This window comes from Bidens hawaiensis, unplaced genomic scaffold (genome assembly GCF_021521415.1).
Source record: "Bidens hawaiensis isolate Kalapana, Puna unplaced genomic scaffold, B.hawaiensis_p1.1 tig00074234_1, whole genome shotgun sequence".
NCBI classification, from domain to species: Eukaryota; Viridiplantae; Streptophyta; class Magnoliopsida; order Asterales; family Asteraceae; genus Bidens; species Bidens hawaiensis.
Window position 1 is genome coordinate 1 of NW_027502881.1, and position 53,522 is coordinate 53,522.

General features: G+C 37.9%; 3 protein-coding genes and 1 pseudogene across 3 annotated transcripts; 2 read left to right on the forward strand and 2 right to left on the reverse strand.

Moving 5' to 3' along the window:
* Nucleotides 1–26,891: 26,891 nt before the first annotated feature.
* LOC143606312 (protein FAR1-RELATED SEQUENCE 5-like) lies at nt 26,892–28,735 on the forward strand. Its single transcript, XM_077082119.1, has 4 exons — nt 26,892–26,955; nt 27,538–27,699; nt 27,875–28,613; nt 28,690–28,735. The coding sequence occupies exons 1-4, from the start codon at nt 26,892–26,894 to the stop codon at nt 28,733–28,735; spliced, it is 1,011 nt and encodes a 336-aa protein (XP_076938234.1).
* A 642-nt stretch (nt 28,736–29,377) lies between these two features.
* Nucleotides 29,378–29,939, forward strand: LOC143606313 (protein FAR1-RELATED SEQUENCE 5-like). The gene is made up of 2 exons (XM_077082120.1): nt 29,378–29,806; nt 29,904–29,939. Exons 1-2 carry the CDS (start codon nt 29,378–29,380, stop codon nt 29,937–29,939), a joined length of 465 nt encoding a protein of 154 aa, XP_076938235.1.
* A 4,135-nt stretch (nt 29,940–34,074) lies between these two features.
* On the reverse strand, nt 34,075–35,036 carry LOC143606314 (uncharacterized). Its single transcript, XM_077082121.1, has 2 exons — nt 34,216–35,036; nt 34,075–34,138 (listed from the first exon to the last, which is right to left on the reverse strand). Exons 1-2 carry the CDS (start codon nt 35,034–35,036, stop codon nt 34,075–34,077), a joined length of 885 nt encoding a protein of 294 aa, XP_076938236.1.
* A 6,370-nt stretch (nt 35,037–41,406) lies between these two features.
* On the reverse strand, nt 41,407–42,850 carry LOC143606311 (1,4-dihydroxy-2-naphthoyl-CoA thioesterase 1-like; annotated as a pseudogene).
* Nucleotides 42,851–53,522: the final 10,672 nt, after the last annotated feature.

The following is a 53,522-nucleotide window of genomic DNA, read 5'->3' on the forward strand; positions in this document are numbered from 1 at the left end:
TATGACGTAACTATTGTCTAACCGGTTAGGGTATCCCTGGTTTTCGTCGGAATCGTTACATTATACGTTCGAGTTTGGAGATTACGTGTTTTATCGCCTTAATCTTTCGTTTATTAGATTTTCACCATGTTTTCAGTATTACGTGTTTTGTTTGATTTAGACTTTATGATGCTAAGCTAAATTCCATAAACCACCTAGGTCGTGATGAGCCTTAGTTCGGTTTGATTTTGTTTGGATTTCGTTTCGTTATGGATTTTATGTTCTACGTAAACTGTTGAGTTTGATTCAATTAATGCGTATGATTGCTTGATTTTGTTTACTTGGATTTATTGTTTCACATTGCCCTTGTTGATTGTTTCATAGGATAGGGTTTTGTTAGGTCATTTACTGTGTGTTCTTAACTAGTTTGTGATTGATATCGATTAAAATCATAGAAACAAGAAATCAATTAAACAAATAAAAGTGAGCTGCTAGTCTAAAAAGTTGTAAGGTGATAGGCTATTGATAGATCTTTGCTTGTCGGGATTACTAGATTTAGTTCTTCGTAAGGAGTCCGTCTAGGTTTGATTGTTATCTTAGTCTATTAAGTTAATCGAGTCTGCTTGGCTATCTTTGAATTCCGCGCTGTAAGGTAGGTTTTCGTCATAAAGATACTTAGGACATAAGCTATTAAATAACCGTAAGGAAGTTTAATTCTTAAAACTGGTGAGTCTTAAAACTTGTTCAAATCCATAGGCGTCTTCTTGAAGTTCAAGGGTCCTGTTCGGGTTTTCTGTCAAGGGTCTATTTTATGATTTCAGTTCCATAACTTGAGATTTCCATTTAATTAATAACCGTAACTTTGGGGATTCTAGCCTAGGTAGTTATCTTCGTCATCTGAATTAATCTAAGTGTTAATTGTTTATTAGTTTAAAATTAATTAGGGTTAAGGTTTATTAATTAATTAATTAGTTTAAGGTTATGATTATGTTTTATTATTATTATTATTAGGGTTAGGTTTTATTAGTTTAATAATTAGTTTATAATTAAGTAATAACTAGTTTAATCATTAGTAAGTTTTTAATTATTAGTTAATTAGTATTTATAGTTTTAATTAATTAGTATAATAATTCCCCCTCAAATATTATTAATAAATAGTCGCGTCTTGTAGTTGAGTTTAATTTGCTAGTTTCGTAATTTATTAGAGTCTCGTGGGTTCGATATCCGGACTTACTTAGCTGTACTAGAGTCGACCGGTACACTTGCCGGTTAGTAGTTTAAGGGTGTAGAGTATTACTTATTGTCTAGATTAGTATAATTTTAGTTAATAATTAGTTGACTACTTCAAGCACATCAAGTTTTTGGCGCCGCTTGCCGGGGACTCTTAGCGATTACGTTATTTGCTTTATTTGACTATTTTCTACATATGTGCTATTATTTTTATTTTCGTTTGAGTCATAGGAGTCTAAGTTAATTTTAGTTTATTTTCGTTTTAAACTTTAAATTTTATTTTTTTTAGTCTACTTACTTGGTCTGTTGCGTTTTTCAGGTGTATGCCACATCTTCGTTCGCAGGGACCACCGCTGGATAATATGGATTTTTCTCCGTCGAAGACGAGGTCAGCTCGTCAGCAGAGAAACCACCGTCAGAAGCTACTTCTTCATCAAAATCGTCATCGCACAGTTCACCACCAGAAAGTCCGAGAAGTCAACCAGACGTCCAAATGGCCGACGATAGAACAGTTGCTGCTCAAGCCTCGATGGCTTAACCGAAAACCAGTCATAGCATCGTGTAGGACCGATTCGGGACTCGGTTTCCCAACGATTCACGGGGCAACGTGTTAGAGTGCGGAATCCTCTAACACGGCGGATTCGGTGGTGATCAACGGGCACGTAGGTACGATTCCTAAAGGGGTTTGACGCCTAGGATTGGAGGAAACGACCAAGAACACGAAGAACGCTTGAGAGAGTTTCTGGAGGCTGCTGGTTCTGTGATTTTCGTGAGTGTGTGTTCTGTTCAGAAGCCTGTGTGAAATTTCCTAAGTAACGTTTATATATCGAAAACTGGTTCGATCGAATGAGATACCCATTCGATCGAATTAAATCTGGTTCGATCGAATCAGTGACTGATTCGATCGAATCAGCTTCGTTTGACATTTTCAGTACGTTAACTTGGTTTCACGATCGTTGGTTTCATGTTGAACCAACCTGATAGAACTGGGGACATTACATGTGACATTTCATGTCCTAACAAAACTCCCCCTTGGAGCCAGTTCTATTTGCTTGTAACCAATCGAGTTCTCTTGCTCGACCGTAACTCCCCCTTGGAGTTATCTCACTCTCTCTTTTCTCAAAACTAGTGGTGCATACGTTGCATCCACAAACTCCTTTCTTCATGGAGTTCTCTCTTGATCAAATGGTACAGTCAGTCAGACTTACCATAGGTTCCGCATATCCTGAGACGCTGTCAATTGGAATTTTTGGATTAACATTTAAGCACAATTGTATTAGATTTGCAAAATTGACATTAAAGCATAATCTATCACAATATTCCAAATCATATTTCATTCAATTCAAAACAATTACAACCAGAAGATTTAACTTTGAATTACAACAAGAAACAAGATAAACGATAAACATGACAATTAATCTTCAGTTTCTTGGGCATACTTCTTCTGTTGTTCTTTCCAATTTGATCCTGCATGTATGTCATAGGCAAAGCAATCCTAATGACATTTCCTGTACGTTACGCTTGCTCTATGTCTTCGGGAGCGTAAAGAATCTCTGTCTTGTACAACGTATAGACATCCTCCCTTGACAAATTTGTGAGCCACATTGGATCAAAAATTCGAATTGTGCTCCAGTTTCCATAGTCATTGAGCACAATAACTGCCTCATGCAGTCTTCCATCATAGTACCCAATGCCTGAATGAATTTGTAGAAGTCCTGCTTCATCTTTTCTAAGAGGAATCTTCTTCATTGTGAGTGGTGGCATGTACTTCAAAATAACTTTTGGCCTGTTGGTGATCGGATCGATCTCCTTTTTGCTTAGATATCTCTTCGGCCTTTGTGGTGTGATCATCTTCCATTTTGTGTTGTACTCTTTTCGCAATACACTCTGATAATACGTGGCAAATGGAGATGAGTTGGCGTATAGCAGATCAAGATAATTCAGACGGTTCAGATCATGAGTAGGAAGGGTCTTCAAATCAGTAATACGTTGAAAGTATTCAACCCCCCTTTCTCTCTTGACAGCTACGCAGTTAAGATCCTTCAGACATGCCCAAGCGATAATTTCTCCTGAAGTTCTGCGACCCTTCATTTTATATGACGTTGTATGAGGAATGGTCGGCTTCGCTTGTTGTCTGGATCTTATCTTCTCAAGAATAGCATTGAATGCTTTCTTGCATTCCTCGGTTTTCTCTAAAAATTCGGCTTGAAACCGCTTCAGAAGGCTGTTCCATATTGTTTGACCTTTCTTCAGCCTTTTTCTGTATTTCTTCCTCTGTTACATTTTGGAAGAAACTTGCAGAGTTAGGAAGATCGTCATTTTGAGACGTATAGTATTTAGGATACTCTTCCTTTGACAAGTCTTCCATTTCAACGTCATCAAATTGAGAGGGATCGACGTGTGAGGGATCAGTGGCCGTAGATGATGATGAATCAGGTGTAGCAGCAGAAGAAGACGTTTGTTCTGTTGGAGGCAAAGCCAGATACTTGCCTGTTTCTAAGTTGGATAACTCAAACATTTGTTCCAATTCTTCTTCTGTGAAATTATGAGAAATTTCACCTTCTTCCAAGTCTCCACTTGCGAGTTTCGCTGCTCAGTTGGATTGTCCAGTAGAAACGTGAAAAATTCTGCTGCTGTTTTTGATTGCAGCTGTTGGACATTAAACGGATCATCATCACCTGTTTGATTAAACAACCACAATGTAACAACAATTTTAAGTAAACATATGTAATATCATAAACATGAATACAATATCATTACATATGAACTGAGTTTATACCAAAATCATCATTTAACAAGATTTAACATTTAAATCCTCACTACATTCACTCAACTCACTCTTTAGTACCTTCACCACCATCATCTGAGGAGTCAAGTTCGTCTGTGTCACATCAACATTTGTTGGACCTCCAAACATAGAACATCTCCTTTCAGTTCTGTTACTTTCGCCTCAAGGCTTAGATTCGGACTCTCGTAGTTCCTTGATAGAAGAGCCCTGTTCGGCGACAGTCGCATTCAGCTGAGTGTTTTCAATTCTGAGCATGTCGTTTTCGGCTTGAAGTTTGGCAATCTGCTCATCTTTCAGTCGATTTTGCTCTTCTTGCCGTCTATTCAGCTCTTCTTGCTCAGTCTTGAACATGAACATCTTCATCATTGCCTTGTGAAGATCAGCTAGTTTGCTTGCAACATGAGGAGGTAAAGATATTTCTGGTTGAGATTGAGTAGTCGTTGTGATGCTGATTGTGGTACTGGTTGCTGTGGTGGTGGCGGTGCTTGTTGAACGGGAGGAGCAGCAGACGAAGTCCCAACTGATTGTAACGGTGGTGGACGTGGGAGATCAGAAAATAGACTACGATACTTCCTTGTAACCTTCTTCTTTTGCCTCTTCGCAGGCCTTTCTTCGCCCGCAATTATATCGGCCAGTTGCTCCTCGGCCCTAACCTCACCAGCAAAGTGCACATCCGATGCACTTGCTTCATCCACCAGCATCAGATCCTCAGCGTTAAAGAATGAATCAGCCTCTTTTTCGGCATCTGTTCTGGTGTCTGCCGGTACCCCCCCACCCGCCCTCCTCCTCAGTGTCAGACTCGTCGCTGGTTTTCTGATAAGGTAAGTTCTCGACGTCTGAATCACTGCAGCTTTCCTCCACTTCCTCTTCGGAGGAGCCTTGTAAGACGATTTGCCACGTGCCCAAAACACCTTTTGTGTGGTGGCCTTGTGGGGCAGTCCTTGTATGATTTTAATCGGTTGAGGGTTTCGTTCTTCATGTGGTCCAGTTTCACCACATCACCCTCATTTTCTTTCAGTAAACCCGGAGCTTGACTATCGACGATCATTTGCACAAATCGCGGGTCTGTAGAAACTTCTCACCCGCCCCTTGTTTTATTGTAAGATTCTCCCACCATATGGCTGAAGGTCATCTGCGAGAAGTTGTAGGGGCGGTTCATCACTAATGCAGCCATTGTAAACTGCATGCTTTCCCTCAATTTGTCAAAAACTTGTTCTTTGAGGCCCTAAGCAGTGCTCACCACGTGTGCCAGATATTTGAACTCTGGACACAGATTGGCTTTATGGAGTAGACCGGCATTTAGGTCACCGTCGTACTTCTTCTGGCAAAACAGCCTCTGGTTCCAGCAGGATGTAACACAGTAGGATCTGATCAGAATCAAACAAACCCACAGACTTCCCTGAGGATTTGGGCAGATACAACAATTTCGTGCCTTCTAACAGTGGAGCGAATTACCGACGGCACAACTGTTTTGTCGTGCGAGGCATTCCTCCAGAATTCCTGTTGAACTGACATAATGGGGTTCTACTACCCTAGAGATAGGTCCGTGAATCCTAGACCGTTTCAGAAATTTTGATCATGGTTGCAAAGTCTTTCCCATGGCTTGCCTTCTCGTCAAGAAAGGCTACAATGTTGTGCTTGATTGATGCTTTGAAAGGCACAAAAACTTCTGCAACTTCAGCCATTTTATCTGCAAACAAAACGTGTTAGAACGGACAGATATCGAAAAGACTGAATGCGTTTAACATTTTTCAAACTTTCTGGACTGGTTCAATCGAATGAGTAATGATTCGATCGAATGAGCTACTCATTCGATCGAGTGAGATCTAGTTCGATCACAGACAGTCGAATGAGATTGATTTCACCTTTGACCTCTGATTCGATCGAACTACTGACCGAATAAGTCTCATTCGATCGAACAAGAGACTCGTTCGACCGAATAGACTGATTCGACTCCTTCAAACAGCAGCCCAGAATGTGAAGAATCCCGATCGAAATTTTCGATCGTTTACACGATACACAACACACAGATAGCAACATTAAACTTTTATCAACATTAAACTACAAGTTTTAAACAGTTAAAAACAGTTTAATGTGTGTTTCTTTCTAATGTCCGATTCCGAGAACAAAATGACCAAAAACTTGATCAAAACACGGTTATAATCCAAAAATTCTTACATTTTTGTGATGTACGTGAAAAACCGAGTAAGATGAATGGATCAAAACGAGGGATTCGCGTAAACGATTTTGAGAGAAATTTTCTGGAAAATTTTTCGAATAATTCTGACCGATCGAATGAGTCTGAGTATTTATACTGTTTCTGGACTCATTCGATCGAATGGACTTGTTCGAATGGACCAATCGATCGAATGTGAGTCTATTCGATCGAATAAGTCTCTCGCAACAACTCTCATTCTCACAACAACTGACTCGATCGAATCGGCTCATTCGATCGACTTACTCGATCGAATAGCCACATATTCGATCGAATGAGAAAAGAAAAAAAAAACTTTGAAAAAATAAACTTTTAAACTTTTTATTCCCCGCCATCGATCGTGGTGCCTTTGAACCTGCAAGAAAACATAAACTTTTGACACTTGGTTAGTTTTCTTAGACATTTTCCGATAATGAGAGCTTAGTTCCTACAGAACATATAGACCATAAAACATTAGTAAACACACGGAAAAATATCAGGCACAACCATCTTTGGGTTTTCTTGCCACTTCTTCTTTCTTTCTTTCATGCACAGCCGGTTGCGCAGATAAACATTTAGCAACCTGCATGAAGTTTTCTTTCATTTCCTACACACTGGATAAACATTTAGTAGGAATAGACAGGGATCAGACTACCTGTCACGATGATTTCTCATCGATTTTCAAACAACCAGAACTAAATAAAATGAAAAATAAATAGAAATAAAATCTTTTTTTTTTTTTTTAAGTATTTACAGGGAGGGACAGGGATCAGACTACCTGTCACTGGATGATTTCTCATCAACTTTAAAGCAGAATAGAAGTAAAAATAATTCAGAATAAAAACCTTTTTGAATTTTTTTTTTTTTATAATATTCAAACTGAAATAAGCAACTGTACAAAATTTAAAGTACAATATTTTTTGTTGAGAATGATCTATAATAAGAAATCATACAGACCTATTTGACTATCTACTGAGACTTTTCGAGATTTTTCACATGTTTTTGATTTTTCTTAATAAAAGAGTATACAATATTAAACTAGACATAATGAACATTCTTTTAGTGAGAAAGATCCGAACATGGGATCAGTACTGACATTGTAGCACTCAGTAAGTTCAATATAATTTCTTTTGGTCGATACATATTACCGATGCGATTATGGGTATATTTGTCCATTTAAACTTAAACAAACATCCTCTCGTCTGTCAATGACCATTTGATAATTGCTTGTGATCACAGCTATGTATCCCACCATATTTTGATTGACTCATGTAGGACCTCACAACATATTGAACAGTCAAATCGGCGCATCTTATTTTTGACAAACGACCATAAGCTTATAGGATCCCCTTTGTTCGCTTTTCATCAAATTTTGTTGCTTTTCACATTCTTGCGAATTTAATTAGCAACTTGATGATTTTATCATGTTTTCACATACGTGTTCGGTATTCATCTACTTGTCCCAAAATCATTTATTTTATTTTTTTTCAGGAGATATCCAAGTTATCAGCGCTGTCCAGGTCGATACTTACGTATCACAGAGGGAGATAATAACTTTAGATATACCAGCATGGAAGAGCGCTGTCCAGGTCGATACTTACGTATCACAGAGGGAGATCATTCCAAAACCGGTGGAGCATAAGATATTTAATACAGATATCCAAGTTATCAGCGCTGTCCAGGTCAATACTTACGTATCACAGAGGGAGATAATAACTTTAGATATCCCAGCATGGAAGAGCGCTGTCCAGGTCGATACTTACGTATCACAGAGATCATTCCAAAGCCGGTGAAGTATAAAATATTTGATACTCCTCCTTAATCAACGTTTAAAGCATATGATTTAGAAGGGACTTTCGATGAAAGCAGACCTGCAACACGAAGATCTAACATTCTTTAAGAATTTAGGTTTTGGGGGAACCAATTTGGGCCGATGGTAATTCGTGTACACGTGATAAGACATATCCTCAATTGATATTGGTCTTTAGACAGTGACGTCTCGTCAATTTATCTTAGATGTACACCCATAGCTGACAATCTAAATGATTTAGATAGGTCAAATCCAGACTCAATTCAGTAAGATAAGCCTACCAATATATCACATTAGTACTATGCATGACCAATTTTTCACTTTATATCTTTTTAACATCATGCTACTGTCAGTGTGCCATCACTTCCCAAAGGTTGGATACAATTTCTCATTTTCTGATTATATGAATGTTTTTGGATTTTTTTTTTCTATTGTTTTTGGTTTTTCTTGAAACCTTTCTCCCCCTAAAAATTATAAAAACAACATCTTTTTGGATTTTTCAAATTTTTAAGAAAAGAAAAAATGAAAAACAATTTAAATGATATCCTCAGGAACATCATCTGATTGACGTTTAACGCCGTTGATCTCTAGCAAATATAAAAACCGTGGTTTGTCAAATGATTTAGTGAAGAGATCAGCGCGTTGTTCCTGAGTGGGGATTTTTACCACATCGATTAACTTCTTTTCGTAACAGTCACGAAGGAAGTGATATCGAATTTCGATGTGCTTCGTTTTGCTAAATTGGACAGGATTTTTGGTAATTGAAATTGCAGCAGAATTATCAAGATATATGGGAGTAGTAGAACATTTAATACCGTAGTCACGCATCTGTTGCTGAATCCAAATAACTTGAGAACAGCAACTGGCAGCCGCTATATATTCCGCCTCAGCTGTTGAAGTGGAAACTGACGTCTGCTTTTTGCATTGCCACGTTACTAAACGATTTCCAAAGAACTGACATCCTGCTGTTGTTGATTTGTAATCGAGTTTACAACCACCATAGTCCGAATCACTATACGCATGTAGATCAAAGTTTTCATCGTGAGGATACCAAAGACCCCAATCTGGAGTACCCTTCAGATAACGCAAAATTCTTTTGACTGCAATAAGATGGGAGACCTTCGGCTTTGACTGGTAACGTGCACAGAGACACGTAGCAAACATTATGTCCGGCCGAGAAGCAGTCAGGTACATTAGAGATCCGATGATCCCTCAATAGTGAGTTGGATTGATCAATTCACCCTTCTCGTCAGGATTAATCCCGTGATTAACCGCTAACGGAGTTCCCTGTGAAGAGGAACTCAACATCTCGAACCGTTTCAAGATGTCATTGACGTATTTTGTCTGGTGAATGAAGACACCGGAGTCTGTTTGATCAACCTGAAGTCCTAGGAAGAACTTCATCTCACCCATGGAGCTCATTTCAAATTTTTTATTTTTTATTTTTTGGTCTGGAACAAGTTCGATCGAATAGGGCTTATTCGGTCGAATGAAGAACAGATTCGATCGGATGAAGAACTGGTTCGATCAGCTATTTGAATTTGACACTTTGAGCGGGAAAACCAGTTCGATCGAATACAATCTGATTCGATCGAATGAAGTCAATCGAATGGGCGGGAAAACTGGCGTTTGAATGTGACACTTTTGAGCGGGAAGACCTACTCGATCGAATCAGCCAATCGAATAGGCCTATTCGATCGAATGGCATATTCGACTCCTTCATTGCCAGCCCAGAAAACGCGAAGAACACGAAGAACACACCAACAGTTTAACGTCCAGAACGCATAAAATCAAGAGCTCGGCTTGCTAGATCGGTTGTTAGACCCTTCTAGCGTTAACCGTGGCTCTGATACCACTTTGTAGGACCGATTCGGGACTCGGTTTCCCAACGATTCACGGGGCAACGTGTTAGAGTGCGGAATCCTCTAACACGGCGATTCGGTGGTGATCAACGGGCACGTAGGTACGATTCCTAAAGGGGTTTGACGCCTAGGATTGGAGGAAACGACCAAGAACACGAAGAACGCTTGAGAGAGTTTCTGGAGGCTGCTGGTTCTGTGATTTTCGTGAGTGTGTGTTCTGTTCAGAAGCCTGTGTGAAATTTCCTAAGTAACGTTTATATATCGAAAACTGGTTCGATCGAATGAGATACCCATTCGATCGAATTAGATCTGGTTCGATCGAATCAGTGACTGATTCGATCGAATCAGCTTCGTTTGACATTTTCAGTACGTTAACTTGGTTTCACGATCGTTGGTTTCATGTTGAACCAACCTGATAGAACTGGGGACATACATGTGACATTTCATGTCCTAACACATCGTCGTTCCCGAGATCAACAATCCCAACTCGTGGCAGGTTCCGTCATACGTCATGAACAAGCACACTCGAGGATTACAAGGTCTGCTCGACAAAGACAAAATTCTACTCAAAGACCTATTTCACACTTGTAATATTTTAGAATATGTTTGAATATGTTTTACAATGATTAGGGTTTCTTCTAAGGTTGTCAGGTGTTCCTATAAAAGAGAATACTAGGTGATATACATCTATTTATACATCTCGAATCCCTTGTAAAGATGTGTTTATTTAATGTTTGAGTTTGTTTTAGTTCGTGTTTTGTTTATCTTTTATTATTTAGGTTTTGAGTCAAGTTTTATATATTTATCGTGTTTTTATATCTTTCGGTGTCTTGCATGTTAAACTTAATTCTTTCTATCATTTCATGCGAAGTTTATGCTCGTTTTGCTTATCATTGATTACATGATTACTTCATTTACGAGTTTTGATTTATGTTCATGTAGATGGTGGCTTGGTGATCAAGGGAAGGAAGATCTAGAAGGTTCTAAGCATTACTTGGAGTTCAAGGAAGAATAATACCAAGATTTGGCAACAATTACCAAGAAATAAGAAAAGAAATTCGTGGGCTACATCAGAAGGGCGCCGCCGCGCGCGACCGTGGGAGGCTATCCCCTCCGCGCAGCGCCTAGGGCTTCCTGGTCACACGTTTTTGCAAGTCCAAGCCCATTTTGCGTTCTATATATACATCTTTATATCCTAGCCGATTCTAACAACAAGTGCAGCTGATTTTGAGAGTTTTTCCAAGGTTTTGAAGGTGATTTGAAGCAAGGAACCAAGGAGGATCAAGAGAGCTTTCATCCGGGTGTTCGAGGATCAATTGCAAAGGGTTTTATCGCTCTAACTTTCGTTCCTTGTTCATTATTTGTCATGTCTTGCCTCTTTGTTTTTAATACTTGTTTAGGATTGTTTTTAATAATGATTCTAGGCTAGACTTCATGTCTACCTAGGTTTGATGAACATGTTTGAGACTTGATTCTTGCTTTGGACTTATGCTTTGATTATGGTTTCGTTTTATTAATAGTAAAAGACTTGATTTTGTTTTCATGATGCGTATAAGTATTTATTATCTTGATTGATTATTAATTATTGCTTCACATGGATCTTGTTTTCTATTGATTGTGTTCTTTAGATATTAGGGTTCATGTTTAATCATTACTTGGTGTTTTGATTATTATGGTTGAATAGGCCTATTAGATCATAGAAGCTTGTTAATCGTTGATTAGGATTTTAAAAATGCTTTGCTAAATTCCAATAGCTGTAAGGTGAGGAGTTGTTCATGTGTCTTGGTCAATTGCATGCTAGGATAGTAGTGACAATATTCTTGCTTATTGTGTTGATCCATGTTCATGATGTCATGTTTAGCTTATCAAGTTATTTGGGGTTTTGTGTTTCGTAAGATTGCTTGCCTATGATACTATTAATTAACTCTTTTTGATGACTTTGCGGAAATCAATAATACTGATTGCTTAATAATCTAATAATTGTTCTTTGGGATTTCATTTGATTCGGTCAAGGGTCCTTAGGGTTTGTTAGATGAATATGTTTAGAAATCAGTTTCCATAATCATATTAGTTGTCCATTGCTTGATGATTATTGATGCATGGGATTCTTACCTAGGTAGATTCCTTCTCTGATTGGTTTCGATCTTGTGTTTAATTGCTTATTTTCTAGTTTACTTGTTTATTTGCTTTCTTAGTTAAATCCTAGTTTAAAAACCCCCTTTAAACATTAATAATAAATAGTCGTGTCGTAAGTCGAGTCTAATTAGTTAATTAACGTAATTTATAGAGTCCTGTGGGTTCGATATTCCGGACTTACTTAGCTTTAATACAATTGATCGATTCACTTGCCGGTGTTTTGTGTAGTTGAGTCTTAAGGCTAGTTTTTATTACTTGTTTAGTTTAGTTAATATTTAATTGACTGTTTCTAGCACATCAAGTTTTTGGCGCAGTTGCCGGGGACTCTTTGCGATTGCGTTAATAGATTTACTTGGACTTTCTTGCTATATTCGTGCTATTTGTTTTATTTTAGTTTGAGTCTTAGGAGTCTAATTTAAGTTTTAGTTTATTTTAGTTTATTTTTAAGTATTCGAGTCTACTCACTTGGTCTTTTGCATTTTTCAGGTTTATGCCACATCTCCGTTCGCAAGGACTGCCGTTGGATAATATGGATTTGTCCCCGTTAAAGACCGAGGCTAGTTCATCACAAAAATCATCACCGCGCATTTCACCACCAGAAAGCCCGAGAAGTCAGCCAGACGTTCAAATGGCCGACGATAGAACAATTGCTGCTCAATCCTTCGATGGCTTAACCGGAAACTAGTCATGCATCGTCGTTCCAGCAATCAACAATCCCAACTCATGGCAGATTCCGTCATACGTCATGAACAACATCATTCAAACTAATCAGTTCACGGGGCGTGATTACGAGGATGCACCGGCTCACATTAACCGCCTTTACCGCGTTTTGAAAACATTTAATTTACAAGGTGCTACCGAAGATGCTATTTTCTTACATCTGTTTCCGTTTTCACTTGCAGGTAAAGCAGCTACTTGGCTTGATACTCAGCCACCTGGCACGTTCACGACTTGGGAAGTATTGCGATAAGCTTTTATCAAGAAGTACTTCTCACCTGCTAAAGCGGCTGTTTTTCGCGATCAAATTCATTCTTTTCACATGGAACCGGGGGAGAAATATTGTAATGCTTGGGAGCATTTTCAGAACATGCTAGCCCGTTGCTCATAGAATGGTCTTACACCATGGGCTCTCGTGGAGAAATTTTACAATTGGTTGAACTACGAAACCCAAGTTCGGTTCGACACGGCCGCAGGAGGAAGTCTACTGGCTAGGAAGAATGCCGCCGAATGTAATGAGATGTTTGAGAGTTTCGCTCAATCGACCTTGCCAAAGAGCCACATCGCGGGAATTCCACTCCCGTTAGCAGTACATCCTCATCTGCTCGAGGTGTACACCAGGTTAATCTGGATACTAGTGTGGCTGCTGCTTTGGAATCACTAACTAGAGAGGTTAAGGAGCTGAAGGCCAAGGTGGACAGGTGTGAGTTTTGTAGGGGTGGACATGGTACGTTGGAGTGCCCGGTGATAAATCAACAGGTCGATTTTGTTGCTGGTCAGAACAGGTTTCCCAATAATTACAACAATAATCAGAATTGGAACACCTACAAAAACCCGAATCAGAATAATGCTAACTTACGTCCGTCGGGTGCACCACCCGGATTTCAAAATTCTTATGCTCCAGGACAAGGTCAGTATTATAATAATAATAACACCGATGGTACTAATGTTCAAAATAATGTGTAGGATTCGAACGGTGGACTTGGGCGTTTGGAAGAGATGATGAAGCTAATCTTGGATAGAGATCAAGTTACACAGAAAAAGTTAGCCGAACACGATTTGCTCTTCAAGAATCAACAATCTTCTATTCTCGATATTCAAAGAACTGTTGGTGATATTGCTCGTCGTTTAGAAGAAAGGCCCCCAGGTCAGTTTTCAGGTATCCTTCAAACTAATCCGGCTGCTCAATTGAAAGCCATTTCCACTCGTAGTGGTAGGGTTTTTGGTCCGAAGGTAGTTAGTAGAGAAATTAGGGAAGATAGGGACGATGAGTTGATAGATGAGGAGATAGAGGTAGAGGCTCTAGGTAAGTCACATAGTACAACACCAATCATAGAGCCACAAGTTAAGAAAAACACCGATAAGAAGCCGGTTGGAACCCGACAAAAACCACACACTATTGACCTAGCCTATGTCCAGTATCCCGCTCGTCTAAAGAATAAAAAGTATGCGAAATATTACGAGCATTTTCTTAATATATTTAGCCAATTGAATGTTAACCTCCCGTTCTTCGAAGTCCTTCAGCATATGCCTAAGTACGCCAAATTTTTGAAAGACCTTCTTAAAAGAAAAGATGAGTTGGAGGAGCTGTGGACTGTGCCCCTCAATGGAGAGTGTTCTGCAGTAGTGCTCAATAAAGTTCCGGAGAAATTACCCGACCCCGGTGTTTTTACCATTCCATGCCTTTTCGGAAGTGATACGACATGTCAAGCATTAGCCGATCTAGGAGCTAGTATTGTCACACCCTCAAAATCCACTAACGGAGTTTTACCATCAGAGGGTGTGAACTAACAGGATCGGAATCATTAGTTATAATCAAACCACAAAAACGTTTAAGTGTAAATAAGTGCGGAAGCGTAAAACCATAGCCCAAGTGTTGCGTCACGCAGGACGACTTAAAAAAAACCCAAATAACAGTTTAAAACAAGTTTGCATAAACAAAAGCGTTCAAAGTAATGCATGATCCTATACCGCGCGCCCGCCTCGGCTACCTGAGAATAACATACTAAAAGTGTCAACACGGGGTTGGTGAGTTCACAAGTTTATATAAATAAAGCGTTTACGTTTGCGTTTTGCGTTTTGCATTTAGCGTTTTGCGTTTTGCATTTTGCGTTTAGCGTTACCAGATAGTGTTAAATCAATTATATATCTATATGTAGCTAGCCTATAAAGCAAGTATTACTAAGTGTTCGACACCGAAGCTGACTGTTTATCATGTGTCTTGCCACCAGGTCTATCCCGACCATGGTAATGTGTTAGCCAAAATTACACCCACTCGACCTCCAGTCGAGCTTAGCGTTGGGTGGGGTTTGTCAAACCCAGTAGTACTACTCAACAGTGACTCGCTATTATCCAATACTAAACGGTTCTATGTGTGAAGGACTTCAGTTTTTTCGTTTGCCACTTAGCCTTTACAAGTGATATATAATGAATAACAAAATCTAAAGCGTTTCGGAGTATGTATTCTCCCCCAAGTGAAAAGCGTTTTAAAAGAGTTAAAAGGGGAAACGTGAAACTCACTGTTTGCGAAGAATTCCAAAAACAAGTCACCCAAGTGATGCGCGTCACAGAAACTCTCACTAGCGTTCTAAAACAACATGGAGATTTTCTAAGTGTTGGAACTATTATCGAGTCTCTAGACTCGGCACATAATACCTATGCACAAGATACGTTTCGTGTTTCGTTTGTGAGTTGTGTGTGTCTCAACAAACACATTTGTGATACGTTACATGTGTGAACAATTATTTACGTGTCAAGTATTAATAGTGTACATTTCTAGCAATTATTCCCCGCAAGGGCAATTTGGTCAAAACATAACAATTATCTAGCAAATAGTACGTTTCATGTATTTTCACAAAGTTCAGCAGCTAGTTTCATCAAGACAGAATTCTACTTGAAAGATTACTCTATTCAACAGATCATAGCATCTCAATTAATTCACCAAAAATCGTCACAGAAGCATACATGAGTTAGGTTTCCAGAACATATTTTATTGTATTTTTATTCCACGTAGATTTCTCACAATGATCAAAACATTACAGCAAACTCACAGCAGTCAAAATCATGCGCAACAGAATGTTATTTGTTATTCCTATTAAATGAAAAATCCAACTAATGCAAGACCAATTGATTTAGGTTCTTAACTCAACATGTTAACTTTCAGAAGTGGAACCAACCCATTTGGTCTTGTAGTTCATGAGATATGATAATTACAAAACACCCTAACAGCAGGTCTCACAATTCAGATTTGCACTTCAGTTTTGTAAAATAATAAAAGTTAACTTTAACTCGTACAAAAATTACAAACTTGGACTTTATAGAAACTAGACTCAACATAGTACCCTGTAGTGTTAACAACTTCGACCAATTTCCACATTAACATTTAGTTACAGTTGTCTAAACATAACTTACAATCTGTCCAGTACCAGTTTTGACCTTTAATCACATTTAAATCGTTTGAGAAACCAAAACACCTCCAAATTAGGCGTGGTTGGGTTTTCTGGAAACTAGACTCAGAGTACTACCTCTTAGACTCATAAATAGCTCAGTTTGCTTTTATATTTAACAAGTTACATGTCGTTCAAGTTTAACAATCTCTGCTGTCAAAACTCAGCAAGCACAAACAATTGTCTAACATGCATCCTAAGTATACGACATATCTCCAAACATGTAATAAACATAATTATTCATCAAAATCAGTAGTAAACCTCTAGGGTTTACAAACAATCAATGATTTAACAATCTTTCACCGTTCAAAATCACATATGATCATCTAAATCAATAACCAACGCATAAACAATCATCATCTAGCATAAATCAAGCATAAGAACACTTAATACATGATATTCAATAATTAGGCTTTCATGTTTATACCTTAAAAACGCAGAAACAACCAAGAGAAAGGTGAGAGATGCTTAGAAACGAGTGTGGGATGCTCCGATTATGAAGAACAAGATCAAAAGGATGTGATATGGGTGTGGGTGGTGGCTGCCGATCGCAAGAGAGGAAGAGAGAGGGGCTGCCGTTCGGGGTTAGAGAGAGGGAGAGGGGAGTTAGGGTTTTTAATATTATTAATAATAATATGTTACATCAAGGTCCCTCAACTTCTAGTTATTACTTTTCTAGCATAAGTAACTTGTTTGCATCTTGAGTTAGTGTTTTAAATGATATTATCAAATAACACATAAGCCTAACACATAATTATCACATAATTATTGTTTGGATGTTTTTCGTTTATTCACCAATGATTTGCGTCAACTCGTTTGCGTTTCGGTGCAATCCCGAAAGACTACACATGTAGTAATTTTCAAGCATCATTTAAAACTATATTTTAAATGTAATGAGATGTGCGTTATAGATCAAGTGATCTTAAGTTTGAATTGACGGAGTTTGGATTAACGGAGTTAACCTGAAATTGACGAGTGTCACAAGTATAAACCTTATGCCATATTCTTTGTATGAAAAGCTAGACCTAGGAGAGCTCACCCCCACTCATATGACGTTGTCTTTAGCCGATCGTTCCGTTAAGTATCCGAGGGTTGTCGTAGAGAATTTGCTCGTTAAGGTAGATAATTTGGTTTTCCCCGCAGATTTCATTGTTTTAGATATGAAGGCCGACGAGAGAGTTCCTATTATTTTAGGTCGTCCATTCTTACGTACTTCTAGGGCGGTCATTGACGTGTTTGAAGGTAAGATCACTCTTAGAGCCGGTGATGATAGTGCCACCTATTTGGCTAAGTCCATGAGACATCCGAGTGGTCAAGATGGTCTCATTGATCCATGTCACCCACTTTACTTGATAGAATCATTTATTTCGGGCATGGATCCTAGTCTTGATTGTTCCCGTTCTATAAGTTTAAGTGTGGGGAATGAACGAGTGGTTTCAAGCTCTCGGGAAATGGTGAAGCATGTGGGAGAAAAAGGTGGTGGTAAGCGAAAGATTGTGAAGGTTCGTGGTGTTAGAAAGAAGAAGACCAAGATTGATGAATGGTCGAACTGTGATTCGGTATCCTTGAGGGCATTGGAGTTCTACCGAAGTGGAGGAAGCTCCACTCGGTCCGCCACGTGATTCGCATAGCATGGGTTCTTGAGTGAAAACTCAAGTGTAGAGTTTATATATTTTCTTTTATTTTATTTTTAATTTTTCTTTGAGTCACTAACGTAGTTTTTTTAGTTCGACTTTGTTTTATGTTTTTAAATTTTGCGAGTTTGAAGACTGAATGAGCTAGAGAGACAATACCCAAGGAAGAATATATTGCAAAAGACAAGTGTGGGGATGGAGTAGCAGTGGAGCCGTATACTTCATGCTTATTTATTTGCTCCTGGTTATTATATTTTATATATTTTTTGGTGAAATACTTTAATTGCTTAATATCTATCATTTTGATAAGATACATTTTTAGACATGTTTGTTTTATTTTGCCGCTTACGTTCGTGAGAAAAGGAGTTACCAACTGCTGAGCGCGTTCGTAGTTGGAGGGCATTCATAGAAGAAGACTTTAGCATCATGTTTCATGCGCAAATTACCAGCTAAGTCTTTTCCATTTATCTAGCTTATTAGCTGTTTATTTTGCTTTTATTTTTAGATTTTTAGATTTTTGTAGTCCGAATTTATTTTAATTTTATTTTTATTTAAGTCGTCCTTATCCTTGCATTGAGAACAATGCAAAATTTAAGTGTGCAGATAGGATATTTGAGTCGTAGTTTAAATCGAGTTTAAATTTAAAAAAGAAAAAAAAATAAATTTTTTTTTTAAATTTAAAAAAAATTGAAAAATGTATTAAAAATGTCCATTGTTTTTAGTTTTTGCGTTAAAGTGGGAGATGGTGATATTTATCGGGAAATTGGTTTTTCAAACTACTAATAATATGAGATAAATAATAGAAAACACACTTAACTTGGGATGTGTCGGTAGGCTCAGCCTTGAAAATGAAAGGGCAATTTGATAAAATGGTTAAAGCGGAAATCTTTTGTGGGTAATGCGTTTTGTCCGTGGAAGATAAGTAATGAAAGGTCGGGCCATACTCAAGCCTCAATTTTTGGTATGAAAAGTGGAAATAATATAAAATTTTAAAAATATGAATACGTTATCATATGATGCTTGGGTAGGTTTAACGTTAGAGCATGCCGTGTAGCCTGTGTTATAAACTTAAAACTGCTAGTTTAGTGTTTTACACCTCATTAGCGTATGGTTTATAACCTTAAATCTTGTATTGATGGGATGCTTCGGGTCCGGAGACCATGGGTCTGTATGCAATTTATTCATCAGGGTATTCACAATTCCTAAGTGGGGTTGTGGATATTTAAATTAAGCCAAAAAGAGCAAACCTTTATAAGTCTATAAACATGATCACAAGAGTATAAAAGTACAAATTCACTACAGACTTGATCATCCACGCTGTTAGCCATGTGGGGTCCCCTTGCTTGCGTCTCATTACCATTAAGAAACGGACCACAAGGGACACGCTACATGTAAGCCCTACAGATGAAATTTTGCATGCTCACCAATGGTGATGGGTTTGGGGTGTTGCTTGATAACGGGGGTATGTCATGTTGTGGGGAACACTAGCTATTAATTAATTGAACCTTAATCGTATCTAATGGCTGCTTGGTAGACTTTGATGCTTAAATTTAGGTGGATAAACAATACCCTTGATCGTCTTAACTATTCGTGAAAAAAATAGAGCAACAAAAGTTTTAAATCTGCTAATTTTGAGGTTTAAGTCAAGTTGGGGTGGTCTGGTCCGGTAAAAGCTGAAAATAAACGGGTCTTAATAGTGTAAACCACTGAGCGCTAATTGTCGGATCTTATTTGTCTCGGTAAAGATTAAGGCATGGGTTTAAGTGGACAACAATATCGGTGATCGCGGTTTTTGCGTTTTTCTAAGCTTTAAAAAATTAACCTATATGTTTGTTAGACTATATTTTCCGATTCTGATCCAACTGCATAAGACTTTTTCAGGGATGAAAAAAGAGTAAGTGTGGAGATATTTGATAAACATCTATTTATACATCTCGAATCCCTTGTAAAGTTGTGTTTATCTCGAATCCATGTTTTGTTAAAGTAAGTTGTTTGGGTTCGTTTTTGGGTGCGGTTTGGTAAGGGCTGGCAATTTAGTTGATATTTTGTATGCGGTTGGTTGGGTTGGAATATGTTGAAACTTTATTTTTGGTTGCGGTCGGGTTGTCGGTTTGGGTTTAAACGAGTGTATCTAGCGTTGACATTTGGTTTGAGATGTTGGATATTGATGTTTTTAGTAGTTAAAAACGAGCCGGAAAACAATTTTTATTTAATATATATTTTACCAAAAGTATGTTTTTTCGCTCGTTTTTGACTCAATTTTTTCGGGTTGTTGTCACTTGGGTTTAATTGGGACAATTAAAGTGCCGGGAGGAGGTGATGTTTGTTGAGTCGGTATGAAGGTTTTCGGGTTTATATACTAGTAAAAGTCTATAAAAAGTTGATTTTCCGTTAGCTTTTAAGTAAAAAATTAAACCACTCGCACTTATTCAATTTTCATTAAAATGAGTCGGTTTGAATTATTTTGTAACCCGGACTTCCAGATTTATTTTATTTTCAGTTTAAAAAAAAATAATTAAAAAAATATGAAAATTATAAAAACAAAATATTTTGTTTTATTCTTTTTAGTTTATTTACTTGCTCCCATGTTTATTTGCTTGTTTAATTGTGTTTAGATGTCAAAAGAAGCGGGAATGTGAAAACGAGGTCCGGCTGCACGACCGCGAGGCGAGCCGGAACCGGTTATCTTCATGGAGCCGAGGGCTCGGGTGATTGAGTACCAATCCGGACCGATTGTGCATAAAAGAGCTCCAAATCTTATGAAAAGTTCATTGCTTAAGTTCGAGGTAGATTCACATGAATATGGTCAAGTATGTAAGTTAATAAATTCGGATCTTCTCACTTTTAAGACTATAGATTGGGATTTGGTGGATTCGGTTGGTCAAAGAAGGCATATTGAAGAGTTATTGGGCTCGAAATTTAAGGCCATGCTATGTTTAAACGAACCACAGTATCACGAGCTGACATTAGAGTTTTTGAGCATGTTTCAATACAAAGATGGTAATTTTGTTCAGTCGAATGCGGTGCCGTTTTCTTTGGGAAGGAAAATGTATAATATGACTATGGCACGGTTTGCGGTGGCAAGCGGGTTTTATACGGATGAGGAGGTGAGAGAGCCGGGTTTTCTGACAAATATTCGGGGTGCGTTTACGAATAAGCAAGAAGTGAGTTTTGGTCAGGATGAGTTGGCTGCTTTTTGGAATAAAATTTCTATATGTTCGTTTTCGGGATCTAATGTGGCTTCGGATATTTGGGATACCGTGCTTCGTTTTATTCACCGGGTTTTGGTGAATACATTGATTGGTCACGGTTTGGGCGATAACAAAGTAAACTGGTTGGATATCTTTTGCATGTTGGCGATGGTGGATCAGGTTCCGTTTAATTATGCGAGTCTTTTGGCGTGGTCGTTTATCGAACGAGACGTGGTGGAACCAAAAATAGGTTAAAGCTGGAAATGGGCCCATACGTTACACTTATTGCTAGAAATTTGGGTGTGATTGGTAGGTTTAAACCGGAATATATGAGATTGGGACCCGTAAGAGAGTTTTTGGGAGTTAAGGATTTGAGAAAATCGAGTATTTTGAAGGAGACTGACCCGTTAGAGTGGGAGGATGTTAAGATGGGCCCACAGATTCATCCACCTTCGACCACCGAGGCTGCCGCGGCTATGAGAGCCAGTTTACCGTCACGTCACCAGAGGCCACTTCATAGATCCGAGAGACCGGGCGTTCAGTTCTCGTTCAGAGAGCCTCGCCCCGAGGATATTACTTTGGATTCATTATATGATCGGATGGAGTCCAGTTTTGATCAGATCAGGGGGTATGTGACGGAGCAGCGGGACGAGTTGAGACAGATGATAGAGGTGAACCAGAGAAGACAGGATGAGCACATGGGATATATGATGACTGCACTAAGGATTGGGTTGCCTGCTTCTCTTCGACAACCGGATGTTGCGGGTCCGAGCGGATAGAGTGCCCCTGGTGGTTCGGGTATGGTCATGGAGTACCTTTTTATGGGTCGGGTCATCCGGAATTTGATAATGTTGTGCCATACCCAATTCTTGAGCAGGAGTCGGAGGAAGAAGAGGACGAGGATTGAGTTTGACTTGACGAGCTGGCATGGGAGTTTATGTTTTTGTGATGTATTTTTTTATGATGTTTTTGTATTTTTTTTGTTCTGTACTGAGATATTATTTTAGACTATTTGGTTGGGTTGGCGGGTTGGAAATTGGCGGACATTGAAAACTTATAAGTAACCTTTATTTTTTAGATGTTATGTTTGATTTTACTTAGGTTTATCGAGAAGAGTGGCTATGTCCGTTCAGAAAGAAGGAATGAGTTACCAATTCATGTTGAGCGGTGGGTGAGGAGAGCACCCATGAAAATAGACTGGCACATTGACAGTCTCGCATATTATCAGCTAAGTCTTTTCCATTGTACTTTGTTCTTATGTTTTTATGTTTTTATTTTTATGTCTTTGTTTCTAATTTTAGGGTTTTGCTTTTTATTTTTATAATTTTAATTGTGTTTTTAAATTTTTTCGAGTCGTGTTTCCCGTGCCCGCATTGAGGACAATGAAAAATTTAAGTGTGGGGATGGGACACAAGGGTTGTAACTAATTTTAGTTTTGTTTTCGTATTTGTACTTAAGTTTGATTTCTAAGTGGCGTTAAAAAAATAAAAAAAAACAATAATAATAATAATAATAATAATAATAATAATAATAAAAATAATTTTTTTTTAAAATGTCCCTTGAGTCTAGTTTTTGCTGAGTTAAAGTGGGAGATGATGATTTTATCGGAAATTGGTTTTTCAAACTACTAATAATATGAGATAAATAAAAGAAAGCGCACTTAACTTGGGATGGGTCGGTAGGCTCAACCATTAAAATGAAAGGCAAATTTGATAAAATGGTTAAAACGGAAATCTTTTATGGGTAAAGCATTTTGTCCGTGGAAAATATGTAATGAAAGGTCGGGCCATACTCAAGCCTCAATTATTGGTATGAAAAAGTGGAAATATTATGAGTTTTAAAAATCTGAATACGTTATCATATGATGCTTGGGTAGGTTTAACGTTAGAGTATGCCGTGTAGCCGATGATATAAATTTTAAACTGCTTGTTTAATGTATTACACCTCATTGGCGTATGGTTTCATAACCTTAAATCTTGTATTGATGGGATGCCCTGGGTCCGGAGACCATTGGTCTGTATGCAATTTATTCATCAGGGTATTCACAATTCCTAAGTGGGGTTGTGAATATTTAAAATTAAGCCAAAAAGAGCAAACCCTTATAAGTCTATAAACATGATCACAAGAGTACAAAAGTACAAAGTCATTATAGACTTGATCATCCACGCTGTTAGCCATGTGGGGTCCCATTGCTCGCGTCTAATTACCATTAAGAAATGGACCACATGGGACACACTACATGTAAGCCCTACAGATGAAATTTTGCAGACTCAACTATGGTGATGGTTTCGGGGTATTGCTTGATAACAGGGGTATGTCATATTGCGGGGAACACTAGCTATAAATTAATTGAACCTTAATCGTATCTAATGGCTGCTTGGTAGACTTTGATGCTTAAGCTTAGGTGGATAAAAAATACCCTTGATCGTCTTAACTATTCATGAAAAAAAATAAAAACAAAAAATAGAGCAACAAAAGTTTCAAAACTGCTAATATTGAGGTTTAAGTCAATTTGGGGTGGCTTGGTCCGGTAAAAGCTGAAAATAAGCGGGTCTTAGTTGTGTAAATCACTGAGTACTATTAATGTCGGATCTTATTTGTCCCGGTAAAGATTAAGGCATGGGTTTAAGTGGACAACAATATCGGTGATCGCGGTTTTTGCGTTTTTCTGAGCTTTAAAAATTAACCTATATGTTTGTTAGACTGTAATTTTCCGATTCTGATCCAACTGCATCAAACTTTTTCAGGGTCGAAAAAAGAATAAGTGTGGGGATATTTGATATAATGCAATATGTTTATGTTTCCCGTGTATATTTTAATTAGTATATTAATTGTTTTTGTTCGTTTTTAGTCAAGATTTGTATACTACTAACACTTTTATGTTTTGTATGTTCCGGGAGTTTATCGTGATAAAAAGGATGAAAAACGAGCCGAAACGGAGATCCGGAATGCGTCAGGAAGGATCAGATCAGAGAACCGGTCAGACCGGGCCGGTCTGACCGGCCCCCTTGGTGGAGCACGCCGCGCTGCGCGACCGGGGAGGCCAAAGCCCGTCGCGCGGCGCCTAGAGGATGCTGGGTGAACTTTAATTCGTTTTTGTTATATTTTGGGCCTTGTTTTGGGTATTTAAGCATGTTTAAATTAAACCTAAACATAACCTGAAGCCACCAGCCGAATTTTAGAGTTCTTGGAGCATATTTTCGCGGTTCTTAGTGATTTTGAAGGCAATAGGACAGCCGGTGAAGACTTATACGTTCGCGTTTGGAGATTACGGGTTTTATCGCCTTTAATCTTTCGTTTATTAGATTTTCACCATGTTTTCAGTATTACTTGTTTTGTTTGATTTAGACTTTATGATGCTAGGCTAAATTCCATAAACCACCTAGGTCGTGATGAACCTTAGTTCGGTTTGATTTTGTTTGGATTTCGTTTCGTTATGGATTTTATGTTCTAAGTAAACTATTGAGTTTGATTCAATTAAGCTATTAAATAACCGTAAGGAAGTTTAATTCTTAAAACTGGTGAGTCTTAAAACTTGTTCGAAATCCATAGGCGTCTTCTTGAAGTTCAAGGGTCCTGTTCGGGTTTTCTGTCAATGGTCTATTTTATGATCCCAGTTCCATAACTTGAGATTTTCATTTAATTAATAACCGTAACTTTAGGGATTCTAGCCTAGGTAGTTATCTTCGTCATCTGAATTAATCTAAGTGTTTAATTGTTTATTAGTTTAAAATTAATTAGGTTTAAGGTTTATTAATTAATTAATTAGTTTTAAGGTTATGATTATGTTTTATTATTATTATATAAATTAGGGTTAGGTTTTATTAGTTTAATAATTAGTTTAATAATTAAGTAATCACTAGTTAATCATTAGTAAGTTTTAATTATTAGTTAATTAGTATTTAGAGTTTTAATTAATTAGTATAATAATTTCCCCGCAAATATTATTAATAAATAGTCGCGTCTTGTAGTTGAGTTTAATTTGCTAGTTTCGTAATTTATAGAGTCTCGTGGGTTCGATATCCGGACTTACTTAGCTGTACTAGAGTCGACCGGTACACTTTCCGGTTAGTAGTTTAAGGGTCTAGAGTATTACTTAGTGTTTAGATTAGTATAATTTTAGTTAATAATTATTTGACTACTTCAAGCACATCCATAATCCAAATACTTGATTTGATTATTAACTGGATGTTTGTCTAATATTGATTTTGTGTTGATTAAAGATGACAACAAAAATAATTGAATATGACATATAGAATGGAATAAAATCTACTAGAAATACTAGGATGTCATGAAACTTGGTATCATAAACAAACTAGAATTTGGTTTTAAGACTTACTAATAAAAGAAACTTTTTGAAATTGTGCAAGTTGTTTAATAATTTAGTTTGATTAATAAACATCAGATTGTATAAATAATTAAAGACTTGGGATAAGGATTGCATTAGTAAACTCTATTATGAAATCTGTTGAGTTGCTATTTGAATTGTTAAATTGCTACTTACTATAATAGTAACTTTGTTAGTTGATAAATAGAAAATCTAAGACTAAGTGTATAATAAGTTGTTAGGGTTTTCTATCAAACTAGTTGAATGAGATAAATAAAAGTTATACCTGATTGCATTTGAAAGCTTGAAGTGAATGAAAGTTGTTGAAATAACCGAATTGATAAATATGGAAACTTTGTTATTAAAGAGTTAAGAAAGTTATTGTTTAAATGATGATGATGGGATGAATTAAAATCATATTATGGATTGTTATGATCTGGAAAGTTTGATACATAAACAACTTGTAGAAATTATAGAAATGGCATGCTCATTGTGTTGTTGAAAGCTTAAGCTAAGGCTTGAGCATGTGTGGATAAATTGGTTTTGTGTGCATACTTGGTGCTAAATGATCAAGCATGAATATGATGATATATTACTTGTTATTAGATGTGCATTTGCTGCACCAAATGGGTTGGTTTTGACATTATGACTTAAATAGCTTGTCGGTAACATTAACGGTCGGAAAGTTTGACTTTTAACGTGAACCGACATGAGTATTTGGAACTGTTTTAAAACAGCTCCTGAAGCCATAAAATTCTTATATTTAACATAAGTTAAAGCATAAGAAAATTTAAAATAGCAACACTTGAACCTACAAGGTTCGTGTCGCGAAAACCGACACGAAAACGTTAAAATTGACGTTTTTAAGAAAACAATTACTAAAATAAAAAACCGTATCATTTTTATGGAAAAACTGATAAAATATGATTAAAAACTATATAAAAATTGTTTTTGATAATTTAAAACTAAAAGTTTTCACGAAATGACAACCGGTTCGTTTTTAAGTTCAAAACCGATAAAACCGACAAAAACCGACTAACATAAAGTCAAAATTATAAACAAAACAAAAACTTAAAATTTTCAAAGCACTCCAGCAAGTAAAAGGAGTAATTTTTATAAATTAAATTGTTTAATTTAAAATATTAAATAAAACAATTATTGGTTAATTATTACTTGTTTATATTTTTAAGTGTTTATTTATAGAATTATAAGTTAGTAACTTTATGTGTTTGTGTGAATTCTTAGATTAAGATTATATATATATATATATATATATATATATATATATATATATATATAGTGGTATTGGATCTTTACATAATTAAATTTACAGCGAGAAGTGCGAGAAGTAATATTAACCAATCAGATTTTTCTATTATTAATTTATTTATATTTAATGTTATTTTGGTCAATTTATCCTAATTCTAGTAATGGTAACTTATAATAATTAATATCTTTAATATAATTATTTATTATAATCCTAAACACTCCGGTCAACTCCATCGTCCCATCACATCAGAATCCAATCCTTGTCAAATTGCCTCGTTTCTCTCTAATTTGATCTATTAATAGGTGCAATGGAAATTGGATCAAGTACACATGTTGGTCAGTCAAGCAGCGTATGGTCTGATGATTATGACGGTAAGTTACCTGGCAGCGTATTGTTATCATGATTGTGGACATAATCATCTTATTATCTTTAAAAATCCATCGGACTTTGTCGTATTAATTTTCCGTCGTAGCGATATGGTGGCATGATTGAATCCATAAAGGATCGGTTTTTAGGTGTGTATGTCGCTTCTTAAATTTAGATGTAGGTTTGTATGTCATTATGTACGTAGGTGTGTTCGATTATGTGTATGTTTTCATGTATGGTTGTCCATTTGTGTATGTTCTGTATTTTGTGTAGGTTTGCTTATCTGTATCATGTATGTCCATTGGTCCCTTTATGTCCATCTTTGATGTATGTATTCCCATTTGTTTATGTTATGTATTGTGTGTATGTGTATATGTGCATACGTATGTGTGTATGTGTGTTCGTATTCATGTCAATCATCGTTTTATTTGTTGGTATGTATGCATATATATTTGTTTGTGTGTCTGTATATATGTAGACCTGTATCTTGTATTTTCATTTCTTTTTGTTAAAGTAGCTTACTTATTTTTCTTGCTAATTTGTTTGTGTGTAATTATTTTTACACGCGTTTACTCATATGTTAACAGCAACTACTCATGCTCCTGAGAAGGAAATTGTGGTCACAGAGAAAGAACCCGTGGTTCCAAAAAATATATCTAAAAATGTTCTTGATCTACAAATCATAGTTACCGTAACTAACGAGATAATATTCGGCCAGTCGAGTGTTCAACAGGGTATGAACCATGAAGGTTAGACTTAATACAGTATAATGTTTCCCGAGTTTCTTTAATATAATGTTTGTTATCATCCTCCATTTATTAGTTTTTAATTCGATTTTTTAATTAATTTTAAATGAAGAAGAGGTGTAAGATGTGCATCCTAACTATTTCTACACACCTGATGGGACCAAACAATGGATTCCAGATGTTCCAACTGATGAGAAACCTTATGTCGGGCTACGTTTTAAAACTTGGGATGATGCTCTTAATATGTACAAGGCATACGCTGCTAAATCTGGTTTTGATGTAAGGAGGTCAACCACAACATGGACACAGGGTGTTATTTCTCATAAGTACATTATTTGCAACAAATCCGGTAGCCCACGCTGTAAAGATGTGGATACCTTGGAAACTTCATCATCGTCTTCTAAGCGCCGCAACATTAATATCAAGGTTACTGGTTGCAATGCATGTATTAGACTGAAAGTTCCATCAAGCTCCGTGGGGTTCGAGATATATAATTTTTCAGAGACTCACAATCATGGACTTGTCGATGATTTTAATATGGATCTAACTAGAGGAAGAATACAACTACAATTTTCAGACAAGGAATTCATACATTGTCTTCAAACTACGGGTTTCGGTCCAACCTTTGCTCACCGTGTGCAATCATCTTTGAAGGGTGGCCAACACTTGGTAGCGGGATCAAAGACCGACTTTAAGAACCATGCTCGCAATATAAGGGGTGTTATTGCTGATGCGGATGCTCAAATGATTGTGGGTAGGTTAAACCACAACATGAGTCATTTGGAAGATTTTTTTTTCCAATACAAAGCTGTTGACGGTGTGCTATTGTCAATATATTGGTCTGATAGCATATCAAGATGCAACTACAGTATGTTTGGTGAAGTTTTAGCTTTCGACGCTACATACAACACCAACTGGTAATGATCGTCGTATAATGTTTATTATTAACATGCTTTGTTATTGTTTTATTAATTAAGTTTTTTGTTACTGCAGTCATAATATGATTTTTGTTCCATTCACGGGCGTTGATTGGCACTAGAAATGCGTTACTTTTGGTGCTGGTTTGATACATAATGAGACAATTGACTCTTATAAGCGGTTACTAAATGCTTTTGTAACATCTCATGGCTAGCAGCCACGGTTGGTGTTGACAGATCAAGACGCAGCTATGAAACAAGCAGTTTCCACTGTTTTGACTGAATCTACCCACAGACTGTGCATGTGGCACGTCACAAATAAAATACATGTTAAGGTATGTATATGTGTTTCATTAGAATGGTCAGATTAAGTTTTTTGGACCGATGGGTTGATTGCATCCTAACATTATATTTTTTTAATTCATCACTGTATCTACCCTTTGGTTGATTTTTATTCAGTATACACACATATTAGCAACTATATAATGTTGTTACATTTTCGGATACTTACAAAGCCCAATTTTGTTTCATTATTTTGTACTTACAAATTTATGTTAGCATCATTTTATTAACCTGGTACGATGCGTACCGCATCAAACATATTACTGAATTGATTTTTTTTTTAAAGTTGAAGGGCGAGATGCAGCTTAATGAAGAAATCAGATGTCATGTTAATAAGCTGGTTTGGAATGTATTCATCAAGCCTGAAACGTTTGAGTCCAGATGGCATGAATTGATTGACGATTTCAACTTAAGCGAAAACAATGAAAGACATGTTTGCTATTAGGGATAGTTGGGTACCCGCTTACTTTAGAGAGTTGCCAATGTGTTGTTTGATGAAGACTACATCTCGAAGTGAGAGTTCAAATTCACAATTCAAAGTATATTCTAGCCATGGAAACAACCTTGTTCAATTCATGAACTGTTTTGAAATGACTCTGAATGCTCAGCGACATGTGCAACGCGAACTACATAATGATACCACAACAAAGAGACCGCCAATAGAGACTCGTTTGCCAATTGAGCGCCATGCTTTTTATGTCTACACTATAACAATTTTCAAAGAGGTTCAGAAAGAGATTACAAAGGGACTTTATCACTGTGCACGTTCTGGTCTTGAGACAAAAGACGGACTAAACATTCACTACATCAATCACAAAGACAAAAGGAATGGTTTTGTTGGTGAATTTAAGGTTCTTATTTTATCACGAAAACACCAATCTTTATGCTTATCGTTCACATAATTCAATGTCGTTAACTAGTCACCCTTTTTTATAATGTATTTTGCAGGTGTGTCACAATCCCAATGATGATACGTTTTCATGATCCTGTAAGGGCTTCACTTGTATTGGTTACCTGTGTAAACACATCTTCAAAGTCTTCCAAATTGAGCGCCATGCTTTTTATGTCTACACTATAACAATTTTCAAAGAGGTTCAGAAAGAGATTACAAAGGGACTTTATCACTGTGCACGTTCTGGTCTTGAGACAAAAGACGGACTAAACATTCACTACATCTTCAAAGACTCGTTTGCCAATTGAGCGCCATGCTTTTTATGTCTACACTATAACAATTTTCAAAGAGGTTCAGAAAGAGATTACAAAGGGACTTTATCACTGTGCACGTTCTGGTCTTGAGACAAAAGACGGACTAAACATTCACTACATCAATCACAAAGACAAAAGGAATGGTTTTGTTGGTGAATTTAAGGTTCTTATTTTATCACGAAAACACCAATCTTTATGCTTATCGTTCACATAATTCAATGTCGTTAACTAGTCACCCTTTTTTATAATGTATTTTGCAGGTGTGTCACAATCCCAATGATGATACGTTTTCATGATCCTGTAAGGGCTTCACTTGTATTGGTTACCTGTGTAAACACATCTTCAAAGTCTTCCAAATTGAGCTGATAGATGAAATCCCTGAAAAGTATATCCCAAAACGATGGAGGAGTGACGTCCTACCATCGTCATTTTTCAAGATTGAATCAAGATGCGGTGTCCCGGTTGATGAAAGGTCCAAACTAAGGCAACGGTTTTTGTCGTTGGCCAATCATTGCGCGGACCGGGCACGTGGTAACACAGACCTTCTTCAGTCCTTGGTCGACCAAGTGCAACAGATGAAGAATAACATATGGGAAAAAATTCTTATAGAACCGTCTTATAATACCAAGTCTGCCATAATCGAAGCTTTGGTTGGATACAAAATACCCGAAAAAGTCACAATAACTCCACCGACAAGGATTAGAAATAAGGGTTATGGTTCTCGCAAGCGCAAGATAGGTCCCGGGGAGAAGGAAAAAATGCAAGAAACCAAAAAGGTTCTGCAAAAAATGTAACAAACATGTTCACGGCCACGACTCACGTAACCATGACAAAATCATGCTACTAAAATAACAAAAACGAAAAGAGAGGGAGCAAAGGCGAAAAGTCAAGGACCAAAAGAGAAAAGAAAAGGTTGGGTTGCAATGATGGAGAAACAGGGAAGGGAATATGTGGAAAGTGACGAGACTGTTCACACATTTGAAACGGACTCATCTGACGATTTTGATGACAGTAGTGACACCCAATCGAGTTCTAATGAATGAAAGTATTTTTGTTTATTTTTTTCCTTTTATATTTTACAGACCACAACCTTTGTCTTTATCCTTTTTGTTTATTAAATGACAGTTTTATTTATAAGTTCATATTTTTTATTTATTACCTATGCACACACCCATTAGCAAATTTTCAATTCCGATTACATCTTCATTATGTCCGTATCTTGCTCTCATCCGATGCGCAAACGTTGGTATATTTCAATAACACCCGTGGTTAACAAACGAATTTCTGAACCAAGATGTATATCAGTTTATATACAAATTGAATCACAAGTTGTACGTGTATAACTTAATATCTGGTTGTGTACGTATGTTCAAAACATTTTACAAACTTTGTATGCCAAAGCTTTTTTAATCCGCGTACCTACGTATGTCTCTCTGGTACACACCAACCTATGCAGCCACATACAGATTTAAACTAGCATTGGGTTAACAGTACTTGTGTACGCAGTCCGTTCATACATAATCCATTTGTACATACGGATGTACGTAGCCATTAGCCATTAGAAAAATCTCGTTAACTATTATACGTTTGTGTCTCGATACGCACTGCTTCATGAACACCTGTTGTTCACCATGAATGTCAGAACCAAGGATAAGTTTGTTTAACCATGTGTACATACTTTCCTTTAGAAATTTTATGTGTCTACCCATATATCTACTTGTCTTTAAATGATCAACAACTTTTTTAAAACTTAGTGTTTGCTCTTATAAACGTAGGTACCCATGTATTTCGCAATGTATGTTCAAATTTGCTTGTACATACGGCCACTTCAGCGGTAGGCGCCAAAAGATGCTTTCACATGACATACAATACATCTGCTTGTATGCACATACGAACACACGAGTTCATGAACGTGCACACGTAACTCTGACAAACATCTGCATAGATACTTTTGGTACGCGTGTTAATACTTATGCGAACGCTCATTCGCATTCACATTGTACATACCTACGCCCACACGATTGTACTTACATCCGTGGGTGTTTACGTCCATATAATAACGTTCACGTCCGTAAGCATATACACTGGCATTTACCAACGTACACTTATATCTTTGTTTGTACGCTTCATGGCCTTACTTGTGTTTTAGCCCATCTCAATGGACTTTCGAAAGTACTTGATTCCATCAGGCATGCCAGTGTCTCTATGCATGTGGTCCGACCAGGTAAGCACGCGAATCAACACACATTTGTTACCTACTCACGTTTGCCATGTATCTCTCACGGTTTACATGTAATGGTTTGGCCGCTAACGTTGGGTAGCAGGTATCCACTAACACGTGGGCACACGACTTGTTATGTAGTCACATATGTTTGGGTGGTGTGTGTGTAGGTTTTGTATGATAAAACACGCACATGCACTGCTTTTTAAACATGAACACACATCCAAGTTCACACACTTGTAAAATCAGTTTTACTAGTACGAATTATTTCACACAACTTGCTATTTGAGATTTGTCACTTGCTTTGTTGTCACTAAACCTGACTATGGATTTATTGGATGTCTTAAAAGTATCTGATTATGTAGCGTCGGGCCCACACATTCATGCCAACTTATGTTTTCATACCGATGCTCCACATGTTATACACATTCAACTTTGTTTTAACACATAACACATTATCAAGATTTAACCATTTTATGACTATTTACATCAAATTCATTATCCCATCTGACTGTTATATCCACTAGTTTTTGGCACGCATCCTTCAAATGCCAAACACATTAACAATAACCGCTACGACTTGCATACAACATCATAACCCAATTATCTATCACTGGCAATTACAAACCATAACCGCAAATTATTTTCACCACTTATCAACTACATTTGACATAACATAAAATTGTTGCTAACATAATAACTTCATAAGGTTACTTAAATCCGATTACATTACCCAAACACAAAATCCAGCCTTGGTAAATGGCTGAAACATCACAAACGAATACACATTAGATCACATACGTTTACGTAGCCCAAACAAAACATAGTTTAACTTTTTAACCAAAAAGAACTAAAGACATAAAACCATAAAACATAAAAGCAAAAAACATAGAACCATTAAACTTAGGTAGTAGCCTTTAGGTTGTCAAACTTTCGTCGTTAACCAGCGCTTCATCGATAATCCCTTTATGCTTGTTCATGGTAGCTAGCAGGATCTTGGTCGTGTACTTTACCCTTAAGCCGAGTAACACCTTTTTAGACCTCAACGAACCATCACCTAGCCCACAACTGCAGTTCACTCCACCCATGAACGTCTCCGTATGTGGTCATCGGACACAATAGGTATAACAAACATCTCATATGGTCTTATTTTTGGTTTATTTGCATCGTTTTTCACTGCGCGCCTAACACTCTCCTTGATCATCCCAACACCTGCTGTGAACGTGACATCTTCAAATCCAATCATGCTACCCTTCTGTACATAAAACATAACCAGTTAATAATAAGGTTATACTACTAACGCCTGCCACACAATATCGATAAACATAGCTCACACCTAGACTGTACTTACCCTGCACCAACTCCAACTATATACTAGACACACCTAACTACCTTCACAACATTTTCGACCAAAACCTATGTGTCTTTAACTAACGTGCCCATCACAACTATGTCCCTAATCGCTTTCCATATATCTACCACGTGCACTGTCCACTAACATTGTACACCAACACACCAAAAATTACTAGTATTAAAATAATTCAGCCTTTATGATTAGATAACACTATCACGACTTACAAGCTCGATGGGTCCAAGGTGCAACCAATACAGTGACGAGTCGCTCCTATTCGTCTCCTCCTCATTCATTACCATGGAGAAACATGTGATGACGTTTCTACTTATCGCCATGTGTTACATTGACTCAAACGCACCTCTATACCCTGCCACGCCTTCATCAATAACAAAAATGGGTTCCCTGCACAGAAACACAACTTGGATCAACCATTAACGCCGACATATTAACAAAATACGAACTGCAACATAAAAACTTACGTTTCAGGACCACCAGTCACATGTATGTATCTCCACACCAGTGTTTCAGATTTTTCTTCTTTACTCTTAATGTCCACCGGCCTTTTCATATACGACGATCTAATTCGGTAGATCTGACGTGTTTCTCTTTTCTCCCTTGCGATACCTTTACCTTTTTGTGCATGCATTCCTGACAACACACCCAAGGGTACGTGCTTAGTATCACTATCCATCTTTTGTTTATCTTCGTTCGCCCGTGTCCTCGACTCATCATCCACCAACCTTTTATCAACTGACATTGTTGTTGTGGTTGGTGTCTTCAACAAATTCCTTTCACCAACTTGAGTTAGTCCCAAACTAAATGTAGGCTCATCCAAATTCTCAACATTTTCCGGCATCATATTCATCATCGACCTACCACTACCACTCCCACCAACAGATCCACCAACACCACCACTCCCGCCTCCACTTACCTTGTCCACACTATCACAAATTTCTTTAACTACTTCTGGATCACTCCAAAACTGTGAGCTAATAGGTTCAGCCGCACATACACTAACAACTTCTCTTGAAGAATTTTCTCCTTTTTCTTCTGCCTTATTACTTAGCCACTTCTCTAGGTTATTCTCGTTGCTCTTACCATGACTCCCCTCTTGATTGCAAATTTCCATTTGCTGAGCGGTTTCTACCCGCACCTCCATCAGATTGTCACCATTTTTATCTCCATATGTACCGACATCAGTTAGCCACTTCGATTGTGTTACAACTGTTTTCTTGTACTTGTCGGCAAATACAAGTAACTCAGCATTTCCTGGATACTCAGCATACGCGACTGTCGCCATGTTCTCAAACTCATCCTTGCATTGGTAAATCATGTCCAAGACGTCCCCCCATACGTTTCAACTTATCCTACATAAACATCAACAGAAAGTTTCATAAATTCAGTCAGACATATATCCGTTAATACGATAATCCTTAACTATTTACCGTGTCTACTTAAATACCTACAAATAAGATGTATCGACTGACTTGCTAGCCTTCCTCTTATCTTTGGTTTTACCACTCCTTTTGCAACTTGCTACACCAACCTCCTTGATTGTACATAAACCAAACCCACCCCCTTTCATTTCAATATTCTGTCTTTCCTTCAACTTCTCCAAAGTCCAGCCAGATAACCCAAGATTAAATAGTGTGTGTGGTATGTTGTCGCTTGTTACCGTGTCAACATAATACAATTGCAACAACAACACAACAAATAATTACTTTCAAAACACATAACTACATACGTTGCTCACATTTATAAGCTATAACATTCAAAAAAATTATTAGCATCCACCACCACTACACTTCTTACGTTAATGTTAACCTACTCATATTTATATATCAAAACAATACATACGTTACTACCTTTAGCAGACTGTTACGTAACTACAAACTAGTTGCAACCAACTTCACACACATTAGACAATATACTACACTACAAATTACCATTAAAGTGTTAGTAAACATACAATAAGAATCGTCAACGGCCCGAGAAAGTAAGCCTTCCGCTCATCACGCTTCCATCTGTCTGTACACTCTCTAACACTCTGGTATATAACCTCACACCAATCAATGCTCTTGAAATCACACTCCTTACTTAAGCATGGTAGGAACGCCTTCAGACATTTACCGTTGCCAGAACACTCAACCATGGTGAGAGCATCAGAAAATCCACCTTAAACGACCAGCCCGCTTCATCATACTCCCCTAATCTACTGTTTATATCCGGGGGGCTCACATCACCTTTACCGTGAACAGCTTTCCATGTTTTACTTTCGGTTAGTACGGACTTGGCATCATCCGACTTTGCAATTACAACACCCGCGTTTGGTAATCCCGTCAACGCATGAATACCCTACTTTGTTATTTTTATTCCACCTTCGCTGAGTTTCAAAGTCATTGTGGTGGTATCAAGATTGTCCACCACATAGTACCCCAAGTTACCAGGTATTCCGTCCACCGTCATCGATATAAACTTACCAAAACCCATTGCATCCACAAAATCCTTCTGTGCTTTCGAAAGTTTTTTCATCGCATTACATAATGAGTGTGGAGACGACCTGGTCCTAATACTTGGCACATCATACTTCTCCTTCTTCGGATTTATTTTCAGTTTCTCTTGTTCTGGAACTAGTAGTTCCTGATTACCTACTACAACATTAGGTTGCTCGTTCACAAAGTCGTCATCAACATCCATTACTCTCGTGGACGCCCCACCCAAACCATGAGATCCACCTTGATCATCAGGAACTTCGCCTATAATTAAATAAAATATAAGTGAACATCCATATAAATACATGCAACTAAAAAATAGTCGACATGCATTTCATACGAAATATACATACCTCTCGGTTTCTTCGTAGACGGTGAACGTTGTCCTTTCACCTCCTTCTTGGTTGCTGAACTGTTTTTCACATTACCTACACGCACATTTAGTTGTTAATATATATTGATTGAACCACTGACAACACATCACCATGTATTGCTTTCAAAGAAATCCATGATTTTTAAAATACACAAAAAAAATAATTCGACATAAAAAAAAAAAAACAAACCTTCACTCATACGATTAATCTCCTCCTTTGCGTCAACATCAATTGGGTTCCGCACATCATTCACAAACTTTGAAAAGCTAATTCTCTTCGCAATCCTTTTACTTTTCCTCTCTACACAACATCAACGAAACATTTATTAAAACAACTCACCTAACACATTATGAAACTATTATGTTTATAAACAAAACAAATGAATATATTAACAACAACTTACTTGTCGACATTGTAAGACTTGGCTTTATCCGCTTATTACCTGCAACACGAAACTAACTGTCAATTTCATATTTATCCTTTTTAATCACCTACACAACAGTTTGATACACAAAAACAATACAACCAAGTCAAACTATACCAGTTCTACATACAATAGATTATATTACACAAACTGCAAAGTAGCACAAACAGATGTAGCCAAAACCAAAGATCTCTATACCTTACGCATCTACACATAAAACTCAGGTCCACATACTCATTATGAGCATGATGTTTTCCCGTGACTACCAACGTATATCTACACAGTTAGACACAATTTTTACAAATCAACCGACAAACTTGTACCTACACAAACTTTACAAATCTACCAACTACGCAACACAACAAACATAACAACACGATGCACCCATGTACACAACACCTAATAACTAATACACACAAACATACTACACACCAACAGCTACACTAAGGCTTTAATTTATGACAACACCAGATTCGACCAGTGATGTGTTGTAAAACACATAGCGTTTTATCCCGTTTTTGTGTTGTTTTGTGCGTAAACCGTTAACGAATATAGCTTATTCTTGCATGAAATTAAATTTTTGTGTATATGATAGGTCTCATGTTGAAGAGAGAGAAACAACGAGTTTAATGAAGAAAGAATCAACTCAAATGGGATTTGGATGAAGTCGGTATGCACGTTTGAAGATAAACGAGTCAGAAAACGAATAAACGATCACCCAGGACCTGTCCGCGCTACGCGACCAGGTGAGGCATCCATGCCCATGCTACGCGGCGTCCCAAATGTCCCAAAGGCTGCCAAGAATGTTTAGGAATCAGCTACCCCATCTATTTTGTCTTCCAGTGAGCCTTGTGGGCTTGTTTTAACCTATTTTATATTAGGAAGGAGGTGTTTAAACATATATATATAAAGGGCTAATACCATATGAACGATTTTAACATAATATTTCCAGCCACCACACCTGCTCTAGAGGAGAAACTAAGGATGACGAGCTTACGGTTCTACCTTCTATTCTTCGATTGTCGGTTTTGACTATTTTAACGTTTGTGAGTTCGTTTTTTTGTTTTTAATCATTCAAACCTTTTGTAATCAGATTTATATGAACATGTTTATCATTTATATCTATTTTATCTACTGTTCATTGATTACGATTGGCTAAACCTCTTTGTTCTACCTTGGTTAGATGATTATTGTTCGGTTTTGATGAGTTGAGTGAATTGTTTGACCAATATGACTTGAATTGCTATTGAAAGTTTGGTTTAATGATGAATTAGGTTGTGTTTAGTTGCTGTGATTTTATTGGTTTTATCTCATAATCTCGTGCTTCGGTTAATTGAATTGGTTTTGATTGATAGTTGCATGTTCAATTCTTTACTTTGTGTTTAGAGTTTGTTTGCGGTAGGTACAACCGTAGGGTTTTGTTGAGATTATTGATTGATATAATTCAGTGGTTAAGCACCTTATTAGAGACTGAGAGGTGATATGAAGTAAAGTCGTCTCATAGCTTTTGCTTATTAGGATTAGGATTGCGCGAAAGCGGGTTCGGTTCTTGCCGGGTTTGGGTTCGTGAGCGATTAGTTGGCCTAGTTTATGTTAAACCAAATTGTTCCTCTATCCTTGGTTGCATAGTATTCGTTTCCATTAGGGTCGTGTGTCGGTGAGACCGAGAGGAGAGTCGGCATTAGAACACCTTAGTAGTCGTTTCCCCGGTTTGTTCTTAAAATCAATTAAGTGTAAGTTAGGGTTTGTTAGTGAGACCGAGAGGTGATCTAGCTTTCTTGAGCGAACCTAGTTGTGTCATCCTTAAATACCGGTGTCGTGAGATCATTCAATCCATTAGCTTGTTAGACCTTCAATATGATTCTTACCTAGGTAGATGTTTTCTCCATTGTCTGTCACAAACGTTAAGTGTTTTCGTTAACTTAAATTAATTAATTTAGTTAAAGTAATTTAGGTCAAGTAGTTTAATTATTAAATATAAAAATTTTAAATATTATTCTTAGGAAGGTCTTGTCTAGGGTTTAGTGATCATAGGCGTTCTCACGTGTCCTTGTGTTCGATACTCGGACTTCTTAGGTCTATACTACTTGTGATCGGTACACTTGCCGGTTGTGTGTGGATTCATTAGGAGTTTTGTTTTATAAATTTAAAGCTTAGTTGTGAGTTCCCTAGAAATAGCATTCGTTAAACACACATCAACCAGCAAATGTGGATGTATCCATTCTCCTTTTATTCAGATATAAAACTACTGAAAGTTGAGCCGACATAGCCTACATGTAACCACGCATATAGAAAACCCAAATATTCAGTTAACAAAGCATACATCATCATCAATCATATTATGATAACAGAGCATACATCATCATCATCAATGGCTTACGCTACATCTAACTTAATCAAAACACCAACAACACGCTACATCTAACATAATCAAACCCCCAACAACACAACAACTACACAAACAACTGATGAACATACCTTCGACACCTTCTGAAGCTTTTGACCAAAAAAGCAAGCAACACAACCCCCAATTCGAATTGAAGAACAAGGGAAAACAATTGATTAGCGTTGGTTGCTTCTTATACTAACCCGATTGGAATCAAAACATTTAATTCTATAGATTGTGTATCTCGATTTGATATCGCAGGGGATTTCGTGGCTAGATTATTGTTTAATTATTTGCTTAAAAATGCTATGATATTTGAGATGATTTGGTGCATCGATTCGTGTGTAGGCATAATTCAACTCACCTGATTGTATTTGTTGAAATTGGGTGGGATAGTTCGCGCCTCATTTGTTGTGTATAGGTTACAAAGTGAAACAAGGGATATTAAAACCAATTCCATTATAATAGTTACACTCATTTTACTAGTTTGCCCCCTCTATCAATTAAAATCTGTTACAAGTTCCTTTTATTTACTAATATGCCATCTTGTAACATCCACTGTTGATCTTTCTCATCAATGGTTGTGATCTACTTCTCGCACTTCTCGTTACAAGAATACTTCTCGCAAGATCCATCCCCTATATATAATTAACCAATTTTGGTCAAACCCGAACTTAGAATTAACGAACGTGTACTGATATAGGACACGAGCTTTTGGACGTTTACCGAAATCAAAGTGAGTTTTTCCTCCAAAAAGCATATTGTATATATATATTCTTATTTATATATATGTTTTGAAAACGCATTATACTTTACAAATTGTCGTTATTGTGGGATGAATCAATTTTGTTAAATAACTATTAACCGAATTAGTAAGGGCACAAAAATGTTGGTAGATCTATCGAGGTGACGCCCCCAACTTCCATTCGCGTTGGGTTAAAAGTGGGAATATTTCGAGTATGGTACGTTTCGAGCTATCAAATTAGTAGTCATACACGCGTTGTACTCTTAGCTAGTTTACAACTAACGCTTTTTGTGCTTAAAGGTAAAATGCGGGTTTCGTTGTTGTGTTGTACCGTGTACAGATCGAAACTGTTGGAAGTATAATAGCCGTACACTATTATATTCATGTGTTTGTTTATATATAAATTGTCTGTATTTATATAATTGTTTTTCTCGGGAATAACTAACCAATATTCGTGTTGACCCAAATATTATTTAATCATGCTTTACAGGTAAATGACGGTTTCGCGAGAAGGAGCGGAAAGAGGCGTGGGTGTTTGAATAATGTTATGTATGGGACCGTATGGTAGTTTTTAATAATGAAAACTATGTAAGACTCTGATATTTAAATAAATATGTTTAATATTATATTAAACGTTGTGTTATTGTGATTGGCTAACGACAACTGTCACCGCCCGAAAATGTTTAATTGTAAGACTTCCGCTGACTTATCATTATGGGTTTTCGGGATGTGACGGGGGGGCAAAAGCGGAATCTTTTTCCAAAGTAGGTCCATTTTATGAATTTTCCCATAAAATTATTCGTTAGATTTTCGGTTTGTCATTACAATCCCACATCATTAAACTTACTGTTGCTAGTTCAAATGGAGGCCTACAATAATCGGTTTAATTAGTAATTCCAATACAAGAAATCGATCAATTGGTCTTTTAGTTCAAAATCGACTTTTATGTGTTTTGTATACTATTTAGTGGTAGTTTGTTTACAGCTATTGTCAATGTTGTTTGGTTTGGTTTTAGTTTTCTATTGCTTGGTTTGATTTACATAAAAACCGTCACCAATGGTGCGACCAATAGTTTATCGTAAGACCTATCAAAACCAAACTACAAACACCTTCTATCCAAGGGGTGAAAAGAATCTATCATACAAACATATCTAGTTAGGCTTAGCGCTAATGAGACATGTTGCACATGTTTGTCAAGGTAAAAAGATACTACATGTACATACATAAAACATATCTTTAAAGCGCACATATTTCTATTTTTGATGATATTATATAAGTTTCATGATAAGTAACCAATAAAGGCATCAAATTGTTGATCTTAAATGATACATTCTTCTCTTCCATAACATCAATTTCATCACAGTCTGAACTTTTACAGGAGTTAAATTAAGCAAACACACATGATCATCTAATTTCTTATATACTTTTATTCATTTGAAAGAAGATGTACATCCAATTTGGAGCATTTTAACAAACACTCTGGTATTGTGCAATTTTATTTATAGTTCATAGTTTAGCATACTTCTTTAGATTTTGAGCAGCATCTTTGTTATTTTCCGGCACAGGCAAGTTGGTGATAAGAGTAACTCTTGATGATGATACAAGTGATCTGTTTTCTGAATCTGCAGGATCAGCCTTCCATAACCTAACCTCCCACACCTGCTCAAATCATCTTGTTCAAATTGCGCAGATTTACACCAAATTTACATGCATTTATGAAGAGTGCTGCTATACGTACACTACCTCATACATCATACGTGCAAAAATGGACAGAACTGGAGAGGAGTCAAGAGGGTCCACAAACCCCGGGCATGAGAATCTATTGGATTTTTATATATAAAATCTGAGTTTTTTCTAGAAAAAATATAATTATGATCCTCTAGTTTAGCCGGTGAAGAAGTGGACCTTATCATTGAACACCCCCTGATTAAGAAGTTCCAATTCCGCCATATGAAGTCATACAAGCCATATAATGCGGAAAACACTGTTGTCACGTTTGTCAGTTTCAGTAAACTTATCATACGTGCTAGTATAAAAACCTTTACTTAGGTTTATATGGGCATGCATAACACTTTCCACATCATATGAGTCGGATAAGGTTATACAGGTCGTATAACTTCTGCGTAACCCACAATTATCATACTTGTAGTTGTCGATTTCAGAAAATTTATATGGGTTGTATAAAAATTTTCACATATCATACTTGCTCGTATAAAAACCTTATTTTATGGGTATGTATCATCTTATGCCAGTAACATAAAATTTTCCACATATCATACGGACATGTAGAAAACTTTATGATATTTTTATAATAACGCTTTCCACATATCGTACGGGTCATACAAGTGGTGTCAGGTGTGTGAGTGACTATGTATCATCTCAGCACGCTTGAGATGATTAATACTCAGCCGCCACTCTCTTCCACCCGGACGCCATACTCGCCAACGCCTCCGCTATCAACGCCGCCGTGCAACACCTTAAACGGCTGTCAATTTCAAAATTCAAAATTCAAATTCTAACTCCAGATTAAAAATACTAATAATTACAAATAGCATCAGTATCTGGCAGGCCTTGTGAGTGACCGGAAGACGACCGGTGACTTTCTGTGGCGACAACTCATCGATCTGGAAGCCGATTGCGTGTAACGGAGCATCTAAAGTATCCGTCTTCAGATCCTTGCTGGATGAATCCATGGATTGGATTATTAATTGGTGGAATTAATAATAGTTTGTTTGTTTGTTTGTTTGTTTGTTGGTTGATGATTATATAATTGAATGAGGAATACAGACAGATAGATAGATAGGGTAAGAGGTTAGGTATGAAGTGTGAAGTGGATTAAACTTCCTTAAGTAGGTGCACAAGTCTTTAAGAAATAGGGACAATGCCAGTTATTATTAGCAATTTGCGTTGACTTGCGGTTGATTTTTGGGTTTATTCACATTTATTGTGTTACTTCAATTTGGTGGTGCTGAATCCGTTAATAATAGTTTATATTTTTGGAACCGTGATTATTTTTTTTTATTTAGGTTATTATATTTTTTAAATTTGAAACCATATTTGTTTTATTTTAACCAGACTGTGTTGTTTTAACATGTGAAACTATACCCCTTTACAGTTGTTGATAAATATGTTATTATTTTTATTTTGTGTGATGTTATTTTTTTGTGTATTAGGTTAGAAATTCTATTGGTAAAAAGAATTGTTTTTTTTTGTTAATATTTATTTAAAATAACATGGATTATATGTTTTGAAGATGTTTATTAAAGAAAAGTTAATGTATAGAACTTATGTTTTATTAAAATTATTTACAAGGTTAAAAAAAATATTATTTAAAAGAACATAGAAATGGAAAAGCCAACTTTTAGTGATCTATAAAGTTTTCGTTATTTCCATTTACTATATATACTAAGGGCATATGTAGAAGGGCTTCATCCCGTCTATGTGACACCGTAAAAACGTTCATCATCATTACAGGTCTAAAAAAAGTAGGTGTTGTCCCTCGTGTCATCCACATGATGACGTTTCCTCCCCCTTCAAACTCACTTTTCACCAATCACCATCATTCACACATATATTTTTACATGTTCAGTAGGAACATTATTTTATCTAGTGTGCTTGGTTGAATTAAAGAAAAAAATATATAATTACTATTATACATAATATTTAAAATAAATAAAGTTTATTAACTTATAATAATTAACTAATCATTACAAAATTATGAAGGGGTTACGTTTTATTACGGAGTAACCTGGAAAAATGCCCATTGTCTATGCGACAATGAGATGGCAAGAAAAAAAAATGACGTATTTAGGCTCTCCATTACGAATGCCCTAAAAGATAAGAGATTTGTTAATGGTGTTTTTTAACCGCATTAGCCTGGTGGTGGCAACAATGTCTCTTTTAATGGGTCATAACATTTACCAATATCTCCTTACACAAATTTGATTCTAGAATAGTAGCTCTTTAAAGACATACACTTGATGGGTTCAAACATGAAAACACATAAGGAAAGCCTTATGCCAAAACCCATAAGCATATGAATGTATACAATTGCTTTTGTTAATGGCGTTACTTTGAGCCATTTCTACAAAAAGAAAATAGCATAAGATTAACCTATATAAAATGGCATTTATTGATCCACGTTTTTGTGGTACAAATCGTTTTGGTATTTAATTCGCAATCCCTTTCTACTGATAGATCAATAACTTATCATCTCACATTGTGAAATAAGAAAAAACACGTGAGAATTATATAAAAAATGACACTCTTCGTTGATGATGTAAAAACTATTGCTATAATACATACCCAATTAAAATGTTTTAAAGTGCCCCTTCAGTGGAGAGTTTTTCATTTTCTTTTTTCTCTCCTATGTGTATGTTATGGGTGGGAGAGGGCGGAAGGGCTGTTCACGAGCCGAGTCGAATCAAGCGAAAGCTTGCTCGTTGCTTGGCTCGTTTAAAAGCGAACCGAACCGAACGACTGAAATTCAAACCGAGCGAAAAACGAAACGAGCCAAAATCGAACCAAACATTTTTCGATCGAACATCGAGCGTTTTCGAGCATTATTTATTTCTCTTTCACATTAAAATTTTCAAAAAGAAACAAATTTGAAGGCCATAAATAATATATTTTGTAAACAAATTAGTACTTTTTAGACAAATGTATAATAGGTTGTAAATTTTTAGAAGAAAAAGTTTGAAGTGAGCCATAATGAATATTTAAACAAGCTTTTAGTATTCTGAAAACTTGAATCAAACTAATAAAACTATAAAACTGACGGAATAGAAAAAAATTAAAAGGGTTTAAAAAATTGTATACTTATATTTTATACGTGTTGTCTATATATTTATATATTCGTTCATATATAATTATATATAAAATAAATTACAAATATTCGAGCCGAACCGAACCGAACCGAGCAGACCTTTACGCGTTGCTTGGCTCGTTTACAAACCGAACCGAGCAAAGTGGCTCGTTTACAATCGAGCAAAAAAAAACGAGCGAGCATTTTCCATGCAGATTCCGAGCAAAGTCGAGCAGCGAGCAATTTGGACGGCCCTAGAGGAAGGTGAGAGGGTAGGGTGTTTGGAATTGTAGAAGTAAGTTGATGAGAGGTTTGTAAATTAGAAGATAGAAAAGAGATAATTAGCTAAACTTATAATTTCCAGTGTTTTGATACCCGGATCGGACCAGCCGGTCCGACCAGTTCGACCAGGACCCGGTAGGCATTCCGGTCGGGTTCGCTAATACAGCCTGTTTGTTAGACCGGTAAAACCACTTTTTTATTATTAAATCAAAAATTTTGAAGGAAACGAGAGTCGAACTTGGGTATATACCGGTTTGAAAGATTAAGGAAACATCAAATGCCAACTGACCAAGTCATCTTCGTTTTGTAGTTGTGGATTTGTGATACTAAAGCCATTTGAAAACATGTATGGAACTAAGGAAAGTCCTGCAACACACCATATGTTAGTAGTTATTAGTTATTAGTTTAATAGTTTTATTTTTTTTATTTTCCAAAGTGTAATTGCACATGAAGTTGATGATTATTATTAATATTATTATATATATATATATATATGATTGAGATCATGTGAGAACCATTTGAGAATTGAGAACCCTTGAGAACCAATCTTAACCTCTAATTAATATTTTAAATTGGGAGTTTTAAAATTCTATTGGAAGGGTAGAAAAGGAATTTCTACATCAAAATATACGGGGAACGTCGATACTCCAGGTATCTCATCTTCAGTTCCAATTTAGAGAATTACCAGAAGTTAAAATCGATTTTGAGAACGATATGATTTCAACTGAGAGTCAGAGAACGGTCAGATACGATCAAGCACGCATCCTATTCAGAGAATGTTCGGAGATTAAAATCCGATTGAGAGAACGATTAAAGCTTTAAATCCGATTCAGGGGAACAATTGAACATTCAAATCGGAGTTGTTAAGGTTTGTTTATTACATCTGTTGGAACTTATGTTACAAATTTGATTTGAAGTTAATCATGTAATTCTCAATTACTGTAACTACCAGTTACAAGACATACCTATCCCCTAATTCTCTAATTGTTATCCTAACATCAATTTGATATTGTACACATGTTAATCCAATCCTAATCAATGTTTATCGAATGTTTGTTTGATTATGGGATTGAATTGAACAAAATTAACCTCTTTTTCATTGTATTAAATACATGCACATCAGATGCTTGACCAAATGTCTGTATGAGTTTCAAAAACAACTTGATTTAATATTGGGTGTCTTTGTATACGAACCTGAAGGCCAACCTTATGCAACATATCGGTTTCGTTTTTGCTAAAATTTTGGTGAACATTATTCTTTAGCACACCTAAATTGGAAATATAACAACAAGAACTAAATGCTTAAAAGTGATTTTAAGTTGAATTTGAGAGGTTAATAATTAAATTTGGTTGTTTAGTTTAATGCGAAATTTCATTTTGTCCAAATTTTGACCATCCGTGAAAATTTTGATGTATAATAATATAGTATATATAGAGGTAGGGTATCAAAAAGGTCCGAATACCCTTAAGTACCATCCGCGGGTAGGAAAGGAACCCCTCATATGCCTCCAGCGGAACGTACGGATCACCCGCACAACATGGTAGAGGAAGAACATCCTTGCACCACACGCGGAAGCATCCGGGCACCCTCAGAAGTCATCCGCGGGACAGGACATTTGTCCGCCAAAATGACCGGAAGGCAATGCCAACTGGACAGCTGTCTAACTATTTGCCCTCTAGAAGAATATCCACGATCGTTACTTGAAGAATACGTGACTCGCCAGCCAATGAGCGAAGGACACCTGGCCGGGTTGTTATAACCGTGCACATGGCCAGGGTGTGGTCCATCCTTTCATAAGGCGACGCATGTCCAGGTTGTTATACCCATGCACATGGGACGTATAGCTCAACCTATCACAAAGGGACACGCGTCCAGGCGGTTATCAAGATCTTCTAGAAGGGGATAGCTGGCCCAATCACCTTCCTACATCCTTCGGCTATAAATACCTTGTCAACCTGCATGAGGTATTCATTAACATTCACTCACTTATACTCTCACTGTACTTACTCCGTTTATTTAGTACTACTGATTCTCACACCGGAGGGTGGTTACGGGAAGACCCCCCTCTTGTTCTTCCCGTGACGAAACTCCCGGTGTCTGTTTTGTAGGTTCCGGTCACTGGACTTCGGGAAGTTGTGCTCATACTATGTTAGTTGTTATCATATCTTACCCTGTGGACTCATTGGATCCAGGACCCATACTCGGGGATTGGATCCGTGTTTCTTCATTGGCGCCATCCATTTTGGTGTTAGAACAGCACAAATTTTCGTTGGTTTTTCGGTTCGTTTTGTATGAGTAAACTTCCTGAGGGGCCGACATGAACTCCTGAACAAACACCACGTGTCTCTAATACTGAAGCACCTGAGGGTTTTGCTTCGAGTATGTTTGCACGTGGTACAGCTCCGGGTTCACGAACCACCAATATAACACATGGTGGTCGTACCCTTGAGCGTTTTGTTGCACCAACTGGGCCAACTCCTACCGATTTAGGACGTGTAACGGCTCCAGAGGGTTCTAATTTGGACGGCCATGGGCGAATTACGAGGGAGACTCGCCTAACTCGATCAGTACTGGATCTGTAAGATGATTCAGGAGACTCTGATCTGGCGAGGTCTCACCGCCATAATTCTAGATCCAGGGGACCACTATCTCCGGAGGAATGGCTCCGCGTGCAGCAAGAAAGTTTGGCGGCTGAGTATGACCGAAGGGTACGCAATGAGCGTCTTCATGCCCGCGCTCTGACTTATGAAGAATCTCCCCGGAGATCTCTTTCTCATCCTCCAACGGTGGAGGGGAAGTCAGATCCGTTACAGCCAACAAACGGAACAAGAATTTGTCGAACCACGAAGGTTGCGTCCTCGTCCTCTCATGGAAATGCGGATGTCGTCTTACTTCGATGAGTATGACAGCTATGAGTCAACGTATCACCCGGGAGACTACAGTTTTTACACGGGTCATAGCAGAATGAGTTCGAGGGCAAGAAGCAGTCGTCCGCAGGACGACGTTCGTCACACCGAGTATCATAGTGATGCTGAGGAAGATTTCACCAAGCCATGCCGCCCAGCAGCCTTTGCCGAGAAGTCAAAATTTATAGCAAGCATTGCGACAACACCTTTTCCTGTCAATGCTAAGATACCTACATCGGTGGGTAAATACAAGTGATCATCTCCAAAACTTCGTGGTGGTGGGTGGTGTGAGCGGATGGGCGCTCCCTTATTGGTGTCACATGTTCGCATTGACACTAACAGGGGCAGCGAGAGAATGGTTTGAAAAGTTACATGACGGTCAAATCTCTAGCTGGTATGATATGGTGAAGAAATTCTCAGAATAATTCAGCCAGCAGAAGAAGAACACGCGTGATCAGTCAGAAATTCTGGATGTTATCCGCTGTGATAACGAATCCATAGAAGATTTTATTACCAGGTTCAATGACGAAAGTCTTAACATTGGCGGGATCAGCAAAGACATGCTTCGCGGTGCCTTCCACAAAAATGTCAAGTGTGACGCGTTGATCTGCACACTCACTGTAGGGATGGAATGCCGAAAGAATGGGATGATATCATGACCGTCGGCAAAGTTATTTGCCAACACTAAAAAAACATTGGGGAATAATAATACAAAACAAAAATTCAAAGTCGAGTTTCAAACTCCACGACCCAATAAACAGGCAATGGGGCCAATCTGGTCAAGACTTCAGCCAAACACGGAAGCATCAAAGCCATTCGATGCAATATCTCTCATTGGCAACAAGAACAAAGGGGGACCCTCGAATCGAGGTCCCAACAGTTGGACTCCTCTTTCAAAGACTCCCGCAGAAATTCTCACCACAGAGAATGTGAATTTTCGGAAACCGTAGCCACTCACGAGGAGATCATTCCTCGATACCAAAAAAACATTGTTCGTTTCATAATGACATCGGTCACAACACGAACGAATGTAATGCTTTGAAAAGCGAGATTGAGGCGACTGTGAAGTCCGGAAAACTTGGACACTTGTTGAAAGATGGAAAATCTGGGACTGGTAAAGCTCCCGTGCGGGACAACCAGGGCCCGTCAAAAAAGCAAGTAAAGGACTTAAACGTTCACATGATCCAAGGCGGACGAAGGGTCGGGGGAAAGAGGCGAGAGTCTGACGAAGAAGAGTGGAAAAATGAGCCAAACTTGGACACTTGTTGAAAGATGGAAAATCTGGGACTGGTAAAGCTCCCGTGCGGGACAACCAGGGCCCGTCAAAAAAGCAAGTAAAGGACTTAAACGTTCACATGATCCAAGGCGGACGAAGGGTCGGGGGAAAGAGGCGAGAGTCTGACGAAGAAGAGTGGAAAAATGAGCCAGTGATCTTTCCACGAATCAAGGGAGGTCCCAGTAACAAGAATCCCTTGATCATCACTTCCCTCTTCGGTCACTATCGCTCGCAATAACGTTTTCTTTGATACTGGTAGTACATCGGACATCATGTATGAACAGTGCTTTGAACATCTCGATAAGGAGGACAAAGAAAGACTGAAACCCATCCATGCTCCTGTGTCAGGATTTGGAGGGGAGATAATGCACCCGCTAGGGGTGATTTCATTTCCAGTCACTCTGAGCGATGGAGTTCATTCAAGGACCGAGGAGGTCAAATTTTTAGTTTTACCCGCAACGTCGAAACATGACATCATCTTAGGGCGAGAAGCGATTGGAGATTTCAATGCTCACCCGTCCACAGCTCACGGTGCGGTAGGGGTTCCAACCCGCACTGGTGTAGCAATAATTCATGTCAATCGACATTTCTTCGCAACAGAAAGCTCAGCAAGATTCCAAAATAATCTCAACGGACTGAACCGGAAAAATGGGTTTTGAATAAGAAGTTCCCTGATCAGACTGTAACAACCGGACCTGCTATCTCTGAGACAATAAGGACCTTTATGAAACAGTTGTTAACAAAAAAATGTAGATGTCTTCGCATGGCAACCCGCGGAGTATCGCGGAGCACAAGTTGAGGGTAAACCCGATGTTTACTCCAATTATCCAGAAAAAATGTAAGATGGGTCCAGAGCAAACAAAAGCAATGAATGAGCAAGTTCAAGACCTCTTACAGGCTGGAATCATTCGTCCAACTCAATATCAGACCTGGGTCGCCAATCCAGTTATCGTTCCCAAAAGCAACGGGACGTGGCGAATGTGTATAGATTTCAAGGATCTAAACAAGGCGTGTCCCAAGGACTGGTATCCGTTACCTGAAATAGATCTCAAGGTTGATGTTGTGGCACCGTTCAAATTCAAATGCTTTATAGATGCTTACAAAGGCTATCATCAAATTCGCATGGCTGCGGGGGATGAGGATAAAACAGCCTTTCGCACCGATCAAGGCACTTTTTGTTATAAAATGATGCCTTTCGGACTAAAGAATGCGGGGGCCACATATCAACGATTGATGGACATAGCGTTTAAAGGTCAAATTGGTCGAAATTTGGAAGTTTATATGGACGACCTTGTGATCAAGAGCGTTGAGGAAGACCAAATGTTTAGAGACATCAAAGAGACGTTCGAAACCTTAAGAAGTATCAACATGAAGCTGAATCCAGCTAAGTGTTCGTTTGGGATGGAGGAAGGAAAATTTCTTGGAGTAATTGTCATGGGTGCGGGCTTCAAAGCTAATCTGGATAAAGTCGAAGCTGTAGCCCGCATGCCCTCTCCTTCCCCCTCAAGGAAGTTCAGACGCTCAATGGTCAATTGGTTGCTTTGAATCGTTTTTTGGCGAATCATGCAGCCAAATCTTATCATTTTGTCTCAACACTAAGAAACTGCCTCAAGAAAGCACAATTTAAATGGACCGCGGAAGCGGAACAAGCTTTCTTGGAGGTTAAAAAATGTTTGATGGAACTGCCCACGTTGACAGCACCTTATGCGGGGGAACCTTTGACATTATACTTGTCGGCATCAGACATTGCTATTGGGGCTATACTCTTGACAGATAGAAAAAGCGTCCAGACGCTGATTTATTACATCAGCAGAACATTGTAAGGCCCGGAGACAAGGTATTCAATGCTGGAAAAACTTGTGTTAGCATTGGTCTATGCAGCCCGACGCCTCCGCAGGTACTTCCAGGGACACCCCATCAACGTGTTAACTGGATACAAACTCAAGAACGTTCTCTGTAAGCTGGAATTGTCTGGGTGATTGGCAAAGTGGGCCATCGAGCTAGGTGAACACGCGATAGAATACAAACCTAGGCCAGCAATTAAGGGGCAGGTGTTGGCGGACTTCGTCACTGAAGTCCCGCAACATAAATAAAAAGAATGTTTGATTGAGCAGCAACCCCAAGCACCTCCCGAGCAAAGACAAATTTAGTCGTTGTTCACGGACGGGGCTTCAAGAAGTGAAGGATCTGGCGCAGGCCTCAGGCTAGTCAATCCCGAAGGCCACGAGTTTGCATACGCCATAAAGTTAAACTTCAAGAGTACTAACAACGAGGCAGAATATGAAGCTTTCTTGGTAGGCTTACGGATAGCCAAAAAGCTTGGGGGGGAAAACATTTGGAAGCCCACGCGGATTCCATGTTGATTGCGGGACAGATCAATGGCACATACGAAGAAAAGAATGACATAATGGCTTCATACGTGTCACAGGCGAAAGATTTTATGCTTCAGTTCTCCTCATGCAAAGTAATCCACATAAAGAGAAGCGAGAACAAATTAGCGGACGCCCTTAGCAAACTGGCTTCAACGAATTTCGAACACTTTGCTAAGGACATCCGTATTGAAATACAGGATCGCCCGTCTGTTCCGCAACATCAATTTTTGGCAATCCAAACCGGAGTGGAATCCTGGATGACACTCATCATAGCATACTTGTCATCAGGAGCCCTCCCGGAAGAAAAACCTGCGGCCCGGAAGATAAAACACAAAGCCTTGAACTATCAGATGCATGACGATATTTTGTACCGACGTTCCTTCCTCGGTCCACTACTTCGATGCGTGGACGCGAACTATTTAATCAGGGAAGTTCATGAAGGCATCTGTGGTCTTCACGCTGGCCCGCGCATAGTCGTAGCAAAATTGATGAATGCCGGATATTACTGGCCGGGAATGCATCTGGACGTTGTGCATGAAATCAGAAAGTGTGATTCTTGCTATCGTCATGCTCCCAACACGCTTCGACCAAAGAAGGATTTTGTTCCAGTCACTTCAGCCTGGCCGTTCCAAAAATGGGATATCGACATAATGGGACCTTTTCTTGAAGCCCTGGGAAGAGTCAAGTTTCTAGTAGTAGCGATCGACTACTTCACGAAGTGGGTGGAAGCCAAACCTGTCGCTTCCATAATAGCAGCGAGCGTTAAGAAATTCATTTGGGAATTCATAATCTGTCGGTTTGGTCTTCCGCTGGAACTCGTTAGTGATAACGGTACTCGGTTCGCGGACAACGGGCTACAGAATTGGTTGAAAGAGTTACACATTGCCCAAATCTTCACATCCGTAGCCCATCTACAAGAAAATGGTCAGGTTGAGAGAACCAACCGGACAATCAAGGAAGGAATCAAAGCAAGGTTAGGGATTAAACGGACGGGTTGGGTTGACGAATTGCCCCAAGTACTTTGGGCCTTTCGCACCCAAAAGAATTCTAGTAATTCTGAGACCCCCTTTAGTTTAACCTACGGCACAGAGGCCATGATTCCAGCCGAGATTGGGATTCCATTCGCAAGAGTTTTACTGATCGATGACAATGATCATGAACTCTGGATGAATCTCGACCTCCTCGAGGAGAGGAAGGAACTAGCATCGATCTGCGAGCACAATTAAAAACGCCAATTGCGAAAGTATTATAACTCACAGGTCCAAAAATGCGAGTTCGATGGGGGAGACTTTGTCTTCCGCAACAATGAGGCCTCCGGAGAAGAGCCTCCGGGCAAGTTGGCCCCTACTTGGGAAGGACCTTACAAAGTTAAACAAGTGTTATCTAAAGGTGCCTACAGGTTAGAAAAGTTGGACGAGACTGAGATCCCTAGAACTTGGAATGGGGCCCAATTAAAGCAGTGTTACATATAGTACGTTTTTCTTTTTGGCCTGCGTGCCTAATTAGATATTCACAAATTATGTAATTTCATCTTTTGTATTTCGGCTTATGTCTCATCTATGAAAATTTTACTTCAGTCATTTATGACATGTATTGTTATGTAATCCTTTATTGACAAACAAAGAAGATCCTACAAACACTTATATTATGAGAAATAAGACAAAGTGTACCGGATGAAAAAAAGACTTCTTAATATATTCAAACGGGATTACAACAAGTTACAA

Coding starts and splice junctions, on each gene's coding strand:
- LOC143606312 (XM_077082119.1), top strand. CDS start 26,892: ATGGAAATTGGATCAAGTACACATGTTGGTCAGTCAAGCAGCGTATGG. Junction 26,956..27,537: donor ATGGTCTGATGATTATGACG/GTAAGTTACCTG, acceptor ATATGTTAACAG/CAACTACTCATGCTCCTGAG. Junction 27,700..27,874: donor ACAGGGTATGAACCATGAAG/GTTAGACTTAAT, acceptor AATGGATTCCAG/ATGTTCCAACTGATGAGAAA.
- LOC143606313 (XM_077082120.1), top strand. CDS start 29,378: ATGAAAGACATGTTTGCTATTAGGGATAGTTGGGTACCCGCTTACTTT. Junction 29,807..29,903: donor GTTTTGTTGGTGAATTTAAG/GTTCTTATTTTA, acceptor TGTATTTTGCAG/GTGTGTCACAATCCCAATGA.
- LOC143606314 (XM_077082121.1), bottom strand. CDS start 35,036: ATGGCGACAGTCGCGTATGCTGAGTATCCAGGAAATGCTGAGTTACTT. Junction 34,139..34,215: donor GTGACTGGTGGTCCTGAAAC/GTAAGTTTTTAT, acceptor GTTTCTGTGCAG/GGAACCCATTTTTGTTATTG.